Source organism: Mauremys reevesii, unplaced genomic scaffold (genome assembly GCF_016161935.1).
Source record: "Mauremys reevesii isolate NIE-2019 unplaced genomic scaffold, ASM1616193v1 Contig106, whole genome shotgun sequence".
NCBI classification, from domain to species: domain Eukaryota; kingdom Metazoa; phylum Chordata; order Testudines; family Geoemydidae; genus Mauremys; species Mauremys reevesii.
The window spans coordinates 128184-198245 of record NW_024100723.1 but is presented as its reverse complement, the minus strand read 5'-3'; the positions used below and the strand labels follow the sequence as shown (position 1 = coordinate 198245).

The 70062-nt window shown below is 52.9% G+C and overlaps 1 protein-coding gene across 8 annotated transcripts; it reads left to right on the top strand.

Moving 5' to 3' along the window:
- The first annotated feature begins 13580 nt into the window (after window positions 1-13580).
- On the top strand, window positions 13581-65110 carry LOC120392635 (maestro heat-like repeat-containing protein family member 7). Of its 8 annotated transcripts, XR_005591745.1 has the most exons (26): window positions 13581-13634; window positions 16774-16910; window positions 17907-18007; window positions 21822-21917; window positions 23163-23242; window positions 24635-24758; window positions 25388-25474; window positions 27673-27777; window positions 28938-29073; window positions 32956-33056; window positions 34112-34261; window positions 34880-35034; window positions 35414-35558; window positions 40845-41023; window positions 41131-41268; window positions 42000-42114; window positions 43401-43541; window positions 45324-45500; window positions 48010-48165; window positions 49002-49103; window positions 49371-49473; window positions 49922-49981; window positions 50988-51284; window positions 60882-61110; window positions 64145-64420; window positions 64544-65110. XR_005591745.1 is itself a non-coding variant. In XM_039517393.1 (23 exons), the coding sequence occupies exons 2-23, from the start codon at window positions 16775-16777 to the stop codon at window positions 51170-51172; spliced, it is 2772 nt and encodes a 923-aa protein (XP_039373327.1). In that variant the 5' UTR covers window positions 13581-13634; window position 16774; the 3' UTR covers window positions 51173-53402. The 8 variants fall into 8 exon arrangements, 1 of the variants encoding a protein (XP_039373327.1); XR_005591744.1 differs by having other exon boundaries at window positions 64145-65110; XR_005591747.1 differs by lacking the exon at window positions 27673-27777 and having other exon boundaries at window positions 64145-65110.
- The last annotated feature ends 4952 nt before the right edge of the window (window positions 65111-70062 follow it).

Genomic DNA, 70062 nt, shown 5'->3' with positions numbered 1-70062 from the left:
ATCACCGGCCTGCAGAGGGCGCTCTGGGCTGGAAATTGAGCTAATTCCCAAGGACAACCAACAGGAGGTGCCGACAGGGGTGAGTTCGCACGGTTACAGGCAGGGACTGTGTTTTACAGTGTTCGCTCAGCAACTGGCACGGTGGGGGCCTGAGTGCAGCAAACTAATTAACTAATAACGCCACTCCTCCGCTGAGCAGGAGCGGGTATCAGGCCCTACAGGTTGATTTCTCCTCCAGTAGGAAGCCAGTGATATGGAATCAGGGTACTGGCTTAGTGCCGCTTGTTTAGTTGCTGTGTATAAACCAGTCCTGGGACAGCGGGGGTCAGACCGCAATCAGAATCCTCAGGACAGACACCAATGCCTACTTCCCAGGAAGCAACTTCGCTCCCAAGAACTGACTCCAGTTAGAGACATTCAAGGCAGAGAAACAACTCTCCTGCTGCTTGCAGCAGCTCCCCCATGAAAGAACCCACATCCCAAAGCTAACCAGGACTTCCTAAGCGTGTCTTCCAAGACTGTGTGCCACTCACACCCCAAGAAAAGGGATTTCTAGGTCTGTGTATAACAGCACCACCTGCCAGAACAATAAGCCTGGGCTGGCTCTGCTGCAGCATGCCACACAAGGCCAAATTGCCCATCCAGCCTCTTATGGTTTGGGTTGATTTGGGCCAGCTGGGTCACGGCTGGTTAGAATTTGGACTCAGAAACTTTTCCTGGTTTCATCTCCAAGCCATTTCTCGGAGGGAGGGAGTGGGGGGGGGGGCAGCCAGGCATTCAGGGTATGGGTGCCAGCTGGGCACAAGGCTGTGAAGGGACAGGATGGGAGTCAGGTCCCTTGTAGGTTGAAGCTGCAGCACAAGGTGTGAGTGGCAGCTATTTCCCTAGACCACAGCAATTTGCTTAATAACTCCAGGGTGAACAGCCACAAGGAGATGAGGAAGGAAACCCACATGAAATGGCTGTGACAGCTCCCCCTTCCTTTTAAATCTTTTATAGAATGTCCAGGGAGACTGAAGTGCTCTCCTGCTGGCTTTTGTATGTTACTATTCCTGATATCCGATTTGTGTCCATTTATTCTTTTACATAGAGACTGTCCGGTTTTCCTGCTGCATGCTAGAGTTTGGGTTACCTGCCCTCCTTGGCAAGTGATGGGGTCTTGGCTTGTCCAACTTTCCAGCCACAGGCCGGGATTGCAGAGCTCTGGCTCACTCCCCAAACCAACCTGGCCACAAGAATTCCGGGCTTCCAGTCCCTATTCAAGCCCAAATTAATGGTGTTAAATTTGCAAATGAATTTTAGTTCTGCAGTTTCTCTTTGAAGTCTGTTTCTAAAGTTTTTTGTGTTGAAGGATGGCTACTTTTAAATCTGTTATAGAATGTCCAGGGAGACTGAAGTGCTCTCCTACTGGCTTTTGTATGTTACTATTCCTGATATCCGATTTGTGTCCATTTATTCTTTTACATAGAGACTGTCCGGTTTGGCCAATGTACATGGCAGAGGGGCATTGCTGGCCCCTGATGGCATATATCATCTTAGTAGATGTGCAGGTGAATGAGTCCCTGATGGTGTGGCTGATGTGGTTGGGTCCTATGATGGTGTTGCTAGAGTAGATATGGGGGCAGAGCAGGCAACAAGGTTTGTTATAGGGAATGGTTCCTGGGTTAGTGTTTCTGTGTTGCGGTGAGTATTTGCTTCAGGTTGGGGGGCTGTCTGTAAGTGAGGACTGGCCTGCCTGCCCTCCCGGGTCTGTGAGAGTGAGGGATCATTTTCCAGGATGAGTTGTAGATCATTGATGATGTGCTGGAGAGGTTTTAGCTGGGGGCTGTATGTGATGGCCAGTGGTGTTCTGATATTTTCCTTGTTGGGCCTGTCCTGTATCTATCTCTAGGGACACTTGTTTTCTGTTTCCCTGCTGCATGCTAGAGTTTGGGTTACCTGCCCTCCTTGGCAAGTGATGGGGTCTTGGCTTGTCCTACCAGGGGTTGATTTCATGGGGTGTCCCCCAGGCTTTGCACAGCTGGATGCTGGGGGCTCAGCCTGGATCCCAGGGTGTGGGTGGCTGGAGCGTAGCTTCCTTCCCTACACGCTCCCACTGGTGCTAATTCGCCCCACACCCCATTTGGCATTGTGACCAAAGAGACCCATGGATTGTGGAGACTGAACTGCCCTGGGACCTCAGTAGTGGGTCTCAGTGGCTCAGAGCTGAGGCACATCGATGCAGGCTGGTGTGGGGGCTTCATTCACAAGGGCTCCCTCGCCACCTCTTCTCGCCAACCAATGCCAGGGATGGGGCTGGCCCTTGGGTTATACTGAAGACAGGTTCCCACATGATTGGCTGATTATTTCCCACCCCCCTGCTCAAACATCTGCTCTCCCTGCACCTGCCTCCATGAATGGGGAAGCTCCACTGATTCAGCACTGGACAGGGGCAGCCAGGACTTGGCCAGGCCTATGGGAAGCCACTTACAACAAAAGAGCTGTTGGAGGCTACTTCCCTTCCAGGTAGGAGGCTGCAGAGAGAGATCCGCATGGGGCGAGTGACCCTGGAAGGCACAGGGTAGCTGAGTCCTGCAGAGGCTCACCCACTGGGCTCTGTGGCGCACCTAGGGCTGGGGTTGGGGTCCTCTACTCAACGATCAGCTTTATGGAGATGTTGTGAAGCCCAGTCATAGGCTCCCAGACTCAGGGTGAGCTGGGAATGGAGGGGAGATGAGTGGGCAGTGACCATTGGCCTGCTACACCCAGGGTTGTGAGTTCAATCCTTGAGGAGGCCACTTATGGATCTGGGGCAAAATCAGTACTTGGTCCTGCTAATGAAGGCAGGACTTAATGATCTTTTGGGGTCCCTTCCAGTTCTATCAGATAGGTATATCTCCATATATTATGATTTAGAGGATCCTCTCCATCCCCGTGGCATCAAGGAGCTCTGTCTGGAGCAGGACATCAGGAGGAGAAAGTGGACAGAATCATAGAATATCAGGGTTGGAAGGGACCTTAGGAGGTCATCTGGTCCAACCCCCTGCTCAAAGCAGGACCAATCCCCAGACAGATTTTTGCCCCCAATCCCTAAATGGCCCCCTCAAGGACTGAGCTCACAATGCTGGGTTTAGCAAGCTAATGCTCAAACCACTGAGCTATCCCTCCCCCCTAACTGTAGAAATTCAGAGGAGGGTTTGGGGTGGGAGCTGGGAAGCCCGGAATTCTTGTGGCCAGGTTGGTTTGGGGAGTGAGCCAGAGCTCTGCAATCCCGGCCTGTGGCTGGAAGGTTGGACAAGCCAAGACCCCATCACTTGCCAAGGAGGGCAGGTAACCCAAACTCTAGCATGCAGCAGGAAAACCGGACAGTCTCTATGTAAAAGAATAAATGGACACAAATCGGATATCAGGAATAGTAACATACAAAAGCCAGTAGGAGAGCACTTCAGTCTCCCTGGACATTCTATAACAGATTTAAAAGTAGCCATCCTTCAACACAAAAAACTTTAGAAACAGACTTCAAAGAGAAACTGCAGAACTAAAATTCATTTGCAAATTTAACACCATTAATTTGGGCTTGAATAGGGACTGGAAGTGGCTAGCTCATTACAAAAGCAACTTTCCCCTCTCCTGGAATTGATACCTCCCCATCAATTATTGGGAGTGGACCACATCCACCTTGATTGTATTGGCCTTGTTAACACTGGTTCTCCACTTATAAGGTAACTCCCTTCTCTTCATGTGTCAGTATATTTATGCCTGCATCTGTAATTTTCACTCCATGCATCTGAAGAAGTGGGTTTTTTATCCAAGAAAGTTTATGCGCAAATAAATCTGTTAGTCTTTAAGGTGCCACCGGACTCCTCGTGTCATCCCTGGAGCTTCTGGCCATGTGACTGGCAAGTGCAATGGGGACAGATGGAGTGGGTCACTCATCACAAGGAGGTTTGCTTTGGTAGAACATCCCATCCAGCCCATGTCCTTCCATGGGTGTTAAGAAGTAAAGATTAGACCCCCCAGCAGGTGTAATTTAAAGTAGCTCAGCTGCCTTCCATGGAGCTTCCCCAGTTGAGGGTCTGGCCATTGGATGCAGTCCTTCATCCCTCTCCTGGAGAAGGCCATCACTTCCAAATGCCTGAATGCCACAGAAGCACATGGCTTGAGGAACCACCAATAGTCTGTGGAGCCTTTTGCCCCAGGTTAGGAGGTACCAGAAGTTGCAACTTTGTGGTGACCCATACCTGAAATGAATTTGGTAGGACTCAGTGCAGTGGCCAGGCATCCCCACCATGGACCCACCTTCCAGAGAGGCCATGGAAAATGGGCCTTGGAAACGTGAACTCCCCTTTCAAGCCCAGCTGTGGGCTCTCCAGGCTAGGGCTGAGGTACCTGGGGAGAAGAGGTGAGGCCAGCCCAGTGTCCCTGCCAGGCCAAGCTGTGGAAGACCAGGGAGCTTTGGTCTCCAGGACTCTCACCCAGTTCCTTTTACCAGTCCTAGAGCCACTTCATTAAAAGCTGCCTCCCCCCCCCGCCCCCCAGCCCTCAGATCCCAAGTGCGGAAGAGTCTGTGGCCTGGAGACAGTGCGGGGTGTGGGAGGGAGGATCCAGAGGCTGCAGTACTGATACAGTCAGGGAGGGAGAGGAGGGCGCCGAGGCTCTGGCATGTGGTGACGGAAAAAAGAGTTTGCGAGACCGGGCCAGGAAATAGTCAGTCGCTCATTCTGGGTAAGACAAGGAGGAATCCAGGTACCAGCCTGCCAACAGAGGGGTCATCAGCGGTCCTTTGAGCTCATAGCCACAGCAGAGCCATGCTGTCCGGAGAGGAGTCAGCTCCGGCACCTCCTTCGCTCCAGAGGACAGTCTCATTGGTGGAGCCACTGCTCTGGGATGTGGAGGCAGGGGAGGGAGGATGCATGGGCCCAAATGGGGAACATCAATTCTGCCTTTACATCATGAAGCCCAGCTGCCTCCCAGGGTGGTTCAAGGAACTGCAGCTGCCCCTGCCTGGGACATCATGCAGGGTCAGATGCATGGTGTAGATCAGCCTTTCTGCCCCAGGATCCTTTCCCAACCACTAGCTGGGTTCAGCAGGACTTAGCAGGTGCTGTGGGAGGAGAGAGAGCTCAGTGGTTTGAGCATCGGCCTGCTATATCCAGGGTTGCGTGTTCAATTCTTGAGGGGACCACCTCGGGATCTGGGGCAAAAATCAGTACTTAGTCCTGCTAGTGAAGGCATGGGGCTGGACTCAACAACCTTTCAAGGTCTCTTCCAGCTCTAGGAGATAGGACATGTCTGTTAATCTAAATCTATGACGGCTGACAGGAGTAATGGAGTCACCTCTCTGACCCACCCATGGATTGCAAATGCCTGGCTATGTATAACACCATCTGGTGCATCCTTCTCTCTGACTCCCACTACTGCAGCCTCTGAGCACTTCCCAGGCAGCTAAAGATAGCACAGTGACAGCCTTCCTTTCTCCATTCCCAGCCCAGAGAGGGGGGAGCCAGAGTCCTTAACAGAGCTCTTCTGTATTGTCCTGCTGGAAGGCATAAATGGTCCCGTCAACCAGTTCTTTGATCTCTAGACAATTGCAGCAATATTGGAGGCTGGGGCTGTACCAAAGAGCTAGTAGAGGCTCCATGACCTCCATTTCCTCCCTTTCAGTTTATCGATTTCCCCCTAGGTCAATCAGGTTCTGGCTGTGGCTGCCTGGAACATTCCTCAGAATGTGGGAATTGATTGGACATGGTGATCCAAATGCCCTCTGTCTGCTGAACAACCAGAGACCATTTTGGGTGAGTCAGGGGCTCTATTTTACTTTATCGCAGTGCAATGCCTTGCCGTTAAATACCAGCGAGGCCAGGAGTGCAGTGAGATTCAGGAAAGGATCCTTCTGCTTGATTCAGGGCATGAACCACCTTCTATCAGACAGGAACAGTGGTGGTAGTTGAGGATTCTTAGAGTCACTAGTCGGGGTCTTTCCTTGAACCCATCGCTCACACCGTGCAGCGATTCAGAGACCCAGCACACAGAGGGTGGGGTGAAGGCGAATGCCAACCTGGCTTTCTGCTCACATAGACCCTTACTGTTGTGTATTTGGTTGTCATGGTTTTTGGTTCCTATGGTAACTGAGTTAGATTATTAGGGGATAGCTCAGCCAGCTTCAGCTGGCTGGGTGAGTTCTCTGAGTCTGTAAATAAAATGGTGGTTTTGTTAGCTGTCTGCTGTCTGGCCTCAAGTGATTTCTTCCTAAACCAGCTGCCCCCAAGGATATAACACTTACCTCCTTGCTCTATGCCTCCTAGTGGGTACCCTGAGTAGTGGTGCTAACCGTCACAACTAAACTCACAGACACTGCTCCTAGAGACAGGTTATCCCAGCAGAGCACCAAGCCACAGAGCCTCCGCATGCCAGGCCAGCCTAGAGCAGCCAGCATTGCAGCATTCCTAGACTCAGCCCTGCAGACAGGCCCAGCCCCCTGGCCTTTGCAATGCTGCCCTGGGTGCAGGACGCTGGCAGGGCAGCACGGTTAGCTTGGTCAGGCCACCAGAGCAGCCTCCGTGCACCAGGTACCTACGTGAGGGTGCAGACGCACTTGGCCGAGTCCCGGAGGTGCCACACCTTGATGTAGGAGGTTGAGACGGTGAAGACCAGCCCCGAGTGGTGGCAGTACTTGATGGACACCACATTGTTGGGGTGGCCCTTCAGCGAGGCGATTTCCTGGCCCGTCACCAGGTTCCACATTTTGCAGCTCCAGTCTGTGAGAGGAAGCAGGAGCACATGACACTGCAGGACCTTTCCGTCCTCAGCACAGGAACCCCACAGCTCCCCCCGTCACTGCCTCCCCCTGCTCCCAGGGGCAAGAGGGGAGCTCAGTCCCCATGGGCCACCCAGCCCCTGGCACCTGCACCGGACCTGCCAACGGAGGGAGGGTCTATCAGTGCCAGGTAAACACCTGCCCACTAGAGGCTGGGCAGAGGCCCCAACAACTGGCTTCAGGGATGTCACCACACAGCTGTTCAGCCTAATGACTCATGCAGCATGGCTGCCCTCTGCTGGGGGGAGCCAGAACTGCACCAGCCCGTTGTGGGGCTTGGGGCTCTCAGGCAGGCCGGCGCTGTTCGAGCAGGAGGCTCGTGTCCTGCCGCCGCAGTTCAGGGCGGCTCAGGCACTCCCTGGGGTAACAGGCTCACTCCCCAGCGATCACACCCAGAGCTCAGCAGCCAGCCCGCCCCCGAGGCGCGCACCTTTGGATCCGGAGAAGAGCAGCTCGTCGGTGGCATCCACACAGAGAATGGGCTTGGAGTGTCCCTCCGCCAGGGAACTGCACTGCAGGGGGGCTGTCCAGGCACTCCTGGCACCGCCCACGGGGTTAATGAGGCCCCTTCCGTGGGAGAGAGAAAGGGTGTCAGCAGGGGGTCGCTGGCTGGGTGACCCAGGACAAAGCCAGATCCCGCCCCGCGAGGCTGCCAGGACCTGCTAGTGGAGCTCCATAAGAACATAAGAACGGCCGTACCGGGTCAGACCAAAGGTCCATCTAGCCCAGTATCTGTCTACCGACAGTGGCCAATGCCAGGTGCCCCAGAGGGAGTGAACCTAACAGGCTATGATCAAGTGATCTCTCTCCTGCCATCCAGCTCCATCCTCTGACGAACAGAGGCTAGGGTCACCATTCTTTACCTATCCTAGCTAATAGCCATTTATGGACTTAGCCACCATGAATTTATCCAGTTCCCTTTTAAACATTGTTATAGTCCTCGCCTTCACAACCTCCTCAGATAAGGAGTTCCACAAGTTGACTGTGCGCTGCGTGAAGAAGAACTTCCTTTTATTTGTTTTAAACCTGCTGCCTAATAATTTCATTTGGTGACCCCTAGTTCTTGTATTATGGGAATAAGTAAATAACTTTTCCTTATCCACTTTCTCAACATCACTCATGATTTTATATACCTCTATCATATCCCCCCCTTAGTCTTCTCTTTTCCAAGCTGAAGAGTCCTAACCTCTTTAATCTTTCCTCATATGGGACCCTCTCTAAACCCCTAATCATTTTAGTTGCCCTTTTCTGAACCTTTTCTAGTGCTAGAATATCTTTTTGAGGTGAGAGACCACATCTGTACACAGTATTCGAGATGTGGGCGTACCATGGATTTATATAAGGGCAATAATATATTCTCAGTCTTGTTTTCTATCCCTTTTTTAATGAGTCCTAACATCCTGTTTGCTTTTTTGACCGCCTCTGCACGCTGCGTGGACATCTTCAGAGAACTATCCACGATGACTCCAAGATCTTTTTCCTGACTCGTTGTAGCTAAATTAGCCCCCATCATGTTGTATGTATAGTTGGGGTTATTTTTTCCAATGTGCATTACTTTACATTTATCCACATTACATTTTGTTGCCCAATCACTTAGTTTTGTGAGATCTTTTTGAAGTTCTTCACAATCTGCTTTGGACTTAACTATCTTGAGCAGTTTAGTATCATCTGCAAACTTTGCCACCTCATTGTTTACCCCTTTCTCCAGATCATTTATGAATAAATTGAATAGGATTGGTCCCAGGACTGACCCTGGGGGAACACCACTAGTTACCCCTCTCCATTCTGAGAATTTACCATTAATTTCTACCCTTTGTTCCCTGTCCTTTAACCAGTTCTCAATCCATGAAAGGACCTTCCCTTTTATCCCATGACAGCTTAATTTACGTAAGAGCCTTTGGTGAGGGACCTTGTCAAAGGCTTTCTGGAAATCTAAGTACACTATGTCCACCGGATCCCCCTTGTCCACATGTTTGTTGACCCCTTCAAAGAACTCTAATAGATTAGTAAGACACGATTTCCCTTTACAGAAACCATGTTGACTACTGCTCAACGGTTTATGTTTTCCTATGTGTCTGACAATTTTAGTCTTAACTATTGTTTCGACTAATTTGCCCGGTACCGATGTTAGACTTACTGGTCTGTAATTGCCGGGATCACCTCTAGAGCCCTTTTTAAATATTGGCGTTACATTAGCTAACTTCCAGTCATTGGGTACCGATGCCGATTTAAAGGACAGGTTACAAACCTTAGATAATAGTTCCGCAACTTCACATTTGAGTTCTTTCAGAACTCTTGGGTGAATGCCATCTGGTCCCGGTGACTTGTTAATGTTGAGTTTATCAATTAATTCCAAAACCTCCTCTAGTGACACTTCAATCTGTGACAGTTCCTCAGATTTGTCACCTACAAAAGCCAGCTCAGGTTTGGGAATCTCCCTAACATCCTCAGCCGTGAAGACTGAAGCAAAGAATCCATTTAGTTTCTCCGCAATGACTTTATCGTCTTTAAGCGCTCCTTTTGTATTTCGATCGTCAAGGGGCCCCACTGGTTGTTTAGCAGGCTTCCTGCTTCTGATGTACTTAAAAAACATTTTGTTATTACCTTTGGAGTTTTTGGCTAGCCGTTCTTCAAACTCTTCTTTGGCTTTTCTTATTACACTCTTGCACTTAAGTTGGCAGTGTTTGTGCTCCTATTTGCCTCACTAGGATTTGACTTCCACTTTTTAAGGGAAGTCTTTTTATCTCTCACTGCTTCTTTTACATGGTTGTTAAGCCATGGTGGCTCTTTTTTAGTTCTTATACTGTTTTTCTTAATTTGGGGTATACATTGAAGTTGGGCCTCTATTATGGTGTCTTTAAAAAGGGCCCATGCAACTTGCAGGGATTTCACTTTAGTCACTGTACCTTTTAACTTTTGTCTAACTAACCCCCTCATTTTTGCATAGTTCCCCCTTTTGAAATTAAATGCCACAGTGTTGGGCAGTTGAGGTGTTCTTCCCACCACAGGGATGTTGAATGCAATTGTATTATGGTCACTATTTCCAAGCGGTCCTGCTATAGTACCTCTTGGACCAGCTCCTGCACTCCAGAGCAAAGCAAACCACAGACAGAGGCTGAATCCTCCCATCTCCCCAGACTCACCATAGCCCAGGACTTGGGGGGCACCTGCTGGCAAAGTGGCCTCGATCCCCACCACGCAGGCAGGGGTCTTTCAGCCAGCGATAGCCCTTCTCTCGAGCCCTGAGTGCCTGTGTGTCATGGCTGCCTGCAGGGGTTCAGGGCCAGCAACTGCCTCGGGGGAGAGAACAGGGCCTGGCTAGGTAGGGGCTCAAACCGATGAGTGTCAGTTTGGATCCTCAGCGAGCCATAGGGTGCAACGCGGGACGGGGGGGCAGGGTGGTCAACCCCAACCAGTTCATCATAGACCTTGTCCCTGAGGCCTCAGTAGAATTGGGGATGTTCACCACAGTATGCAGGTGTGAAGGACTGGAGAGGGAGGTGGCGGACGTGCCCTTTTGATGCCCGTGCCTGAGCACGTGGGGAGAGCGGGGGCACAGGCATCACTCCATGGTACTGCTGGCAAATGTCTGTGACTCAAGTGCCCTGGGTGCACACGCCCCTACGGTGGAAGATCTACAGGCACGGGATGGTGCCTAAGGGGGAGCTACAGAGCCAGTGGTGAGAGGGGTTTGGCCTTTGACAGTCTGCTCTGGGTGCCTGGGCTGTCAGATCCCAGCCAGCCACTGGCATTGCCAGACCTCCCTGATCTATGGTGCTGCTGCTCTCCCTGCTTCTAGGAGTCACTGCCTCCCCCTGGGCCAAGATGTGACAGTGCTGCCCGTGGGAGCCAGCTGAGGTCACTCAATTAGGGTGAACTGCAAACAGAACGGGGCACACAAACCCCAGAAGCTGGTGGTTATTCCAATACTTAGATTTACCAAGCCAGCACAGAACAGCTTCTACCATACCCCACTGGTTACTCAGAAGTTCAAACACTGCAGTTCCCTTAAAGTGACCAACCTCAAGCCTCCATCCAGACACACATGTCAGATATGATGATGATTACTGAAAATCTTATCTCATCATATAAAAGAAAAGGTTCTTCCAATCTCAAAGGATCAGCCACATACCCAGGTCCAATTATAACTAGATCTTACCTAAAATACACGCTATAGCCAATTCTTATTATCTAAGCCAAAGTTTATTACAAAAGAAAAGCGAGAGAGTGTTGGTTAAAAGACCAATATACATACAGACTTGAATTCAGTTCTTGAGGTTCAGATACATAGTAGAGGTGAGCTTGTAGTTGCCAAAAGTCCTTTTAGAAATAGTCCATAGGTTATGGTCCAATGTCCATATTCAGGGTGACTCCAGTCAGTGACTGGGGATCTCAATCCTTATGGCTTAAGGTTCCCCCCTCTTGAAACCCAAAGCAGATCTGAGATGAAGTAGGATCATGTCCTAGGGTTCTTATACATTTCCAGCAGCCTTTTGGCTTGAGAAAACAATAGTCCTAATGCTCCTTCTCCCAAACATCCTGGCAATTAATACAGGGTAATTTAGCCATTAAATAGTTCAGATACGGGTTACCACAACCTTCAAAGAGACACATAGAAAATAATACTATTTCACTCAAGCATCTTCCTAAATGTTAATATTCCTTTTTGATCTTTAAATTAAAGCCATAGCAATAAACAAGTCTTGTTTGCTTACATCACAAGACCTGAGCAAACACCTACCCTTCTACCTCTAACAATGAAGACCTGCATTTCAAAGCTCTATTCATTTACACATCTTCCTAACCAGTTTCTAAAGTTCAGCCCTGGGTCAGGTTAGTCTGTGAGTTAATTAACTCTTTCTGGCCCTGTTTTTCTTCAGTGAGATATTAGATCAGACTCATAATGTCACACAAGACCCCCGCAGCAATCATCTCCTGGGACTGCCGAGGCACTGAGCAGCTAGCAAGGCCTGAGACTCAGCTGGTGGGGAGGGGCAGGAGGCTGCTCTTAAAGCAGCTTGTGCTGTTGCCCTGGTGGAAGGGGAAGCAGAGATGGGGCCGTTTTACATCCCATGGCCAAGGCACCCAGCAGCTTGGGCAGGTGCAAAGAGCCGCCCACGTGAGCTGGGAATGGGAGCTGGGGGTAAGGAGAGTTCAAGAACCCCCATTCTGCGCTGTCACAAGGAGGAGGAGCCAGGATGGAACTGATGCTCCCACTCGGGGATCTGGGGAACCCCCTGGCTCCAGCTGCATAGATACGAGGAGGGGCTCTGGCCTGGGGTCTGCACGAGCTGGGACTAGATGAGCCCAGTGGTCCCTTCTGGCCTAACATCTGTGACTGTGGGGAGCGGAAGGTCCTGTGACGGTACCTCCCATAAGTCTTTATGAAAATAGGACATAGCTGGAATATGTTTTGTGCTGCCTGTGCCATGTAACATATCTCTGTAAAGGTTATGGTCTACTATATCTAGTCATCCTATTTGTACACATCTATCATTTTCTACTTGAGGTTAAGAATATTGGCTGTATACTTGCTTGATTTCTAAGTAAGCTTTGTGAGGCATTTGGTCAGCTTCTTTAGGAAGGAATTCGCAAGGCTAAGTACCCGATCAGGAAGCACTTGGGGAACAATGCCTCTTGGAATGCTCCAGTCCACATAAGAAGTCTTCCTGGAGACATACACGATATCACGTGGACAATGGCTTCTACCTGTAAAGACTGTGAGTCATGCATGGACATGTGACTTGCCCAGGTGACTCCAGGACTCCATCTTGGAGCTGGACTTTCCATAGGAGTGAGGAGGGGGATCTCCACCCACAAGAGAAAGTCTATTTAAACTCCTGGGAGACCCCTCCATTTTGTCTTCAGCTAGCTAAAGAGAGAGCCTCCCCACCCCCAGGATATTTGGAGGAAACTGCAACAAAGGGGTGTGAGTGATTGCTGGACCCAGGCTAAAAGGAGATTAGTCTGTAAAAGGGTGCCTTCCGGAACTGGTGAGGATCTTATCAGTATTCAGTGTTTGATTAGACATAGATTTGCGCATTTTATTTTATTTTGCTTGGTGACTTACTTTGTTCTGTCTGTTACTACTTGGAACCACTTAAACCTACTTTCTGTGTTTAATAAAATCACTTTTTACTTATTGATTAACTCAGAGTCTGTATTAATACCTGGGGGAGCAAAGAACTGCGCATCTCTCTCTATCAGTGTTATAGAGGGTGAACAATTTATGAGTTTACCCTGCATAAGCTTTATACAGGGTAAAACGGATTTATTTGGGTTTAGACACCATTGGGAGTTGGGCATCTGAGTGCTAAAGACAAACACACTTCTGTGAGCTGTTTTCAGGTAAACCTGCAGCTTTGGGGCACGTAATTCAGACCCTGGGTCTGTGTTGGAGCAGACGGGAGTGTCTGGCTCAGCAAGACAGGGTGCTGGAGTACTGAGCTGGCAGGGAAAACAGGAGCAGAGGTAGTCTTGGCACATCAGGTGGCAGCTCCCGGGGGGTTTCTGTGATCCAACCCGTCACAGGTCCATCCCATGACCCCGGTGGGGAAGGACAGGCTCTTAAACCCTGCGAGGCCAGAACTAGTCTGGGCTGGGGCATCCCATGGCTGGGGAGTCACACACTGGCTGGCTTGTGACTCACCTGCCCATTGTGACATGCCCCCTGCTGGCTGGCACAGCCTCATCCCCTCACTGTCAGGCTTGGCTCTGGCAGAGCGAGTGCTTTCACGTGCTGCTGAGGAACGCTGAGCCAGCCGTTTCAGCTCTGCCACCGGCAGCAGAAAGTGGGTGGACCATATACACACCGGCTTTTGCCCACTCCTGACTCCAGGTAGGAGAATCTTCTATTGCCCACCTCTGCTTTTCCATTGCATCGCCAGCCACACCGAGCCTTCTGCGAGCGCCTGGCTGCCAAGTGCCCTGGTGCTGGCTGTCTAGCCCGGTGCCAGTGAGGAAGTGGGCAGCGGCATGTGCACAGGAGGGAGTCTGGGGCGGCTAAACAGAAGGGGTCGCACCAGTCAAGCCCAGAGGGGATGGAGACAAGGAGGAGGGTTTAGCGGGTCTGGTGGCAAGGCACGGGAAGGCGGCACAGGCTGGTAGATGAGGCATTGGGCTGGGACTCTGCTGTAAGACTTCTGAGTGAGATCAGGTGAGTCCCTGACACTCTGGGCCTGAGCAAAGTAGGGAGAGCAAGTCCCTGCTCCATGGGGGGGGGGGTTTGAGATGCTAAATACAACAACACCCGCATGCTCAGCTGCTGCTGTGATGGGGCCAGGTAAGTGTCCAGATAGGGAGGTAGCTGGTGGCCAACATGGGCCATGTGGGGGTGATGAAAGGCAAATGGGAAGAAGCATAAGAGGTGTGTGTCATGGAGTCCCTGGGCAATACTCTGGAGCTGCTCCCTATGAAGCCAGTCAGGACTCTGGTGAAGTCTCCTCTCTGTGAGCAGGCTCTTCTGGGCCAGAAGCTCACAGGGCTTCCAGCTTCCTGGGTCTGACCTTGGAGCATTCAGCATCCTCTGCCCCTCCTTGCGCTTCCCACAGTGAGTCTGCCCAGGCAGGGTCCTAGAGAAGCCAGAGGGTCCTGCACCCCCACTTCGCAGTCAGACGTGACTCTTAGCCAGCCAGAAAAATAGAGGTTTATTAGATGACAGGAACACGGTCTAAAACAGAGCTTGTAGGTCCAGAGAACAGGACCCCTCAGCCGGGTCCATTTTGGGGGGCAGTGAGCCAGACACCCATGTCTGCACTTCACTCCTCATCCGCAGCCAGCTCCAAAGTGAAACTCTCCAGCCCCTGCTCTCTGGCCTTTGTCTCTTTCCCGAGCCAGGAAGTCACTTGATCCCTTTGTTCTCCAACACCTTTAGCTATCCCCTTGCAAGAGGGAAGGGCCCCGGCCATTAGCTGCCCGGAAACAGTGTCAGCCATTTATGCACACTGGCCTTTATCCCACCACCTAGAGACTTAAGAAATGCATAGGGGAAACTGAGGCACCCCTACAGTATTCAGAGGCAACATTAAGAACAGTCCCACTTTGTCACAGTGAGGGAGTTGGAGAGTCTGTGGGAAGCCCCCTCTCTTGTGAAATCAACCACTCTCAGATGGTGCGGGTCCTTCGCAGGCCTGAGGGTGCTGATCTGGGCTTTGCGCGCTACCCAGAGCTCTAATCCTGGCTCATTCCCAGGAAGCTGGGAATGTGAGTGATGGAGCTGCCAGCTCTGGGCATCTCCCTTCCCAGCACGAGATTGCCTTGTGGCGGGGGGTAAGCCCACCCCAGGAGCTGGCATTTGTTGGCCTCTTCCACAGAGCACTGGAGTCTCAGCCGCTCCAGATCGGGGGGAGGGGCCAGCTGTGATTTTGGAGCCAGATCCGGGTTTGGATCTGAATCCGCCGGTGCTGCGGAGCGTTCAGATGTGGGGAGCTAGTTCCCGCCCGCGCCACATCACAATGTGCCACTCCTGCCTCTCCAGTCTCCTCCCTGGCTCTGCACCTCGCCCCCTGCACCTGGCATGTCAATAGTGAGCTAGGCCTGACCACCTCCATCACCTTTGCTGACCCCATCACTTCCATAGGGAATGGCACTGAGGATGCCAGGGGAACAGGCATTCTCAGGTTGCCAGGAGCCATTGTTCTATTTACCAAGACAGTCCGATGCCAGGACAGTGCCCCTGAGCTCTGGAGAGGGCTAGGGCTGCATTAGGATACCTGCCGTGCAGCTGCTGGAGAGTCAGCAGGAGACATTGAGTGAGGAATGGAGCCCCCCAGAGCAGGGGCCATTCAGGAGACCCATCATGGGGGGAATCAGGCCTGGGATGCTCTCCAGCGGCTGCTGCCACACAGGCCTTGGAGAGATGAGCCGTGAAACCCCCAGAAAGCGCGGCCCCTGGCACACAGCTTTGTAGCACTGGGACCCCATACACATAAGCCGCCATCCACCAGGGCCTTGGGCCAGCCCCACCCTCTCCCACTGCCCCACTCTGGGAGGCCAGGGAACAGTTCACAACTTTGCAAAGACCAGCTGCAGGGATCCTGGCGGGCCCTGGTATTGTTTTAGCAGCATTTTCAATGTTCGGGAAAAGTGAGATCTGTGCAATAGGCAACGTTGTTCCTTCTGGGCACCAGCCAGCTTCTGTGTCCCAGAGAGCTCTCACAGCTCACACTGAACCAGGGACAAAGGGGGCAGGAGGTTGGAAGAGAAGGTGCCAGCCTGGGACCCAGGAGACCCATGGCCATTTCCCAGCTCTGCCAGAGATAGTCTGCGTAGCCTTGGGCAAGTCCCTTATTCCCTCTGTGCCACAATTCTCTGTCTGTTCAGTGAGGGTAGCAGCCAGGCCCTGCCCTGCAGGGGGCGGTCAGGATAAATGCAATTGAGGTTGGGCAGGTTGGAAGAGAAGGTACCAGCCTCCCTGCCGCTCTCCCACCTTCTGCTCCTGCCCTTTCACGGGGGTGTGTGAGCAACTCCTGCTGCTCACGAGCCCGCCCCAGCTGCCCCACCCCCCTGGCCTCGCCCACCTGGGAACTGCCATGGCCCCAATATTCCTGGGGGAAGGGATTAGGGTAATTTCCCTGGGCAGGAAGAATCCTGAGTGGCTGGATCCAGCCTGTCTGCTGTGCAGCTTGTGAACCAGCAAAAGGAGAGGTGGGAGTGACCCAGGGAGGCCGTTTGGTCTGCGGGATGGGGTGCTGGCCTGGGCATCCGGAGACCTGGGTTCTAATCCTGCTTGTTCTGCTGACTGGCTGGGTGACTTTGAGCACATCCCTTCACTTGTTTCTCTGCTGGCTGCCTTGGCTAGTTAGAGTCTGAGCCCTACAGCCCAGCGATTGTCTGCAGCACCTGGTGCAACAGGGCCCTGATCTCAGCTGGCGTCTGTAGGCACTGGTGGAACAGAAATAATTGGGCTGGCCCTGATGCTGAACGGGGCAGTCGCCTCTCATCACTCACAAGCAATGCCTTGTCCTAGCTTCTTGCAGGATGGCTGAAGAAGCCCCCAAGGACCCCTCAAAGCCCATCGGTGCCTGGGAGGAGATGAAACCTCCCCAACGGAAGAGTTGGCAAAAGAGCCCACAGCCGAAGCAGGAGCTGTGTGTGCCTCAGCCCTTCCGTGCCGGTGAGTGGGTACCTCCTGGGTGGGCGGAGGGGGCTGCAGAAATGGCCGGGGCCATGGCCCTGCATTGTGGTGGGGCCTAGCCCCTCTGGGGGTTGGGTGGCAGGACCAGTGTGTCACTGGGGAGAAGACTCCATAGACCTTGTATTGCTCTGAGCTGCCATGAGATGGAGAGACAGGAAAACCCCAGCAGGGGGGAATGGCCCCTCCTGCTGGCAGCAGCTGCAGCCTCTAGAGCTGATTGGGGCATTAGAAACGGCGGCCGAAGCATGAGGTGGAGACTGACTGAATCGCCCACCCTGATCTGTCACGCTGCAGGGTTGGAGGATATTTTCCACCCGTTGAAGGGGATGCTCAGTGCAGGGTGAGTTGTTAAAGCCTAGGATGGCAGGGCGCCGGCCAGAGCATAAGATGCCCTCTGGTGTTGCAGCCCCATCTGCTGGCTCCTTTGTTGCATGTCCCAGCACAGGGCCTTTGGGGGGGAGTGTTGATGATGGGAGCTCAGTGCCTGCCCAGGTTACACCTGATGGCTCTGGCTGGCTGTTGGTGGCAGGAGAGGCAGTCAGAACAAGCAGAACGGGCAGGCTCTGGGTACCCATATCTCACACAGACTGGGCAACTGTTCCCTCTCCTACATGAGGACCAGAGCAATTCACTGCCAGTCCCTCTGCCCCCTCCAGCAATGGCCTGGAGAGTTGGGACACCACTCATGGCCTGACATCATCCCTCCTTCCAGATGTGACGCTCCCCAAATCCCCAGACTGAGCCTGCAGGGGAAGTGGGGTGGCTGTTGGGAACCAGGGCTCTGACTGGATCTTTGCTGGGCTGGGCAGCAAAGAGGTGGGGAAGCCAGGAATCACTGTGCCAGACCCTGCTGTGCATCGGGGCTGCTCCCCTGCTGGGGCGGGAGTGAGGGGGTAAGGGTTTTCTCTAAGATCTCTGTCACCCAGCCTGCAGCATGGAAGACCCAGGTATTACCACTGCTCTGTCTTTGATCAGATTCACCATCCCCTTGTAACGCCTCCTGCTTTATGAGGCCAGACTCGGATGAGAAAGAGGCCCTGGACTACATCAACGCCTTTCTCACGAGCAATGAACAGGTACTAAGAGCCCTCCTCTGACCTGTCAGCTAGTGCCCTGTCCACATGCACCATCCGCCCTTCTCCGGAAGATGCATGGATTCTAAGGCCAGATGGGACCACTGTGACCTCCTGTCTAACACCGGCCAGTGACCAGCCCCTAAATTATTCCTGTTTAAACTAAAGCAGCTTAAAAATGTCCTGCCTTGAGTTCCAAAAGGTCACCCACCATGCCACTTCCCAGTTGTTCCAATGGTCTATTACTTTCTCTGTTAAAAACAGGGCCGGCTCCAGACCCCAGTGCCAAGCGCTAGTGGCGCCCGCAGGGGAGGGCGGCAGCCGGCTCCGGTGGACCTCCCGCAGGCATGCCTGCGGATGCTCCACCGGAGCCGCAGGAGCAGCAGACCCTCCGCAGGCACGTCTGCAGGAGGTCCACCGGAGCCATGGGACCGGCGACTGCCAGAGCGCCCCCCCCGCGGCGTGCCACCCTGCTTGGGGCAGCGGAAATCCTAGAGCCGCCCTGGTTAAAAACATCCTTTTCCAGTCTGAATTTGTCTACTTTCAATTTCCAGCCCCTTTGAGGTGCCACCTGATATACCGGGATACCACTGAGCCCGCCTGTTCTGCCAGCCTGGGCCCCCTTTACCTTGTCTCGCTGGGCTTGCGCAGGGCCACCCAGAGGGGGGGACAAGTGAGGCAATTTGCACCAGGCCCCGGGCCACGCAGAGGCCCCCACAAGAATGTCGGAGGCTCCCTCCGCCTGCCCCCATCCCCCGGCACCTCAGCGCACCGCCTCCAGGAGTGGCCCTGGACAGAGCTAAAGCAGCGTGGCTCGGGCGGGGCCTGAGCTCCTCCCACTTGGAGCCACGTGGTAAGGGGGCGGGGCCTGAGCACCTCCTGCTCGAGCCGCATGGTAAGGGGGCGGGACTGAGCTCCTCCCACTCAGAGCTGCGTGGTAAGGAGGCATGGCCTGAGCACCTCCTGCTCAGAACCACATGGTAAGAGGGTGGGGCCTGAGCACCTCCTGCTCAGAGCCACATGGTAAGGGGGCGGGGCCTGAGCACCTCCTGCTCAGAGCCACATGGTAAGGGGGCGGGACCTGAGCACCTCCTGCTCAGAACCTCAGGAAAGCTCCTGGACGCGGCGCGCTCTGAGGCTCTGGGAGAGTGGGGAGGTGGGAGTAAGCAGCATGGTAAGCCCCTCTGAGCTGGACACCCTCCTGACACGCCCCCAGCCCTGAGCCCAGCTCCCCACCCAGCCCTGGGCAACAGCAGCGCCACCCCCAGGCAGCGCCGGCCCATTGGCACCAACCATCACCATCACCCAGCGACAGCCCATTATGTAATTGCAAATGTATATATACTGTCAAGGTTCCTTCCCCACTCTGAACTTTAGGGTACAGATGTGGGGACCTGCATGAACACCTCTAAGCTTAACTACCAGCTTAGATCTGGTTTGCTGCCACCACTCCTAAATACTAACTCCCTTCCTAGATAGTCTTGAGAGACTTCTTCACCAAGTCCCTGGTGAACACCGATCCAACCCCTTGGATCTTAACACAAGGAGAATTTAACCATCCCCCCTCCTTTCCCCCACCAATTCCTGGTGAGTCCAGATCCAATCCCCTTGGATCTTAAAACAAGGAAAAATCAATCAGGTTCTTAAAAAGAAGGCTTTTAATTAAAGAAAGAAAGGTAAAACTCATCTCTGTAAAATCAGGATGGAAAATAACTTTACAGGGTAATCAGATTCATAGAGCCCAGAGGAACCCCCTCTAGCCTTAGGTTCAAAGTTACAGCAAACAGAGGTAAATCCTCTTAGCAAAAAGGAACATTTACAAGTTGAGAAAACAAAGTTAAACCTAACACGCCTTGCCTGGCTGTTACTTACAAGTTTGAAATATGAGAGACTTGTTCAGAAAGATTTGGAGAACATGGATTGATGTCCGGTCCCTCTTAGTCCAAAGAGCGAACACCACCAAAACAAAGGGCACAAACAAAAGCCTCCTCCCCGCCGCCAAGATTTGAAAGTATCTTGTCTCCTTATTGGTCCTTTGGGTCAGGTGTCAGCCAGGTTACCTGAGCTTCTTAACCCTTTACAGGTAAAAGGATTTTAGTGTCTCTGCCGAGGAGGGATTTTATAGTATTGTACACAGGAGGGCAGTTCCCTTCCCTTTATAGTTATGACACACACATTAAAGCATTGAATGTTTTAAAATCATGTATTTCGTGTATACCTCTACCCCGATATAACACTACCCAATATAACACGAATTCGGCTGTAACGCGGTAAAGCAGTGCTCTGGGGGTGGGGGGGACTGCGCACTCCAGTGGATCAAAGCAAGTTCGATATAATACGGTTTCACCTATAATGCGGTAAGACTTTTTGGCTCCACAGGACAGCGTTATATCGAGGTAGAGGTGTATTTTCAAATTATTAAAAATTAATTTTTGAATGTATTTCACTGGTTATTTTTTACATTTCCAAATACATGATACTATAGTATTGCAACTTTTTTTTTTTTTTTAAATAGAAGGGGCCCCCGAAATTGCTTTGCCCCAGCCCCCCCAATCCTCTGGGCGGCCCTAGGCTCAGTTCACAAGCCACTTTCAGCCATACACTCAGGCAGGGCCATGCCCAGCTGCAGAAAGACACAGACCCTGAGATCAGCTCTGGGAAGACTCAGCTGAAGGGGCTTGTCCCAGTACTCTGGTGCCCACCTCCTTTGGAGTACAGACCCAAAAGTTTTATGAAATTTGCCTCCTCCCTTGATGTGGAGAGAGGCATGCACAACTCTTTGCCCCTCCCCCCAGTTACTAATTGTACAAACTGGGTTATGGTACAAACAAGAAATAAGATTCTTAACTACAAGAGGTAGATTTTAAGTGGTTCTAAGAGATAGCAAACAGAACAAGGCAGATTACCTTAGTAAATAAACACAACATACAAACTAAGCTTTCCACACTAGATAGATAGGATCTACACTAGCAAATTCTCAGGCTGGCAGATTCTTAAGATTCTTTGCTGTGCAGCTTGGATTTCCCAGGTTTTCTTACACAGGTTAGGAATCTCTCTCCAGCCTGGGACCATCACTTCTCATAGTTCAATCTTTGTCCCTCAGGTGTTTCCAGGTGTCTTACTGCAGGGAGCATGAGGTCCCCCCGATGTCATTGTTCCCCTTATCTCCTCTTCCCACCTGCTGGAAAACTCTTTTGCTGCGACCTGGGTCCAACAGTTCCCACTGTGTAGCGTTATCTCAAAGAGGTTTCTATGCTGTTTGTGTGCATTTCCTCAAGAAGCCATTGTTTGGCATTTTTACTGTTGTACCTAAAAGGTTGTTTTGAACCTCACAACGTGTTTCAGGAATACATACATAGCTGAACTTCATAACTGCACATACAGCGATAGCACATACAATCCAATGAGACATTAATGTCTAGCAGATAAAGACTTTTACAATACCTTACAATATGTACTTTGTACAAAACATATCCTAATGACATGACAGTGGTGAATATTGGGGTGTAAGGGTGTCCCACCCAGATGTTCCTCCCACTCTGTCAAGCCCCTGCTAACACTGTTTGGCTGCTTAGCTGCCATGTTGCAGTTCCTCTCTGGACACCTACCCCGTGAGATCTGCTCCCTCTCTGGTCCGGTTTCATACAGAGCTGCCCTGCCCTCCCAGATAGTCACTCCTGTTGCCGGATGAATGGCCTTCTGCCATTTGGCATATCAAAGCCTGAGCAGCACTGGGGAAGCTTTCTAACATCTCTCCCACTGGCAGCTCCTTTCCACGCTAACCTTCCTGTTTGTGTCTAATCTCTGCGGGGTGTAGGACGAGGCCAAGAAACTCAAGTTCTTGGATTCCATCAACACCCTCAGCAGCCTGCCTGCTTTTATGGACAAAGCCCTGCTAGTGGAGAAGATAAAGGTGAGTAAAACACACACTGGGGCTGTGTTACTTGGCGGGTTTAGTGATTGTCCTGGAGATCTTTGCAGATTTGTCGAACTTCAGCTGCCAATCATTGGATCGAGTCAGACTGAAGAGCCCATTATCCAGTATTTGCTTCCCCTGTAGATACTTACAGACTGTCATAAAGTCACCCTGTAACTCTCTCTTCGTTAAGCTGAACTGATTGAGCTCCTTGAGTCTCTCACTATCAGGCATGTTTCCCAGTCCTTCAGTCACTCTTGGGGCTGTTCTCTGACCCCCCTCCAATTTATCAACATTCTCCTTGAATTGTGGGCACCGGACCTGGACACAGGATCCCAGCAGCGGTCGCACCAGTGCCAAATACAGAGGGAAAATAACCTCTCTAACAACTGGAGATTGCCCTGTTTGTACATCCTGGGATAGCATTAACCCTTTTGGCCCCAACTTCGCACTGGGCGCTCATGGGCAGCTGATTACCATGACTGCCAAGTCTTTTCCAGAGTCACCGCTTCCCAGGTTAGGACCCCCCATGCTGTGGGTGTGACCTGCCGTCTTTGTTCCTAAACATATAACTGTATTGAAACGTAGATTGTTCCCTTACACCCAGCTTCCCAAGTCACCGGGTCGCTCTGTGTACGCCAGTCTCCCTGCCCAGAGCCCCAACACTCCGCAGTCAGTGCCCACTAGGGAACTAGCAACAAATCTGCTCCGTAGATTTGGAAAGTCTTTGCTCTCCAGCGCTGCAGAAAGCTTTCCAGAGCTTACCTCCCTTCCCTGAACGTGGGACAGCGTGGGCTGGTGGGTGGTCCAGTGGGCTGGGGCTCAACACACCGGGGTTCTACTCCCAGTTCTGCAGTAAGACCTTGGGCAAGTCACTTCCCCCTCTGTGCCTCAATTTCCCTCCCATGCCTTGTCTCGTCTAGTTAGCTCGTGAGCTCTCTGGGGCAGGGACTGGCTCTCACTGTGTGTGTGCAGCACCGGGCACAAGGGGGCCTGATCTCAGGTGGAGTCCTTGGGTGATAATGCTGATGGAGCCTTTGCAGAGCACTGGCGCGTGACACTGGGACACTGAGCACAGGCCCTGCACTGCGCTCCCCGGCTGGAGCCCTGCACACCATCAAGCCTGCAGTAGGACGACCTGGCTGCCGAGCCCACGTGTTGCAGGCCCTGCGCTTTGATCCCCTGTCGGAGCCTTGCAGGAGCTTGGAGCCCAGCTGGCATTTCCCCACATTGTCTCCTCAGGAGCTGATTGATCACGAGTCCGTCGACTCCCTGACCGGCGTGATGCGTCAGCAAGCTATGCTCGCCATCATGAAGCTGAGGTACCCAGCCTGCCCAGCCCAGCCCCAGCCAGTGCTACGTGCAGCCAGACACGCCAGCCTCTTGGCATGGCCAGTTTTCCAGGGCATTTCCCCCTCTGCTCCTCCCCCATCTTCTGATTCCCCCAGGAAATGTGGCACCAGATGATGGTGCTGGTGCATGTGGACTGGCACCAGTGGGTAGGTGGTGGAGGATCCTTCGGTGCCTGGTGACCTCTCCACGTGGCCTTATGAAGATATGGTGGAGGGAGCGTGGAAGGCAGGACCGGTCCCCTCTGGGGGGAGAGGGGCAGTTAGGTGCTGCTGGAGCGGAGCGACTGGAGTCGATGCCAGCTGTGCCAGCTGCGTCACACTGGCAGCGCAGCGACTCCCAGTGGCTGAGAGGCTGGGCAGGCTGAGCCCTGGCACTTGGCACTGCCTGTGCCATGGGGGGCTCTCTCTCAGTGCCACTAGCGCCCTGCTCTGAGCTTCCCCTGTCCATCAGGCGTCTGGAAGGTGATGGATGCTGCAGGCTGGAGCTGGGCTCTCGCTGTTGGCTCGATAGGTTCCCCAGGAATGGGAAGAGGAGGCGGGGCAGGAGCTGGAGCAGTTCTCCCCACTACGCACTGGCTTCCTGACAACGGGGCAGGCGACGGCATTGGCCATGATCGCGTCTCTGCGGGGGTGAGAGGGGGAGGGATTTGCATCAGCAGTGGGCGTAGCTGTTCCTCACTGGCTGCCGCCTGCCACGAGGGGCACGGCTGCAGGGACAGCTCAAGTAGTCACCTGGCACCTCATTGCATGTGCTGGGGCCATGCTCTGGCAGTGGGGGTGAAAAGGTTAATGCTGTCTGGGCTGTCCCCACCTTCCTGCCCCCCTGCACACAGCTGTGTGCCCTGTCCAGCAGGCTGAGAGCAATGGGCAGGGGCAGGGCTTAGATCCCTGCTTCGGTTCTGCCCGGCTGCGGGCTGATGCAGCATCTCTGTGCTGGCCTGGACTGTGCAGCCGCAGTGCAGACGGCTGTGGTGGGAGGGTCTCTTGCCCCCAGCGGGACAGGACTGGCAGGCTCCTCTGCACTGTGGCTGCTGGGTTCAGAGGCGCTTTGGTGCCAGCAGGCTCTAGTCTCCCGTCCATGCCATTTGCAGGATGTTGTTTCTTGATGAAGCGCAGCGATCTCTGCCCCAGCCGGTGAGTGCTGGTGGGGTCACAGCAGACAGCTGCAGGCTACACTAAGTCCCTGCCTGCTGGTATGGGAGAAGGCAGCACCAACTCCTTCCACCACCCCCTGGCCTGTTCTCATCTGCCACCCGCCAGCTGGAGCCCCCGCAGGTGTTTCCATGTCCTGGGAGCCTGAGGGCAATATTAGCACATCAGTCCCGCCTCAGACCCCAAATCCGCATGTGTCTCTTCTCTTAGCAAAATGAAGCTACCGCTGCTGGTCCTGACACAACCCAGCCTGCTCGCCACCTGCTTCTCCAGCATCTTCTCCCTGCCTCCAGCACACACCATGGAGGAGGTGGAGGCTGCTCTCTACACCAAAGTAAGCCCCAAACCGGCCATGTTGAGCCGTCCCAAACTGAGTGGGAATCCTGCCACTCGCTCGTGTACTGTCCCCTGGGTTACCTGGCACTGGCATAAGAGTGTAATGATCACAGCTCCCCGACAGGACTTCAGCTCAGGACCTGCAGCACAAAGCACAGGCCCCAAAGCACAGGCCCAGATAAAGGAGTAACTCCCTCCTAGGGTAGCAGTAGTAGGCATTTATCCTTCACAGGCACTGACAATTAGTGGGGAACAGACACTCCCTTCACAAGCACATTCATCCCCCATGCGTGGCTGGGGGCACAGGCCTGAGATCGGCTGCTTCAGGTGCACATAGGCCAGGGGAGCCAAAGCTTGGCTGGAAATCTGCCCTCCAAATGTGGAGTCCTGTCTGACTCTCCCAGTGGGATAGACTGTGTGCAGTGGGCTTTTTGGGGAGAGCAAAGAAAGGTGGGGCCCTGTTGCCAAGAGGAGTTTGTAGTAGGTCCCCTGCGGGTACAAGTGAGTGGGTGAGCTGTAATACCAGGGGCTGCTATGACCTGGGGGGGTGTCACATGCCAGGGCATTGGTTCATCACCTGGCTGGGTAACTCCACTTGCTCTGGTTTCTCCTCTGCTCTGCACGCAGACTTTGAAAACCATGGATGAGATGCTGAAGGCCTTGGTGTGCGAGGATCAGGAGCCCAACCTTCTGGTGCTGCAAATCATCTTGAAGGTCTGGAGGCGTGGGGGCAGGAAGGGGACTAGTCCTGTAGCTGGGGTGGGGCTCAGGGACCAAGGCTCTGTTTAATCCCAAGCATGGGACACCCCCGTGCCTTCGGCTCCTCAGAGTACGTTCTCTACAAAGGTTCTTGGGCTGGAGGGCCAAGTGCCCCACTATATCTGAAAAAGTCTGTATGGGGTGGGGTGGAGGGCGTGGGCGGGATCTGCTGTGTTCTCCACTGAGCCCTCATGTGAACCTGGCATTCCTTTGTGTTCACCATGGGCCCCACCAACCTGGGCAAAGCCCGAGCTAGATTCCCCAACATTCTAGTTCTGGGGCCACAGGAAGTAGATTCTGTGGGTGGTTTGTGCTCCCAAAGAGGAAATGTCCTTAACAGAGATTCGGTCTCCTCGATCCCAGAACCTGGGAAGAGGGAATCACAGAAGTGCAGGGCTGGAAGGGATCTCAAGAGGTCATCTACTCCACCCCCTGCACTGAGGTAGGGCCAAGCATTCCTAGACTGTCCCTGTTGAGTGTTTGTCCAGCCTGTTTTTTAAAACCTCCATGATGGGGAGTCCACCACTTCCCTAGGTCACCTGTCCCAGTGCTTAGCCACCCTTAGACTTTTTCCTAATATTTAACTTAAATCTCCCTTGCTGCAGATTAAGCTCATTACTTCTTGTCCTACCTCCAGGGGACATGGAGAACAATTTGTCACCATCCTCTGTATAACAGCCCTTAACGTATTTGAAGACTGTTACAGGTGCCCCCTCCGTCTTCTCAAGATGAAACATGCCCAATTCGTTCAACCTTTCTTCACAGGTCAGGTTTTCTAAACTGCTGATCATTTTTGTCGCTGTCCTCTGGACTGGCCCCAGTTTGTTCACATCTTTCTTAAAGCGTGGTGCCTGCAACTGGACACAGAGCTCCAAGCTAACACAATTCAGAATGGCATTTCCCTTTTTCACAACAGCATCACACTGTTGATTCATATTCAGTGTGAGACCCATGATAACCCCCAGATCCTTTTCTGCAGTACTGCCACCTAGCCGGTTATCCCCCACTTTGTTTTTATGCATTTTTCCTTCCTAAGTGTGTTACGTCACATTTGTTTTGACTGAATTTTATCTTGTTGACTTCAGACCAACTCTCCAATTTAGCAAGCTGATTTTGAATTCTAATCTGTCCTCCAAAGTGCTTGCAACCGCTCCCAGCTTGGTGTCATCCGCAAACTTTACAAGCATCCTCTCTTTTCCGTTAACCAAGTTATTAATGAAAATATTGATTAGTACTGGACCAGGCACACCCCTGGGGGACCTCACTTGAGACACCCTCCCACTTTGCCAGCGAGTCAGTGATAACTCCTCTTTGAGTACGATCTTTCCATCGGTTGGGCGCCCACCTTATAGTAATCTCATCTGGATCAGACTGGCTTAGTTTGCTTAGGAGAATGTCTTGTGGGACTGTGTCAAAAGCCTTACTAAACTTCATATACATCATCATATACTGCCTGCCTCCATCCACTAGGCAAGTAACCCTGTCAAAGAAGGAAATTAGATTGGTTTGGCATGGTGCTATTTGTTATTACCCTATTATCTCCTCTAGATTCTTACAAACTGTTTAATAACTTGTTCAGTATCTTTCTGGGTACCAAAGTTAGGCTGGCAGATCTATAATTCCTTGGGGCCTCCTTGTTCCCGTTTCTGAAGACAGGTTCTGTGTCTGCCCTTCTCCAGTCCTTTGGGACCTCAACCCTCCTAAAGGTTCAGCGATTTCTTTGCCTAGCTCCATCTAGGGTGAATATCATGAGGCTCTGCCAACTTGAATACATCTAACTGACCTCAATTGTCTTTTACCTGTTCTCTCCCTAGTCTAGCCTGTATTCCTGCCCCCTTGTTGTTAATATTGTGTTAAGCATCTAGTCGTCATTAACCTTTTTAGTGAAAACTAAAGCAAAAAAGGCATTAAACACCTGGGCTTTGTCTGTGTCATCCATTCTTTGCTCTCCTTCCCTGCTGAGTAGTGGCCCCACACTTCCCTTTGTCTTTCTCTTGCTCCTAATACATTTATGGAGCTGCTTCTGATTGTCTTTTATGTCCCTTGACAGTTAGAACTCATTTTTGCCTTTGCCTTGCTGATTTTCTCCCTATGTGCTTGGACTATTTTTTGGTACTTCTCCTTAGCAATTTGTCCCAATTTGTTTCTCTCAGGTCCTGCTCCCCTGGACCACATCCAAGGAGGTACATGAGCGGCTGAGGGCAGTGGGAAGGATCAGGTGGCTGATGGAATTCATGGGGTCTCAGTGCAAATTCCAGGTGAGCAGCCTGTGACCCTGGCCACCTCCTAACTACACTGAACAGCCTCACGGTGCAGCATGCCCTGGCATGGAAAATGCAGGCCTAGAATAGTGACTCAGCAAGATCCTCAGTAGGAGTCCAATCTAATGAGCCCTGATGTCGATGGGTCTTTCCTCTGACTCCAGTGGGCTTTGGGTCGAGTTCCATCATTCTGTCTCCAAGGACTCTCCCCGCTGTTCCCCTAGCACCAAAGTCTGCTCTGCAGGGTCAATGCATTTACACAGGATTGCCCTGACAGCAGCCTCCGAACCCAGGTGTCTGTTCACCCCCTTTGTCAGACACCTGTGGGATGCCTTGGCATCAGCTTCTGCCAGGCTGCCAGATGAACGCCCCTTGCTCTGCATGCTCAGGGCCATTGAGCTGCTCCAGATGCTCCATCCCCCCTGTGGAAGGGCTTCCCCTCTGGCAGCTGGAGGGGGGCGCTCGAATGATGTGCCCCCAGAGGCTGGGGCAGCAGAACAGAATGAGGGAGGTGGGAGGGGACACAGTGAAAGGGATGGGCGGGGCCAAAGGCGCCAGAGAACTGGGGAGTGGGAGTGGGGAGGCTGTGCAGACCCCGGGAGAGGAGGGCAAGGGGCTTGGTGCCAGGTGGGGAAGAGCAGGGAGCCAGTGCAGGGGCTGCAGGAGGGGGAGACGAGAGGACAAGGCTGCAGGAGACAGCCGGCAGGAGAGAGCAGGCAGGCTGGGGGCGGCGCGGAAAGGGAGGGCTCTGGGGAGCTCCAGGATGGAGTGAGAGAGGCAGGAGGCAGAGCAGAGGAGTCCAAGGTGACTCCAAGCTCCTGGGCCTGAGGTCAAAGAAGGGAGGGGGATGGGAGAAGGGGCTGGGATTAGGAACTTGCCCTTGAGATGGAGACTGGACGTTAGTTCATTCGTTACCTGGGTCCCCACTCGGGGGTAACGTTTGTTGACTTTGCTGCCCAGATTTCTCCGTCCCTGCTGAGCTTTCCTCAGCCCCTGGTGATGGGCCCCACAGCTCCTCCTGCTCTCATTGTCTCCAGTCTCTCTGCGGTGGCCTCTGCCTCCCCCTGTTCTAACCCACTGCTAGGGCAATGCCAGGGGGACTCGCTGCGCTAGGTCTGCAGGGGCGAGTGACTCCATTTGCTCCTTCTCTCCGTCAGGAAGTGGAGGAGTTCAGAGTCCTGGGCCAGCTGGTGGGGTGTCTCACTCTGTGCTGTGTGGAGCAGGAGCAGGAGATCTGGCAATCGGCTGTGGAGGGACTTCACCACCTCTTCTCCTTCATGCAGCTGCTAAAATGTAAGAGCACTGGAGACCCTTGTCCTTCCTAAATACACTGACATGGGGTTTCCAACACGAAAAACATATTTATTGAACACTTCCACCTTTTCTGCAACCTTTTAAACAGTCTCCATCTAGTAATGAGCCTACATCACTGCTAGGATTTCTTTTGTTCCTAATACACTTTTTTTAAAGAAACCCTCCTTAGTCCTGCAAGCCATGGAGTTTCCCCCGATGTCTTTAGCTTCCTCTATCCGTATTCTACTCTTCATAACTCACATAAGAATGGACATACTGAGTCAGACCAATGGTTCATCTAGCCCAATATTGTGTCTTCAGATAGTATCAGAGGGGTAGCCGTGTTAGTCTGGTTCTGTACCTGTGGCACCTTATAGACTAACAGACGTTCTGCAGCATGAGCTTTCGTGAATACCCACTTCTTTGGATGCCTTGCTCATGCTGCAAAACGTCTGTTAGTCTATATGTCTTCAGATAGTGGCCAGTGCTTCATGTTTCAGAGGGAATGAACTGAACAGGGAAATTCTGAGTGATCCATCCCCTGACATGCAGTCCCAGCTTCTGGTAGTCAGAGGTTTAGGGACATGCAGAGTATGGGATTACATGCCCTGATTATTTTGAATCCAATTATACTTTTAGCCTTCACAACTTCCCATGGCAACAATTTCCACAGGTTGCCTATGCATTGTGTGCACAGATACCTTCTTTTGTTTGTTTTTAACTTGCTGCCTATTCATTTCATAAAGTGACCCCTAGTTCTCCTGTTATGTGCAGGAGTAAATAGCACTTCCCTAGTCACTTTCTTCATACCAGTCATGATTTTATAGATTTCTATCATATCCCCCCTTAGTCATCTCTTGTCTAAACGAAATAGTCCCAGGTCTCTACTACAGACCTATATTGTTATAACTATATTGCTCAGGGGTGTGAAAAATCCACACCCCTGTCGGCAGGAGCACCTCTCCCACTCACCTAGCCAGCGCCTCTCGGGGAAGTGGATTAAGAGCTTGTTTGCATAGGAGCATCTTCACTTAAATGCTACAGCGCCAGTGCTGCTACGGCGATACAGTGTTTGAAGTGTACCCTTGTCCCCCATCTTTTTTATCTCTCCTCATATGGAAGCTGTTCCATTCCCCTAATCATTTTTGTTGCCCTTCTCTGCACCTTTTACAATTCTGGTATATCTGTTTTGAGATGGGGACCAGAACTGCAGGCAGTATTCAAGGTTTCGCATCATAGATTTATATAGAACCAGTGATGAGCTGCCAAAATCTTAACAACCGGTTCCCTATAAAAGTTCTGATTTAAGGGAGGAAGCAGAGGAGAGTCTGGGGGCCTGCAGGGCCTGGGGCAAATGCCCCACTTGCCCTCCCCCGCAGCCCTGGGCTCGTAGTCTCCCCGTACCTTACCTTGCCGGCATCTCAAAGCAGCAGGACGACTCAGGAGCTCAGCTGAGCTGCCCAGCTGTTGGCCACGCTGAAGCTCTGCAGGGGAGGGGCGGGGAGGAGACATCCTCGTGGGGCCAGGGGCCGTGGCAAATTGCCCCACTTGCCGCCCCGGGCTCAGCCCCCGCCCCTTACCTTGCTGGCAGCCCAGAGCTCAGCTGAGCTGCACAGCTGCTGGCCATGCTGCGGCTCTGCGAGGTGGGGCGGGAGGAGAGCCTGGGAGACATCCTCGTGGGGCCGAGGGCCGGGGCAAATTTCCTACTTGCCCCACCCTGCAGCCCCTGCAGCCCGTCCCCTTACCTTGCCGGCAGCCCAGAGCTCAGATGAGCTGCCCAGCTGCTGGCCATGCTGCGGCTCTGCGGGGTGGGGGAAGCGGGGGAGAGCCCGGGGGAGACATCCTCGTGGGGCCGGGGGCCCCTGCAGGGCCTGGGCCAATTGCCCCACTTGCCCCTTCCCCTTCCCTCCCCTCTGGCTAGCCCTGGAGCTTGCAGCAGCCCCCTCTCCCACCCCACTTGCGGGGCTACTCAAAAAGCGGCAGCAGGACGACTCCAGAGCTCAGCTGAGCTGCCCAGCTGGTGCCGGCAGCTGGCCACGCTGCAGCTGGGGGGAAGCGGGGGAGGGGCCAGGGGAACCTCAGCCTCCCCAGCTGGGAATCCTGGGAGCAACAGGATGGTCCCGCCCACAGACTGGAGTTCTTTGCCCACCCCCTGGCCCTTTAACAACCGGTTCTCCACGGAGGTCTAATTTTAGCAACCAGTTCTTGGGAACTTGTGGGAAACGGCTCCAGCTCACCACTGTATAGAACCATTATGATATTTTTCTGTTTTATTATCTATCCTTTTCCTAATGGTTCCCAACATTCTGTTTGCTTTTTTAACTGCCGCTGCACATTGACTGGATGTTTTCAGAGAACTATTTACGATAACTCCAAAATCTCTTTCTTGAGTGGTCATTTAAACCTCATAATTTTGTATGTATAGTTGGGATTATGATTTCCAATGTGCATTACTTTGCATTTATCAATATTGAATTTCATCTGCCATTTTCTTGCCCAGTCCCTCATTTTTTTTAGATCCCGTTGTAGCTCTTCGCAGGCTGCTTTGGATTTAACTATCTTGAGTCATTTTGTATCATCTGCAAATTTTGCCACCTCACTGGTTACCCCTTTTTCTGGATCATTTATGACTATATTGAACTACACTGGTCTCAACACAGATCCTTGGGGGACCACGTTATTTACCTCTCTCCACTGTGAAAACTGGCCGTTTATTCCTGTCCTTTGCTTCCTATCTTTTAACCACTGACTCATGAGAGAACCTCCCATCTTATCCCATGACAGCTTCCTTAGGTTAAGAGCCTTTGGTGAGGGACCCTGTCAAAGGCTTTCTGAAAGTCTAAGTACACTATATCCATTGGATCACCCTTCTCCACATCCTTGTTGACCCCTTCAAAGAATTCTAGTAGACTGGTGAGGCATGATTTCCCTTTATAAAAGGCATGTTGGCTCTGCCTCAACAAATTGTGTTCACCGACGTGTCTGATAATTCTGTTCTTTCCTATAGTTTCAACAATTTGCCTGGTACTGAAGTCAGGCTTACCAGGGATCACATCTGGAGACTTTTTTAAAATTCACTCTCACATTAGCTATCTCATACAGAGGCCGATTTAAACGCTAGGTTACATACCACAGCACTGCACATAAGTCTGTCTGGATGTCTCGTGATAGCTGCAACCTTTGCACCAGGCAGGCAATTTACCATGCGGTTCTCCCAGTCATCACAAACCCAACTGTTTATATGTCTATTGATTGAATCCCCCATTACTATTTCCTGGCTTCTCTTTGTAAGTGGGATTCCCGCCTCAGGAGGGGTAGCCTCAGTGTGAGAGGACATCATGACTTCATCTGGAAGGTGGGTCCCAACTATGGGATCGTCTCCCTCTGCCCCAGCTCGATGTTCTCCTTCCCCGAAACTTTCACCCTCCTCAGCAGCACAGAGGCTGTCAGACTGGGGGTGGGACTACTCTACTGCATCCCTAAAAGTCTCCTCTATGTACCTCACTGTCTCCCTTGGCTCCACCAGTTCAGCCCCTCTGGTCTCCTGGTCTCCGAGGGCCAGTAGCTCCTTGGGCCAAATGCCCACATATGCTACCTGCCCACAGGGCTGGTAATCGTACATGCTGCATTCAGTGCAATCAACTGGAGAGCCCCACGCTGCTGCGCCCCTACGGCCTGGTTTATTTCGACTCTCCCCGGGGGTTTGGTTTGTTTCGTTGGGGGGCGGGATGGGGGAACAGGTTATTGGCCTGAGTTTACAGTATGTTTGTTAGATGTACTTGTCTCTCACACACCCTCTCTAAACTTCCTTGCAAAACTCCCGTTTGCTAACCGAAGGTCTGATTTATATTGCCTGTTGTCTGTTTCCCCTCCCTGGGTCAGCCAAAATGCTAGTGAAGCACGGTGCAGAGTATCGGCAGATCCTCAAGGACAGTCAAACTGAGAGAGCCTTCTGGGTCACCAACATCAGCAATATCACATCGGTAACTACAGTCAGTGCTTCCTGGGATTGTTGTGCCCAGAGTTATCAGGAGTCAGAAATTAACACCCTAGGTGTCAGGGGGAAGGGACAGACCCAGGATGTGACTAACCCCATCCAGCTGGGACAGAGACCTGCCTATGGCCCACTCCACCTCATAGAATAATAGACCTCAGGAAATTATCTAGTCCAACCCCTTACTCAAAGCAGGACCAACCCAACTAAATCATCCCAGCCAGGGCTTTGTCAAGCCTGACCTTAAAACCTCTAAGGATGGAGATTCCACCACCTTCCTAGGTAACCCATTCCAGTGCTTCACCATCCTCCTAGTGAAATAGTGTTTCCTAATATCCAACCTAAACCTCCCCCACTGCAACTTGAGACCATTGCTCCTTGTTCTCTCATCAGCCACCACTGAGAACAGCCGAGCTCCATCCTCTTTGGAACCCCCCTGCAGGTAGTGAAGGCTGCTATCAAGTCATGTGCCCCAGCCCCCGCATCATTTTCCTTGCCCTCTGCTGGACTCTCTCTGATTTGTCCACATCCTTTCTCTTGTGCGGGGCCCAAAACTGGACGCAATACTCCAGATGTGACCTCACCAGTGCCGAATAGAGGGGAATAATCACTTCCCTCCATCTGCAGGCAGTGCTTCTACTAATGCAGCCCAATATACCTGCCTACATGACACACCGCAAGATGCACTGGGGCTCATCCAAACCTGATCCCAGCTCCTTGTCAGGTTTCTGGGAGCTTCCTCAGAGATTAATGCAATAAAAGGCATCATTGCATCTGCGCACGAGCACCAGCCCCTGCTGAGCACTAGAGAGTGTATCCGTGCTGCGCAGTATTGTGCCCCCGTGCACTGCCACGCTGGCCTCTGCCATGCATGACAGCTTCCGATTGCTGGCTGGGTACTGTGCTGCCCAGGTGCAGTAAGCCAGGCCTGTCCCAGTAGAGTGGGGTTTGCCTGCTCTCCTGGCCGGGCCAGTCCTGGCTGCTAGGCCACTGATCAGATCTGCGCTGGGCAGCAAAAGGGGTTTCACTAGCAGTTTGTTTCAGCTGTTTGGGAAGTACTTCAACCCATCCGAGAGCATGGACTTCCTCCTCGTTGCTATCGACGGCGTGAGAGACTCCAGCGTCCATGACGCAGTGACGGCCAGGAACATGCTGCATATGATCCTGGAGGTTCCCGGCCTAGGCTTGGTGAGGGTAAGAGCTGCAGTGAGAACACCGTGCTGGGGGAGCCCATCCGTGGGAGACTCTGTCTCTGGGTGCTAGGCATTATTGGGGGGCAGTTCTCTGAACTGTGAAATGCAGGGGGTCAGTCTAGGTCAGGGGTCAACAACCTTTCAGAAGTGGTGTGCCGAGTCTTCCTTTATTCACTCTAATTTAAGGTTTCACGTGTCATGTTTGTAGAAAATCTCTTTCTATAAGTCTATAATAAATAACTAAATATTGTTGTATATAAAGTAAATAAGTATTTTTAAATTTTTAAGAAGCTTCATTTAAAATGAAATTAAAATGCAGATCTCCCTGGACCGGTGGCCAGGCCCCGGCAGTGTGAGTGCCACTGAAAATCAGCTCACGTGCCACCTTCAGCACACATGCCATAGGTTGCCTACCCCTGGTCTAGGTGATCACCATGGCCGCTTGTGGCCTTGCAGTCTATGAATCGATAGGCTGGGAACTGGTGCTGTGTTCTAGGCCTGGGGCTGGTGAAGAGGTTCTGGGAGGGCAGATGGCTCTCAGGTGCAGCAGGTCCTTGGCTCCCCAGATCAATAGCCGTGCGAGGAAGCCAAGGCCCCCACCTCCCCATTTTCCTTCCAGGTGTCAGAGGCTGTGAGGAGCATTCATAAGCACCTGGACTCCATCAGCGAGCCACTTGCCCGGCAGGAGCTGCTCAGGGCCCTTCTCCTGCTGGGTTCCCAGTTCAGCGAGGAGGTGGTCGGAACCCTGCTGGGCTGCTCACTGTCATGTGACAGGTACGGGGCTGCGGCTACCACCACTTGCACTCTGGGTCCCCCGGACTGGTCCCGCTGCCAGAGACAGGGGAGTGCAGAACCCTCCAGAGATCTCCTGCTCCCTGCAGAGCTGCTGCTTCTCCTGGAGGGTTTTGCAGGCTGGCTTGCCCTGGACACAGGCCAATCTGCAAAACCCTGTACGGCATCCCTCAGCCTCTCCTGTGGCTGACGCTCAGACCTGGCTCCATGTAGCCTGCACCAGCCAACGGGGTCCTTGCAGGAGCAGGAGGGCAACAAAGGGCCGGCCGGTGAGGGGAGACCCAGCAGGCGTGCCAGTGCTGAGGGGTGCAGGAGGCTGGCAGGGCTCTGATCGGGTGCCACTGGCTCTCTCCCTTTGCAGTGTTGCTGCGGAGATGTGGAAGATGCTGACATCCCAGCCCAAGAGCACAGAAAAGATCCTTAGGGAGCTGGTCAGCAGGCTGCAGGGGCAGGCTCCACGACGGCATCAGCTCTCTCAGAGACCGGCCGGCGTCGCCTCCTTGGCCGTAAGTACCAGCCCCTGCAGCAAGGGAAGGAGTGCCGTGTGTCCCCATCATGGCCTGAGGGGGTCTCTCAGTCTCCCACGGGGTATAGTCATTGGGCCAAAGAGAGAGAGAGTGTGACTTTAGCCAGTGCTATATTCGAGCCGGAACACGCCGAAACGCTCTCCTGGTGCTATTCAGCAGCACTCATAGAATCACAGGGTGAGAAGGGATCGCAAAGTCAGCTCGTCCAGCCCCCTGCAACAATGCAGGACTTCTTGTTTCTAACCCACCCTGGACAGATGGCTCCAGCCTCCTTCTGAAAACCTCCAGCGAAAGAGTTTCCACAAGCTCCCTAGGCATCTTTCCCATCGTCCTACTCTTCTTACAGTTAGGAAGTTTTTCCTGAGGCTTAATCTACATCTGCTGTGCTGTAGTTTGACCCCATCACCTCTTGTCCTGCCCTCCGTAGCAAGAGAGAACAACTTTTCTCTATCTTTTTTTATGGCAGCCTTCCAAGTATCTGAAGACCATTATCTAGTCCCCCCTTAATCTCCTCCTTTCCAAACAAAACATAGCCAGTTCCTTCAGCCTTTTTTTCTTATGGCTTGTGTTCCATCCCTCTGATCACCTTTGTCACTCGCCTCTGGATCCTTTCCAGTTTCTCCACATCCTTTCTAGACATTGGTGACCAAAACTGGACACCGTACTCCAGCTGAGGCCTAAGCAGCACTGAGTAGAGTGGTACTATCGCCTCCCATGACGTGCATGCTCTACCCAGGGCGGCTCTAGTAATTTCGCTGCCCCAAGCAGGCGGCACGCCGCAGGGCGCTCTGGCGGTCGCTGGTCCGCGGCTCCAGTGGACCTGCTGCAGGCGTGCCTGCGGAGGGTCCGCTGGTCCCGCGGCTCCAGTGGAGCATCCGCAGCCATGCCTGCGGGAGGTCCCCGGGCCGCGGGACCAGCGGACCCTCCGCAGGCACTCCTGTGGGAGGTCCACCGAGCTGCCTGCTGCCCTCCCGGCGACAGGCAGAGCGCCCCCCGCGGCTCTCATTGCCGCCCTAAGCGCGCAGCACGCTGGCGTCTGGAGCCGGCCCTGGCTATACCTCTGTTAATGCAACCTAAAATTGCATTTGCTTTTTTTGCAACAGCATCGCATTGCTGACTCATGCTGAGGTTGTGATCCACCACAGCTCCCAGATCCTTCTCAGCTGGTTATCCTCCATTCTGTATCTGTGCATTTGCTTTTTCTTCTCTAAATGTAGCACCTCACATTTGTCTTTGGTGAATTTCATTTTGTTATCTATAGCCCTGTGACGCTGTAGGGAGAGGGATGGATTGATCTGGAAATGGTGTTTAGTTTTACTGGGACTGTCTGCATGGGGCATGGGAGAGCAGGGGATGACTTTAGGTGAGGGTCAGTACCTGAGGCTGTAACCTGAGCCAGAAAGGGGGGTGGGATGAGTCGATACTGCGTACTAAGGTTATTCCCTGTTTACACTGGTGCCCCAGCGCAGCAGCAGCAGCAGCAGCACAATCCTCTTTATTCCTCTCGAGGAGGTGGAGTACAAGCAGCGCTGTAGCCAGGGAGATACAGCGCTGTATGTGCCTTGCCAGTGTGGACGGGGAGTGAGTTACAGCGCTGTTGGTGGCTTTATTGTGCTGTAACTCTCAAGTGTAGCCAAGGCCTAAATCCACGTTCACACTCAGCCATGCTGCATGAAATCACACACGTGGAGCTGAGCAGTGGTTTCAGATCAGCTGGCACTTCTGACCAGTATAATCAAGAAAGTCATGCTAGGCATTGACAATTTCTGTCAGTGACAGACCAGATTGGTTACACAGCTGCCCTACCTCCTTTTCACTTTATCTAAGGCCTTGGCTACACTTGAGAGTTACAGCACAATAAAGCCACCAACAGTGCTGTAACTCACTCCCCGTCCACACTGGCAAGGCACATACAGTGCTGTACCTCCCTGGCTACAGCGCTGCTTGTACTCCACCTGCCCGAGAGGAATAAAGAGTATTGTGCTGCTGCTGCTGCTGCTCTGGGGCACCAGTGTAAATAGGGAATAACCTTAGTACGCAGTGACTGATCTCCGGAAGCTTCCCATAATCCTTTTAAGTGAAGGTTCCGCTCTTCGTTTTGTTGCAAACTCTGGGCTCCGGGAGCTGCTTATTAAAAAAAACAAACACAGCTCCTGTTTGCTGTAAATGAGCAGAGGCAGAGGGCTCCCTTTGGAAGGCCCACAGCTAGTGTTTGCTTGAATAGAGGGGGAGGGAGGAGGGTCCGTTTCGGCGGCTGCTTCTCTGGTCTGTGAGGAAAAAACAAAGAGGTGCTGTTCACTTTCAGTGAGTCAGAGAGGGCTAGGGGAGGGGGTTGGAACTTGCAAGGCAGCTGCTGACACAGTGTTGGCTCCAAAAATCCACTCTCTCTCTCCCCCACGCTCCCTGTCACACTCCACCCCCCCTTTTGAAAAGCACGTTGCAGCCACTTGGAACGCTGGGATAGCTGACCATAATGCACTGCTCCCAATGCCGCTGCAGATGCTGCAAATGTGGCCACAACAGCGCGCTGGCAACTGTCAGTGTGGACAGACTGCAGTGCTTTCCCTACTCAGCTGTACGAAGACAGCTTTAACTCCCAGTGATGTACAGCTGCAAGTGTAGCCATACCCTCAGCCACATAACTATGATTGTGAATGGAAATGTAGCAAGGGGCTTATTCCGCATACGTCATCACTCACGTTTAGCAAGCTACATGGCCCTTCATTTTCCATGTGGCATCCTCTCAGCTGTGCCAGAACTTGGCTCAGACATCCTTGTTCTCCCTCTGATTCACAGACACAGAAAATACAATATGGAGAAAGACGCTTTGTGGAAATACTTGTAAAAATTAGATCAATGCATTACAGCAGGCCTTTGCTACTCCAGCCCGTTATGCCTTGATGTATTTTGTGTTACTTGTGTAGCCTACTAGCTACATTTAAAATAAACTTTTATTATTTCAGCCTGATACAGTAATGTCTGTAGTGCAGCAGCATGATTTATTTTCTATTTTCATTAGCCTATAGGCTAAAGTAAAAAGAAAACGTGCTACGCATTCATTGGGTTTTTACCACTGTACTGTACACTACTGTCTAGAGTTATATCTTTTACATATTCTATTGTAGACACAGTAATGGCATTTCTATTGTATTCTATTGCATACACAGTAATGGCATTTCAGCACAATGATTTCAACATTTAAAATAAATTGAATAGCTACTATGGGGGGGGGGGTGTACAATTAAAAAAAAATCCAATACCTTGTTATTTTGGACAGCTGGCTTGTCTCCAGCCATGCCTGGTTTAGCCAAGGATTACTGTACCAGAAATTCAGTAGACAAATAAAATGTGAATTTCTATAATCCATATTGAAGAAAATCAGTATTTTAGTGGCATTCCAGGACCTTCATATTTTCGACTACACCACTGTCTCTAGCCCAGTGGTTAGGGTACCCAACTGGGAGACCTGGGGTCAAAACTCTGCTCCAATGACTATTTAAGTGTTCCCAAGTAGAGATAGATACCAAATTCCCTTTAGGGGTGGGGCTTAGGCCACATCCCTCTCCTCCGCATTTCCTATTGGTTGGTTTAGGCAGCTCCTCACTCTTAGCTTCATAGAGTTCAAGGCAAGAAGGGACCTCTGCGATCATCTAGTCAGATCCCCTGCCTGACACAAGCCAGAGAACTGCCCCCAGATCATTCCTAGAGCAGGTCTTTGAAGAAAAACATCCCATCGTGGTTCAAAAACAGTCAGTGATGGAGAATCTATCACCACCCTGGGTAAATTCTTCCAATGATTAATTACTCTCACTGTGACGTTTATGCCTTATTTCCAGTCTGAATGTCTACCTTCAACTTCCAGCCACTGGATCATGTTAGACCTTTCTCTGCAAGACTGAAAAGCCAATTACTAAATATTTGTTTCCCAGGGAGATACCTATAGACAGTAATCAAGTCACCCCTCAACCCTCTCTTTGTTAAGATGAATAGATCGAGCTTCTTGAGTCTCTCACTATATCTCTCACCAGAGGTCCTGATTTTTATAGGGACAGTCCTGATTTTAGGGTCTTTTCCTTATATAGGCTCCTATTACCCCCAACCCCTGTCCTGTCTGGTCACCCTATCACTATAAGACATGGTTTCTAGTCCTTTAATCATTCTCATGGCTCTTCTCTGAACCCTCTGCAATTCATCAACATTCTTTTTGCATTGGGGCACCGGAACTGGACCCAGGATCCCAGCAGTTGTCACACCAGTGCCAAATACTCCCACTCTAGATTCTTCTGTTTATTTATCCCAGGATCACATGAGCTGATTATCCACCAGGACTCCCAAGTCCTTTACAGAGTCTCTGCTTCCCAGGATAGAGTCCCTCGTCCTGTTCCTAGATGTATTCATTTACAATGAGCCATATTAAAACACATACTGTTTGATTGCTCCCCAGTTTACCAAGTGATTCAGATCGCTCTGTATCAGTGACTTATCCTCTTCATTATTTACCACTCACCCAATTCTTGTGTCATCTGCAAACTTTATCAGTGATGATTTGATGTTTTCTTCCAGGTCATTGATGAAAATGTTAAATCGCGTAGGGCCAAGACCCGATCCCTGCAAGGACCATCCTGGAAACACACCTGTGCAATGCTGATTCCCAGTTTACAATTACATTTTGAGACCTATCAGCCACTTTATAATCCAATTCATGTGTGCCACGTTACTTTTGTAACGTCTAGGTTTCCGATCAAACTGGAGTGCAGCGCCAACTCAAGCGCCTTATAGAAGTCTACATACATTATGTCAATACCATTTCCTTTATCTACCAAACTTGTAATCTCATCAAAAAATTGTTGATTTGCATTAAATAAATTATCCTCTTTAATTCTTTATTAATTGAATCTTATACCAGCTGCTCCATTATCTTGCCTGGGATCGATGTCAGGCTGACAGGCCTGAAATTACCCAGGCCATCCCTTTCACCCGCTTTAACAATTGGCCCAACTGACTCTCTCTCTGGAGCGTATACGGAGCCTGGGCACTTAACCCAGGGCTGTGAGTCCACTGGGCAGCAGGGCACATGAAGCTGGGCATGGCCACGCTGGGCCGAAGTCCCTTGTGTGGTTCTAGCCAAAGTCTCACAGGCTAGGAATTGAACCCAGCATCCCAGGCCTTAGCCCCCAGCCCACCCCCACCCCTCTAGGTGCCCTGGGGGAGCGTGGGAAGGACGAAATCCCTGCAGTGATGTCTGTCTCCTGTTCTTATCTGCAGGCCACAAGAGCCCTGTATGTGATCCTGCAGGAGCAGGCCTGCAGGCAGGAGGTGAAGGAGCTCTTCCCTCAGCTCTACGTCGCACTCCTCTTCCACATCACCCACACAGTGCAGCACACTGCTTCGCAGGAGAGGGAGCATAACCAGGAGGACACGACCGCACCCCTCAGCCCCGTCAGGTACCGCCAGCCCGACACCCAGCCTGGGTTCTGCAGCGTCGCCCGCAGGCACGCGGCAGGGCCTGGCCTGGGCTCACTCAGTAACAAGAGGCTCGCTCTGCACACAGGTTCGCGGTGAAGGCCATGGAAGCTTTGCTTCTATGCGCTGGCTACAAGGAGCAGGTCACCTTCATGATGAAGCAGGGCGGCTGGGACCTGCTCATGAGCTCCGACACGCACCACAAAGGTGTCTGCCTGCTTGCCCGGTGAGTGCTGCCCAGAACCGATCACAGCAGCAGCTCCTCCTGGCCCAGGACACGGCCACATTGCCTTCCCTGCTGGGTGAGACGCGGCTCCCAATCGCCTGCATGGAACAGGCCGCAGCCTCTGTGCTGTTGGCCAAGGGGTCAGTCGGCTACTTCTCCACCCTGCGCTGCCTGGCGTAAACCACTTCCTGCGTGGCTCTGGCAGGCATGGCTGGGCAAAGACAGCCTCCGCCATGTCTTTCCGCAGCGTTGGTGTAGCCCTGTCAGGCCCAGCACATGAGAGAGACAAGGTGGGGGAGGGAATGTCTTTGGTTGGCCCAGTGACTGTGGGTGAGAGGGAAGCTAACACAGAAAGCTCCAGCGCTTGTCTTGGGTGAATCTAAGATATTCCCTCACCCACCCTTCTGTCTCTCATCACCCAATATCTGGGCACATGAGGAAGACCACCGACCCCACCGACACCCTTCTTTGTCTGCAGTTCTCTTGCAGCCACAGCACTACGTGCTCAGAGCTGGCCTCATGGAAGGGCTCCCTGTCGAGTGATTAAGGGTTTGGGTCTCTAGCACATAAGCCGCTGGGCATTTTAAGCCAGCAGGAACTAGTCCGTGCCAGCTGCGCGTGACTAGTCGCCCGGGATCCCCTGTCCTGTGGCACTGGTCTGGTTAGATTCATACATGGAGGACCAGTCCTTGCCCACCTTGATGATGTGGTGTTTGTGTTTCCTATGCCAGGGCCATGGTTTCGCTCAATTTCCAGGAGCGAAACTGGATTTTCCACCATCTGATGGCCATCCTCAACGATCGGGACGATAGGCGGTACGTCCCGGCCGTGGCGCTCTTCATTCAGGTGAGCCTCACCAGCGGGTGAGGGTCGTGAGAAGAGCCCCGGCCCAGCGGTGACTGGGGCATGGGGCTGACCTATGGCCAGGGACAGCAGATTTGTAGAAATTTTGGTGGTGCTCAGCAGAACCTGCCCCTCCAAACTGTGCCCCCCTAAACTCTGCCCCCAACCTGCCTAAGTCTCTGGGAGGGAGTTTGGGTGGGGGAGGGGGCCTGGGGTGCAGGCTCTGGGATGGGTCAGAGGGTGGGAGTGCAGGAGAGGGTGGGGATGCAGGCTCTGGGAGGGAGTTTGGGGACAGGAGGGGTGTGTGGAGGGAGGGGGTGCAGGCTCTGGGAAGGAGTTTGGGGGCCAGAGTGGGGTGCGGGAAAGGGGTGGGGGGGCAGGCTCTGGAAGGAGTTGGGAGGGTGCGGCGCTTATCTGGGGCTCCTAGGCAGGGCAGGCCGGGGGCCCTCCATGTGCTGCTACCCCGAGGCACTGCCCCCACAGCTTCTTACTGGCTGCAGGGGCACGCCCACCCCACCCAGGGGCCACAGGGAGGGGCTGGCAGCCATGGGAGCAAGCAGGCAGGAGGCCGCTCTGCTGCACTGCCAGTGGTGGTGGGGGCCCCAGGCTGTTTTAAATGGCCTGGGAGACGTGGGGGGAAAGGTGGGGCTGAGGCCCATGGTGCCCAGGCACCATGGGCCAATGGAACTTGCCGCTCATGCCTATGGCCAGGAGAGGGGTGGCCCTGAAGGCCCCGGGGGTGGGTGGGTGAGCAGGGGCAGGGAAAGCTCCTACAACCCTAGGGGTGGAGTCACTCAGTCTGGGCATTGTTACCTGTCCCAGCTGGTGTCACGGGGCTGGAGCAAGGCCCAGGGTCAGGTGTCTCTTGTTCCCCAAGGCTCAGTTCCATAGAATGGTCCCTTGTGTGACCTCGGCCCTCGAGCCCCCTCTGACATCCGTGTGCCATGCGCAGGCCGGGCAGCCGCCTGCCCATTCATGGCCAGTTCACCTGCCCCCCACAGACCGGGCGACCCTTTGGAGCACAAGGCTGCAGACCCCCCCGCCTCACACCACTGCTCCGTGTGCAGCTGAGCCTTAGTGGGGGAGCAGGGCAGGCCTTGATCTCAGCTGGAGCCTCGAGGGGCCGTCGCGCTAGCAGCGTTTCAGTGGGGCCCACACAGTGACCAATCGCGATGCCCTGCATGCAGCCCATGCCGGGCCTTGGCCAGTGGAGCTAAGGGCCCCGTGGCAGAGATGAGTCGCGAGAGGCCAGCCCCGTTCTCTAGCTTGATTTGCTGTTGGTGTGTTAGCTCCTCCAGTGCCCTGACCTTGGCTACGCGCTGGAAGACGCCATCGTGGAGGAGATGAGCAGGCAGCTGAGAGACCACCAGACCGTGGTGCGCTGGTTGGGGCTCAAAGGCCTCCTCAATCTGGCCCTTCTCCCAGAGAAGGTGAGAGGGGAGGAGGGCTGGGGGATAAACCCAGAACCGCAGGGAGCTGCTGCAGGGCTGGGGTCATTGAAACCTTCCCGGGGGTATGGCCCTGGCCTGGAGTCAGGAGCCCTGGCTTCTATTCCTGGCTCTGCCACTGACCTGCGGGGTGCCCTTGGGCAAGCCCCTGCCTGGCCTTTGTCTGCTGTTCTGCAGGGCAGGGCCTGGCTCCTGCAGGGTGCGTCTCTAGGTGTGTGGAGCATCTGGCACAGCTGGGCCTGATTGTGTCTGGGGTCTCTGTGATCCAAAGAACCCTAGCACTAGAGTAGCAGCAGAGCTGCAGACTCTAGACCCCCAGGGAATGCTGGCGACCCCAGTGATCAGGGACGCTTGGATAGAGCCATTTCACTACAATTAGGAACCATTTTTTCCTACAAATCCCCTTTTAAAGCCTCATAGGTTTTAACTGTTGACGTCACGGCTCTGTCCTGCAGCACTCGCTCCTCTGAAGAGCTCTGGAAGGGCCTTTTGCTGCTAAGATCTCATAACAAGTTTGATACCCACAATATAGTGAAGGCAGAGAAAGTCCTTGGGGCTTAAATACACAGACCTGACAGCCTGGTAAAGAGGAGACAATCTGAAGGCAACTCTCGTTAATGATAATTTACTTCGCCTGAGAATAGGGGGTCAGTCCGGTTTATTAAACCCGGACTATGACTAGATCAGACATGGAGAGGGCGTGACTGTAATTCTTTGTTATACACCATTCCCATCGTTCCATGCACTTCAGCCTGGTTTTCACTTGCTTGTGGTTCATTTTCCTTTCTGGAAACGGTTAGCCTGTATATGACCTATTTTTTCCCTGATGCCGGTTGAGATTTTGTGGGGCTGTCTTTGAAAGGTTGAAAAACCAAACACAGAAATGACTGAATCTGGCTTTTAGTAACAGACTAACCCTAGAACTAGTGTGCAATATTGGCTCCCTCCCCTAGGCTGGGCTGTAAGGACCAGGATTCAGGAGAACCCAGGTTCGGTTCCTGGCTCTGCCAGACTCCCTAAGTGACTGTGGGCGAGTCACGTAACCTCTCTGTGCCCGAGTTCCATGTCTGTACAATGGGGATAGAAATCCTGCCTTCGTGTGTCTAGCCTGTAAGCTCTAGGGCAGGGACCGTCTCTTCCTGTGCCTGGAAAGCCCCCAGCACAAGCCCTTATTGCAGACAGGCCCTCGAGGTGCTATTTGAACAATAATACACTAGATTTATTTGGGGTCAACGTGTTGTGTAGAGAACTTCCCACGGATGATATCTGCTAATAAAAACTATCCCCTGAGATCTGGGGTACAAGGAAGCAGCTGCTTATGTTGCAGGTTGCCGGACCCACTGCCCGTGATCTTAGCTGGCTGTGCAAAGGCTTTGAGGCTGTAATATGTCTCTGGAGGCAGGGGCGCTGGAAGACTTTTTATAGTGGAGGTGCTGCACCCCCCCTTACCCCTGTCCACACACCCCTCCACCACTAGAGCTTTGGTCAGGAGCAGGGCCATGGCTCCAGGAGGCGGGGGTGGGGGGTGGATGGGGCAAGGGGACCAAGGCTGGGGCCATAGCTGGGGGTTGGCGCAGGGCCGGCAGCTGGGACCCTGTGTGTGGGGCCAGGAGCAGAACCCTGCGTAAAACCTGGGAGTGCTGCAGCACCCCCAGCATCCCTAGCTCCCATGCCTCTGTCTGCAGGGGAGGCAGACATTGTTTTGGAAATGGCTTGTTGGGTCACTGGGGGGTGTTTCGTAAAGCAGCTCCTTGTTTCACACAGGTGGGGAAACTCCAGCGTCTGCTGCCAGATGTCCTGGAGCGACTCCAGGAGGTAGACAGAGACCTCATCCGCAAGGCCATCGCCGTGCTGAAACACCTCCTCGCCGGCATGGACAGGCAGAGCGCCAGCCGCGCGGCTGTGCAAGTGGCTGAGCAACTCCTGCCATTGTTTGATGATGTAAGGCCTGGCAGCTCACAGGAGATCCCATCAAACTGCGGACATGTGAATGGGGGCTAGGGGGTGGGCTAGCAGGGCCTGTGCTATGGTCCTAGCCAGAAAACGGATTGTCATAAATCATGAGCCCATTCCCACCTTCCTCTCACTCTCCATGAGAGCACATGGCAGAAAGGATGGGAACCCTGGTGTCCCGCAGGCCTACTGACAAGGATGAGGGCAGCCTGGGGACAAGGCTCCCCTTGGGGAAGGATGTGCATTCCTGAGCCTGCATGCAGCGAGGGGGCCTCTGCAGCACAGGGTGCTGCAATGCTCTTGCTGGCTTCCAGGGTGACAAGTGATGGTACTTTGGTGAAAATCTGCCCCTCCTTTCCCTGGCCAGGAATCCTACAGCTGGCCTGTCAGCGCCATAAGGAAATGGCTCTGTCTGTAGGTTCTGCAGCTACCGCCCTTTCCTCTCCCCTTCGTTCTCATGGCAGGGCAGCGTCAAAGGAGGAAAGTTCTCCTCAGATCTTTTGTACCCACAAACTAGCCCCCGCCGGCGCATTCACCAGACTGATGTTCAGTCCCACACTGGGTGGCGAGATCCAGCAAGCGGGCAGGAGAAAGGGGCCCATCCGTTACTGCCTTCCAGGGGTAATGCCCCAGTGGGGGCTCCTGGAGGACTCCCAGCTCTCATAACGGTAAATCCTACTCTCAGCCCTCCCGAATTCTGCTGGGACCCTGCCGCTCTTTATTTAGTAGTGGCATAGGCCTGGCTAAAGCTGTTCCCAGGGTCTCCTGGATCCCCAGCTGGCCAAAGGGACAGGGCAGCCTGGACCAAGGATGCAGGATCTCGCCCTGGGGCGAGCCCTTTAAACCAAACCCCTCTCAGGCCCGGGGGGAACAGAACAGGTTCTTTATGGGGCAGGGGTTATATCCAAATAGTGTTAATGAACACAACGCCCATTGTTGTCAGAAGTGTGTTGTCAGAGTGCTACCGGTGTGGTGCTCTGCTTTCTCCTTGTTGATATCACTCGGCTGCGTGCGTGTGTTCCCTCTGTGTGCTGCCCCAGCTCTGCAGATAGCTGACACAGCAGACCCGACGACAACCCCCAATAACCACAGAGTCCAGTAAGATGCAAAGCCACGTCGGCTAGGTTTATTGCGACCTCGGACACAATTGCAGTTCCCTGTAGGTTTCTTAGCGTAATTCAGGGCATACTAAGAGAAAGTGCCTCTTGGCAATGGACCCGGCTCAGTGGCGGGACTTTCCACTGCCCCCTCGGCCGGACAAAGGCACCGCCCCAGGGATGCATTCTTATACACAGACACAAACAAGTTACACATCACACCTGACGTATGAGGTACAACCCCTCCACGTAGCACGGTACAACCTTTCTATGTATTTAGGTGCCCCCTTCTACCTTGTACATGTTGGTTCGATCAAAACAACTCTATCCATCATTTTACCCTTTTGCCCCTGTCATTGGGATGGGCCAGCCTGTTCTTTGTTATCTGTGTGGAATGTGCAAGTTTGTGAATGTTCAGTACCTTTTAGATACGTATCAGCCCTTTCCTTGCCAGCTTCTGTGAGCAGGGCCTGCCTCTGGCTCACAGCTTACCTTTGCTTTATGTTAGCAAAGTCTTGTTCATTACTTTAGTTCAGGCCTCAGGCCTCATACTGGGCCTTTATCATGGCCTGCACTTACTACACCCATCACCAGGGAAAGGCAAACAGGCCTCAACAACTGGAGGGAAGACCAGAGAGGTGCCAGTTCAACATCTGCCTGTGCCCACTGCAGTGCAGCCCTGATGCCCCCATACCCCTCCCATGTGTTTTGTACAGAGCCTGCCCAGCTGTTCTGAGCTGACCCCTCACCCCACCCCAAACCCCTGGAGGCTGGGTGGCTTCCAGTCATGGCTTCCAAGGCCCCCTATCTGGGAGCTCCTGCACATTTACCACCCCTTGGACCTGGTTAAATTCACCCCAGGTCCCTGAGCATGGCCCAAACAAACACCAATGTAGAAATTTGCCCCCTATGCCTGGCCCCCTTGGCCCGGCTAGAGGGCTGCTGTGGGTCAACACCAGTGTGAGCTGGGCCTGCAAAGTGGGTGGACAAACTACACCCCCCCTTCGCTCTTTGAATCTTTCCTCATCGCTCCCTCTCTGCCGCCCCTGTCCTGGCACTGCTCCATCCTGAATGTTTCCCCTTGGCTGACACAGGCGGGTGCTGATGTCAGTGCACCCAGAGCTGGCTGTGAGAGCCTAGGGGCAGTCTCACCCCAGCTTACTGCTCTCCCTGGCCAAGAAGTTACCAGGCCAGCCCCTCAGCTGGTGGAAATCTGCATCTCTATTGCCTTCAATGGCGCTATGCCCATGAGACTCTGGCCCCAGTTGTGGCTGTATGGCTGGGGGTGAGTTACCAATACCCCCTGCAGGGCAGACATCTCTGGCACAGTGTGCACTTGCCCTGCTGGATGAGAATGACTGTCACAGTGTCTCCTCTCCTCCCTATATCATCTCTTGCAGGTGACCAGCAAGCTCCGGGTGCTCTCCATCACCCTTTTTAAAGACCTGCTGGAGCTTGTAAGGGGGCCCAACCGGAGTGAGATGAAGGAGTATGTGCTCCAGAGCCTGGTCCCACTGCTCCTCCTTGTGCATGATGAGCGTCCCAACGTGTCCCAGGTGAGGCCACGAATTGGAGTCTGCAGCTGAGATAGTTACAGAGCGACCATTTGTTGGGGGGGGGCAACATGTGACACCCCCCTTTAAAGGGTCTGGCCGGTAGAGGGCAGGTGCTCAGTGCTGTGACAATCAGGCACTCAAAATCACTTGAATGTTGAGTCCAGTAGTGCCATGACCATGGCACCCCACCCAACTGCTGAGTCTTCTCTGCATCCTCTGAGCTCAACACCCCCCTGCAGTCAGGCTGAGAGATTGGGTGGGGCGAGTGGTCGCCTCACCACTCCTACAGCCACTGGCCTCCGCACACTCCCCTGGCTGTGCTGGTGGGAAGAGCACAACCCTGGCCATATCCCTACCAGGAGCAGGGCTACTCAGCCTCCAGATGGTACACAGGACCCAATGTGCCCTTAGCCAAGCGGCCCGGACAGCCCGTACTAGCCATGACATGCCCAAGCCCCTCCCCCCCATGCCTCTGCACATGCTAGTGCTCATGGCCCCCATCACTTGGGACACAAATGCCACCAGCACTAATGAATTCACCCCATGAGGTGGGGAACTGAGGCGCAGCCTCAAAAATATTGAACCCCCATGGGCATTAGGCACCTAAATCCCTTTGCAGCCCTGGGCCTAAGCAACTTGCCTGAGTTCCTGCAGGGAGAGCTGGGAATTGAGTCAGGTCTCCAGCCATTGCCTTAGCCACACCGCTGCCCTTCCGTGAGCAGCCAGGACAGGGAAGCGTTCAGCACGCACGGACTCCCTGGCCTCCGGTAAATAGGCTAGTGGCTTCCAGTTCCCGTAACTGTGTCCGGCTCGCCCCGGCCCCTCTTGTTTTGCAGGTGTGTTGGGACACCCTCATCAGTGCCGCCCAATTCCTGAGGTGGCACCAGCTCAGTGGCCTCATCCAGCACAAGGAAACCTGGCGAAGCTGTGACTGCCTGGTGAGGGAGCCCTCTGGCCATTCACTGCACAGAAGTGCAGTGAAGTGGAGGAATCAGTGGATAGGGCACCCCTGATTGCCTGGCTCTGTGCCCACACTGAGCCCCAGCCCCGGGACCACACCTGGCCCTGGGTGTGGTCCCTCTGCGTGATCCTCCCAGCACAGGAAGGAGGGGCAAAAACAGGACGTGCGCTCCACACACCTGGAAGCTGGCCTGTGGGACGGAAAGGCCTTTAATAATCTTGTGCTCCCTTGTTCTGGCTCCTAGGTGATCCACTACAAGGAGAGAGCTGATGACTTCCTGGGCCAGACCATGGCCTTCCTGCAGAACCCACAGACTCCAGTTAGGGAAGCAGCCATCAGGTTCCTAGGTAACCAGAGAGCAGAGGGGTCCCTTTAGCAGAGGGGTTGGATCTGGTCCCAGGCTCTCCTCAGTCCCTGCCAGCAGCGAGAAGTGATCCCTGGGCTCCTGATTCCCTAATGAAGGCGAAGGGGTGTCAGAAACCCACAGGAGCAAGCTCACCCCAAACTGCCCTGATCGGCTGATGGGACCCCTCTAAGCCCACTGCTCCTCATGCAGTCCCCATTCTCTGCCCCCACCCCACCATGGGCTCTTGGTAGTGAACCTTCAAGGCGCTGTGCTCTCCTTTGGCAACCAGCCCTGTAGCCATCTCTGGGGACTCGCCCTTTCCCCTGGGGATTCAGGAGCGTGTCCTGGCCAGTGAGGGGCGGGGGAAAGCCGCGGTGCTTGGAGGGTGACAGGCTCTTTAACACCCTCACTGGGGACGTGGGGATGTGATGAGCTGTTTGTGTGTGTAGGGCTCACTGCCCGGCAGCTGGACCAGGGGAGCCAGGACAAGCTGGATGCCATCTGCGACAGTGAGTGGTCCCGCTTTGAGTACTGAGCACTAGGGGGATGAATGGCCCAGGGCTGCAGGGTGGGTTCAATCTCCGACACCAGCAACGTGGTCACAGGCGAGAGCCACAAGGGGATGCAAAATGTCAATCCCCAACCCTCTGATCAGCTGCCCCCTCACCCTGTTGTGTCTGCTGGTTGGCATGTGCCCAGGCACTTAGCCCTGACCTCAGAGCTGCGGCCTGGTAGATCCCCAAACTGGGCCTGAGCTGGCTGGCCTTCGCAGATGATTGCCCCCCACAAACACAGCCAAAGTGGGGTGCTGCCTCCCCCCTTGCACTCACTAGCCCAGTGTTTGGAGCAGTCACCTCCACGTGGGACACCTGGGGTCAAGCCACTGCTCCAAATGAGGCTGAAGTGACGTCCGGTCACCTACCTCCCTGCTGCGTGTCCGGACTCCTGGGCAGCACAGGGCAGAGCAGCATCTCCACCACATTTGTTCGGGAAAAGGGAAGGGTGGGTGACATAGCTCAGACTCCTCACTCCCAGAGCAGATTCACAGCTGGGCCTCCCAACCGGAGCTAGAGAATGGCTGAGCTCCCTCCTCAGCATTTCCTGGAGGGCAGCAGAGCACCTGAAGTTAGGCGGCGCCTAACAATGCCCAAGCCCCTTTTGTGACTCTCCCCCTCTCTAGGCCTAAGTGCCCATCTGTGCATTGGGGGGGAAGGGGGAGGGTAAATACAGGCAGGGATGAGGCTCTCAGATACTGCAGGGAGGAGGCAGTCCTAGAAATAGTGAGTGAATGGGGTTCATTGGGACTTCTTGCCTGTGTCTGGAGGCTCCCCCAGCTGTGGAGGGCGGCGGAGATGTTTAGTGAGGGTTGCTGGTTGTTCCCGCTAGTCCCCTGCCTCCTGCCACCTGGCCTGCTGCCTCCTTGTCGTGGGCCGAGAGGTACAGAGCTGGCTTGGCCTGCCGGGGCTCTCCAGAGTGCCATGGCTCTGACCTCCATTTCCTTCCTTTCAATCTTAGACCTCAAAGGCTTGCAGCAGGACAGCAAGTCCTCAGTCCAATGCCTGGCTTCTCAGACCATCTTCATCCTGGAGGCCTTCAAGAACCAGCCTCCAGCCTGCTGCAGCCTATGGACATTGGTCCATAGGATAAGAACAATGTGCACTGCGGAGAGCCAGCTCATTGAAGCTGCCCAGCTGCCCTAGCTCTGGGAAAAGCCAGCCTCCCTTCTCTGGGGGCTTGGTGCATCAGAGCCCACCTGGAGCAAGGTGGAACACATGGCTTCTTCCCAACTGGCCGCCTGCCCTGCCCAGCCATGTGAGTAGTTAACTGCTCGATAGCTTTCATCATCATGTACTTTTGGACAGGTTTCCATGCACCGTGTTGCATTTATGTCCTGCCCTCTGTCCCCATTTCCAGTCGTGTAAGTTTTTGATGCCGTCGGCCATTTTGAAAATTTATTTTGTATTATTTTTCTGTGTTTGGCCGGGGGAAGGTTGTGTGCTTGTGTTTTGACATATTTAGAGAAAAAGTACGAATGAGTAGAAAGAGAGGCTGTAAAGGGTTTGCAGTCCGCCCCCAGGCCCCACCGTCCGTCCATCTGGGTGGGAGACCACACCCCTTGCTATGATACTTCCGGGTACGGTGGTTCAGGGGAAAATTAGCTCAGTGTTAATGGCTCTAGCTTGCAGTCAGGCCAAGTAACGGTAGAGAGTCTGTTTGCCCGGGGCCCTCAATCAGGGCAGGGCGTCAGTCGAGAAGGGGATCTGGCCTACAGTCAGGCAGGCAGAGCAGCAGGAGGTCCATTTGCCTGGCCCTTGATCAGGGTAGGGCAGCAGTCAAGTAGGGGGGCTCTGGCCTACAGTCCGGCAAAGCTGTCACAGTCTAGGGGAGGTTAGCTCTCTGGTGGGAATGTCAGGACAACCATCTGGCATCTGGATTCAGGTGGGTGCCAGACCAATTCAGGCCTCCTGACAACCAGGGGGGAGGCTGCCACTCCTGACGTTGAGGTGGTAGGGGCAGAGGAACTCAGGTCCTCCCATTCCACTGCATCCCAGCCCAGGACCCTAACAGCAGTGGAGTTGTCCGCCACTGGGTCAGCGGGGAAAGTCCAGCCGCAACACGCTGGCTGGCTTGTAGTCAATAACACAGCCAAACCTAATTCTGCTTCCCTTGGCTCCATCCGACACACCCATTCCGTGTGTACATGGGTTCCAGGGTTGTTGTTCGCTTCGCTGGGATAGACAGCTAGTGGCAGCCCCCCCAGCTCCTCGGAGATCCTGGCGTCTGGCAGCTTTGTCAGCACCTCTGGGTCTCTGTCAGGAGAGCGGTCTCCGTTAGGTCTGGGCTCACGCAACGGGGAAGAGACGTCCTGCTCCTCAGGCAGCCCTCCCCTGACTGAGCTGGAGGACCAGCCTTTTATAGTTCCGCTTCCTGTCCCACCCCTCTGCTTCCAGCGGGGAGGACATGCAAGTCCCCGTTCTACCCACCAGGGGGGCGTTCACGGATCCCTCCCTGTCTGTCAGGACAGGAGACTATGCCATCTCGCTACAGAGGCCTTAAAGAAAAGGAGTTTTAAAAAAAGAAAGATTGCTTAGGCTTAGAGGAAAAAAGGAAAGAAAGGTTATCTTAAATAGAAGAAAGAGGGGAAACTAGAGAAAGCAACAAGAGAGAGGAGTTTGTAAGAATGTGGTAAAAGGTTATTTTTGTTGGGACTAAAAAATTATAACATTAAAAAAAATTGAACTCAATTTAAAAAACCAAAGGCTAATTAAATAGAATAGGAAATATAAAGGAAGGTTGAGAAGGTCGGGTGAAAGAACTCACCTGGCAGAATAATTAGCGAGAGATTCTGTGTCAGTGACATAGGGCTGTGTAAAGTACAGAAAACAGCAAGAGAGAGAAAGATCCCTTTTTGTTAATAAGCAGAAAACAGAGCTGTGCAAAAGAGAGATAGATCCTTACCATTTCCCGCCGTTGTTCAGCCATCGTCAACCGAGCAGCACAGCTTCCGCTGCAAACTCTGCTCTCCCATTCTTGCATCAGTAGCAAATTTCTCTGTGTTGTCGGTGCTGGGCTCCACTGAAAGCTACAGAAGGAAACCATTTCCCGCCTTTTATCAGCCATCTTGAACCGAACAGCTCTCCTACGTTTCATGCCATTTTTCCAGGATTACCCATGCAGGCACCATAGCGCGGCAAGTATGTAGCCCACTCAGATCTCTGCTGCAGTCTTGACCATTGTAAATACCTCACGCATTATCCAGCAGTATGTGAAGTTTCTGCAAAAATGGGCGAGGAAGCGACGACAGAGCGATTACTGTACTGATGAGGACATGGACACCTCTGTTCCTAGAAGCACAGCATGCAGCGATTGGGAGATCATGGTGGTGTTGGGCCAGGTTCATGCCGTGGAACGCCAATTCTGGGCCCAGGAAACAAGCACAGACTGGTGGGACCACATAGTTTTGCAGATCTGGGATGATTCCCAGTGGCTGCGAAACTTTCGTATGCGTAGGGCCACTTTCAGGGAACTTTGTTACTTGCTGTTCCCTGCCCTGAAGCACAAAGACAGCAAAATGAGAGCAGCCCTCACAGTTGAGAAGTGCGTGGCCATAGCACTGTGGAAGCTTGCAATGCCCAACAGCTACCAGTCAGTCAGGAATCAGTTTGGAGTGGGCAAATCTACCGTAGGGGCTGCTGTGCTGCAAGTAGCCAATGCAATCATTGACCAGCTGCTATCAAGGGTAGTGACTTTGGAAAATGTGCAGACCATTGTGGATGGCTTTAATGCGCTGGGGTTCCCTAACTGCAGTGGGGCGATAGACAGAACGCATATCCCTATCTTGGCCCCGGCACACCGGGGCGGCCAATATGTAAACTGTAAGGGGTACGTTTCCATGGTGCTGCAAGCACTGGTGGATCACAAAGGACATTTCACTGACATCAAGGTGGGATGGCCGGGAAAGTGCATGACACTCGCATCTTCAGGAACTCTGGTCTGTTGGAACAGCTGCAGGAAGGGACTTACTTCCCAGACAAGAAAATTACTGTTGGGGATGTGGAAATGCCTATAGTTATCCTGGGGGACCCAGCCTATCCCTTAATGCCATGGCTCATGAAGTCGTACACAGGCACCCTGGACAGTAGTAAGGAGCAGTTCAACTATAGGCTAAGCAAATGCAGGATGGTGGTCGAATGTGCTTTTGGACGTTTGAAAGAGCGCTGGCGCAGTTTACTGACTTGGTTAGATCTCAGCACAACCAATACTCCAATTGTAATTGCTGCTCGTTGTGTGCTCCACAATATCTGTGAGAGTAAGGGGGAGACGTTTATGGCGGAATGGGAGGTTGAGGCAACTCGCCTGGTGGCCAATTTCGCACAGCCAGAGAACAAGGCGATTAGAAGAGTGCAGCAGGGTGTGCTGTGCATCAGAGAAGCTTTGAAAGACAGTTTCATGATTGGCCAGGGTACAGTGTGACACTTGTGTTTGTTTATCTTGAAGTTACCCGCCCCCTATATATATGAAAGGAAATAAAGTCACAATTGTTTAAAAACCATTCTTTAGTATTCATTGCACAACACATGGAGAGAAATCAGAAGGTAAATGGGGGGAGGAGGGGTTGGGTTAGGGGGGTGGAGAAGAAGGGAAGGAGAAGTCCAGAAACCAAATCAAAAGTTCACATATGCCAACTTTCTGCTGCTTGGGTGAGCCTCTGGGGTTGAGTGTGTGAGTCCCCTTAGCCTCCCTCGTCGTGTTCTTGGGCGTCTGGGTGAGGAGGCTATGGAACTTGGGGAGGAGGGAGGGCAGTTATACAGGGGCAGCAGCGGCAATCTGTGATCTTTCTGCCTTTCCTGCATTAGGTCCACCATACAGGGCAGCATGTCAGTTTGCTCCCCCATGAGCTCGACCATAGTGTCCTGCCTGCTCTCATCGCGCGCGTCCCTCCTCTCTTCGTGTTCCTGTAATGCATTACGTGACAGCGCAATTGTTTACCACCACGCATTCAGCGGGGCCCTATCAGCGCTGGAGGACTGCATGAGCTCGGCGAATATGTCGTCCCGAGTTCCTTTTTTCTGCCTTCTAATCTGGACCAGCCTCTTGGATGGAGTAGATTGGGGCTGCGTTGAAACATTTGCATCTGCAGGAGGAGAAAAAGGAAGAGTAGTATTTTAAAAGATACTTTTCAGAGAACAAAGGACACACTGTTTCTCAGTGAAACAGGCAATTCATAGTACACAGCACATCACACACAGCCGGGCAACAGAATTCAGCTTGCAGCCGGCCATGGTAAGCCCTAGGGGCACGCGGGGTTCTGTTTCTTCCGCATTCATTTCAATACTTTCAAACTGCTGGGCCCCCTTTCTCATAGCAAGCAATGCCTGGTAGGTTTGCAGTATAAAAGGAGGTCCTGCAGGCTCTCTGGGATGATTGCTTCACACAACACACACACACACACAGACTCGCACCCACTGCGTGGCTCCGATGAGGCTCTGAGCAGGGATGAGCCCTTTAAACTAAACGCAAACAGCCCAACGTGGCTGTGTTTTCCCCACCCCCCCACCCCGCCACCGCATGGCTCCGATCAGGCTCACTTGCCAGAAGTACCTTCTCCAGGATCATGGAAGTGGGGGTGGGGGCTATTGGCTCCTGCATTAAGAATAGTTCCTGGCTAGGGATGAAAATGGATTCCCCACTTGCCGCCTGTGCACTGTCCTCCTCCTCCTCCTCTTCGTCCTCCAATAACTCATCCTCCTCGCTCCGTTCAACTTCCTCCTTGGAGATATCCACGGACAGTGGTGGGGTAGTGGTGTCGTCACCCCCATAACTGCATGCAGCTCACGGTAGAAGCGGCATGTATGCGGCTGTGACCCACAGCGCCCATTTGCCTCCCTGGCATTTTGGTACGCTTGCCTGAGCTCCCTGATTTTTGTACAACACTGCTCTGTGTCCCTGGAGTAGCCTCTTTCCGTCATGGCCCTGGAGACTTTAGCGTACGTATTTGCGTTCTTTTCTTTTTAACGTAGTTCTGCCATAACAGATTTTTCTCCCCAACATTCGATGAAATCCAGTACCTCCCATTCGGACCATTCTGGAGCTCATCTGCGAATCCGGGACTGCGTGGTCTCTTGTGATGGTGCTCTCTGCATGATTGCCTATGATAGTGGACTGTGCTGCTGGTCACCTGTGCTGCTGGTCACCTGTGCTGCTGGTGACCAAACAGGAAATGAAATTCAAAAGTTCCTGGGGCTTTTCCTGCCCACCTGGCTAGTGCATCAGAGTTGAGAGTGTTGTCCACAGCAGTCACAAGGAAACATTCTGGGATACTTCCCGGAAGCCAATAACTTCAAATTGCATCCACACTACTTTTAATCCGGGATTGCGATCTCGATTTAAGCGCTACTCTACTTGCCGAGGTGGGGTACAGAAATTGGATTAAAGAGCTCTTTAAATCGAAGAAACCAGTTTGGTCATGTGGAAGGAATGATTTTTTTTTCTCCAAATTAACTCGGCTAATTCCGAAATAAATGACTAGTGTAGACCAGGCTTGAGAGAGGGAGAGTATAGAAAACAGCAAGAGATCATTTTTGGTTAGTGAGAGAAGGACAGTATAGAAAGCTGCAGGGAGGGGACACAGGGGAGAGAGAACCCTTGTGGCTGCCTCTGGGAAAAGAGGCTCACAGCCGCCAGCATGGTTATCTCCGCCTCTCGGGATAGCTAGATAGATAGATGTGGTGTATGGAGATAGATAGATAGATAGATAGATAGATAGATAACCCTATTGGCTTTACGCCCTTTTACATTTTATGTGATTTTTCTCTAATCTCAGCTCCTTGAACTTTTTCATGGTCCAAAGCGAACAACAACCCTGGAACTCATGCACACATGGAATTGGTGTGTAGGAAGGAGCCCAGGGAAGCTGAACTGGGTTCAGATGTGTTATTGACTACAAGCCAGCCAGCGTGTTATGGTTGGACTTTCCCTGCTGACCCAGTGGCAGACCACTCCACCGCTGTTAGGGCCCTGAACTGGGACGCAGTGGAACGAGAGGGCCTGGGTTCCTCTACCCCTACCACCCCAACGTCAGGAGTGGCAGCCTCCCCACCTGGTTGTCAGGAGGCCTGAATTGGTCTGGCACCCGCCTGAATCCGGATGCCAGACGGTTGTGCTGACTCTCCCACCAGAGAGCTAACCTCTCCTAGACTGTGACAGCTCTGCTGGACTGTAGGCCAGAGCCCCCCTACCTGACTGCTGCCCTACCCTGATCAAGGGCCAGGCAAATGAACCTCCTGCTGCTCTGCCTGCCTGACTGTAGGCCAGAGCCCTTTCTTGATTGACGCCCTGCCCTGATTGAGGGCCCCGGGCAAACAGACTCTCTACCGTTACTTGGCATGACTGCAGGCTAGGGCCATTAACACTGAGCTAATTGTCCCCTGAACCAAGGTACCCCCGGAAGTATCGTAGCAAGGGGCATGGTCAAAGGGGCTGACGGCGCCAGAAATGGGGATGGGGTGTGGAAACCTGCCAAAAACTATATGGTGATGAAAGCTATCAAATGGTTAACTACTCTGTAACGGGCCGGTGTGGCTCCCCTCCTCCCCTGGGAGGGTTGAGCCCCGGACACCGGAAGGAGCGGGGCTACAGAACAGTGAGCCCGCCCCTCAGAGGGTCAGGCGGCGACCCAGAAGTATAAACGCCGGCCATCCGAGCTCAGTCAGAGCCCAGCCACCGCCGGGAGCAGACCTGCCCGAGGGAGCTCGTGACTGGGAAGCCACTGGGGCCCAGAGCAGTTGCCCGGACTGGCCGGAGCTTCCCCTCGCTCGCTACCGGGAGGGACCGCCTGAGCTTCCCCGTGCCACCTACGACGAGGAGCCACCGGAGACTTCCCCTCTCCGCTGTTGTTACCCCGAGGAACCCCCGGAGCAGCACTGGCTGGACTTCCCCAAGGAACTGCCGGATCTACCCCCCACCCGGGCTGCGAGGAGCCCATGCTGTGGGACTTCCTGGGAGTGGACGCCGCGGACCAGGTAGGGCCAGAGGGGGAAATTGGAAGTGGCCCGGGGGCAGCCGACCCTAGTCAGGCTGCAGATCAACCCATACCCATGTCAGTGTGTTGCGGTGAGGATCCCCACTGACCGTCAGCCGTGGTAGCCGCTGCCTAGGGCCCCGGGCCGGGACGCAGTGGAGTGAATGGGCTCAGATCCCCTGCCACCCCACTCATGGGTGGCAGTTTTCCCCCTCACCCCAGTGCTCAGCCCCTGCCCCAAAGGGCCTGATCCTCCTAGACTGTTTGCTGCTCAGCCCCTGCCCCAAAGGGCCTGAGCCTCCTAGACTGTTTGCTGCTCAGCCCCTGCCCCAAAGGGCCTGAGCCTCCTAGACTGTTTGCTGCTCAGCCCCTGCCCCAAAGGGCCTGAGCCTCCTAGACTGTTTGCTGCCCAGTCCCTGCACCAAAGGGCCTGGGCCTGCTGAACTATTTGTACTGTTGCTCAGCCCCTGCAGCAAAGGGCCTGGGCCTTCTTGAACTCTTTGTGTCGCTGCCCCACCCCTGCACCAGAGGGCCTGGGCTTGCTTGAACTCTTTGTGTTGTGGCCCAGCCCCTGCAACAGAGGGCCTGGGCTTCCCCAAATGTTGCATATTGTTGCTCAGCCTTGCAACAGAAGGCCTGAGCCCTAATTGACTCGTGTATTGTTGCTCAGTGTAACGGGCCGGTGTGGCTCCCCTCCTCCCCTGGGAGGGTTGAGTCCCGGACACCCACGTTTACAGTTGGTACCAGAAGTGGGGAGTCGAACCCTTGCCTCTGTGCGAAGGGGCCGGTAGGTGGGTGGTGATTCACCCCCTTCCTAGCCAGGAACATGGATATGCAACGGCTGTTCCAGCTGCTGGTGGAGAGCCAGGAGCGGCAGCAGGCAGCCCAGCAGCAGCAGCAGCATGCCGCCCAGCTGGAGCAACAGCAGCAAGGAGATGCCGCCCAGCTCCAGCAACAGCAGCAGCAGCACGCAGCTCAGCTGGAGCAGCAGCAGCAGCTAGTACAGCAGCTGGGGAACCAGCTGCAGCACCTCATGGGCCCCGCACCCCACCCCGCCGACTGGCCAGCAGGGGAGGGCACTGGGGTGGGGGCCATGTTCGGCTGCCCCCCTGCGCCTGACCAAGATGGGCCCGGACGACGACCCCGAGGCCTTCTTGGTCATGTTTGAGCATGTGGCCCTTGTCGCGGGGTGGGCCTGAGACCAATGGGGCACTCTTTTGGCCCCGTATTTGACTGGGACGGCCCAAGCGGCCTACTGTGGACTGGCGACAGAAGAGGCCAGAGACTATGACTGAGTAAAAGCTGCGATCCTGGACACTTTGGATGTCAGCCCAGAGACCTTTAGACAGCGGTTCTGGTGCCAGACCTACCCTGCGGGCGCCCATCCCCGGATGGTGGTCCAGACCTTGAAGTAGGCCTGCTGCCGGTGGCTGCAACCAGAGGTCAGGACGGCGGAGGAGGTCACCGAGCAGGTTGTCTTGGAATAATTTGTCCATACCCTGCCGGCCCGGGGAAGGGCCTGGGTACTCCGACACCGGCCGGCAACCATGGCTGACGCCATCTCGCTGATGGAAGGCTTCCTGGCTGCGGAAGCCTCCATAGGACCCACCTTCCGGCCACCTACCTCCGGGCCCGAATGCCCCATAATGAGAAGAAGGCGACCAACCTGCCCAGCCAGCGAGGTCCAGGCCACGGATCAGAATCCCAGCTGGGGTCCCAGACCCAGCGCTCAGACGCGGCTTCCCGGCTGGCAACCCCAGCCTTCAATCAGGGGGCCCTGAGGGCCCGTCGGAGCCCCCCTGAAGTACCCGAGTGGCCCTCCCTCGGAGCGGGTGTCCCGAGCTCGGTCCCTGCTTTGGATGCGGGAAGGCGGGGCACCTACAACGGGACTGCCCCGAAATGGACTGTAGCTTTGGGCAGGTCTACGCAGGAGCCGGCCGGACCCGATTACCACAGGTCCCCAAACTCACGGTCCCGGTGATGGTTGGGGACCAAGCCACGTAGGCTTTGATTGACTCTGGGTGTGGCCAGACGTTGGTGCGCCAGGCTCTGGGACCCCCGGTCGACCCCCGTTTGAAGCCGATCCGTCTGCAGTGCATTCATGGAGACGTCCGGCCCTACCTGAGCACTCGAGCCCGACTAACAGTGGGTGGTATCACCCGACAATTAGTAGTCAGGCTGCAGATCAACCCATACCCATGTCAGTGTGTTGCGGTCAGGATCCCCACTGACCGTCAGCCGTGGTAGCCGCTGCCTAGGGCCCCGGGCCGGGACACAGTGGAGTGAATGGGCCTGTGTTCCCCCTGCCACCCCACTGATGGGTGGCAGTTTTCCCCCTCACCCCAGTGCTCAGCCCCTGCCCCAAAGGGCCTGAGCCTCCTAGACTGTTTGCTGCCCAGTCCCTGCACCAAAGGGCCTGGGCCTGCTGAACTATTTGTACTGTTGCTCAGCCCCTGCAGCAAAGGGTCTGGGCCTTCTTGAACTCTTTGTGTCGCTGCCCCGCCCCTGCACCAGAGGGCCTGGGCTTGCTTGAACTCTTTGTGTTGTGGCCCAGCCCCTGCAACAGAGGGCCTGGGCTTCCCCAAATGTTGCATATTGTTGCTCAGCCTTGCAACAGAAGGCCTGAGCCCTAATTGACTCGTGTATTGTTGCTCAGTGTAACGGGCCGGTGTGGCTCCCCTCCTCCCCTGGGAGGGTTGAGCCCCGGACACCCACGTTTACATACTCACATGCAGCCTCCTCCGCCCCCTTGTACATAACAATCCTCTGTTTCATTTTGATGTATGTTGATGTATTTTAATGCTTTTATTCATTTTATTTATTAAATAACTGTGTTTACAGTAATATAGCAAGATATAAAATATATACACATCTTGTCCTGTACACAGAACACAGACCGCTCCACTGGATCCCACAACCCATACAGGGAGAAAGCCGTAGAAAATGCTGACATCTCCAAAATCATATCAGGGCAAGAAAAGGCACTTGCTGTTTGCAACACTTGTACAGGACAGACACAGGGTGAGGGCTAGACTAAGTGGCCATGGTTAGTCCTGCTCCATCTCTACCGTCTCAGTTTCCATCTACAGCTGTTCACACTCAAAATGCAGGACAGGGGTAAGGTTAGCCCGTCACCAAAAGAACCTTAATGTAAAGCAGTGTTCCTTCCTGCGCCTGGTGGGGATCACGCAGACAGACAACACCCCAGGCTGGGCATTGTCCCAGGGCAAAGCAGGGCTGTAGCGTAAGGTGGAGTCGTCCCTGGACGAACAGGGTGAGGCATGGGACAATGCAGCTGAGAGTTGCAGGGCTGGGCACCAGAAGAATCGCCGGGTGGAACAAGCCCTGCTCTGGGTCAGTCCCAGTGCCATTGGCCCACTGCCTTTGAAGAGGCCACCGATGAAGGCCATTTGTCCTACTCCCCTGGGTCCCGCAACCCAGCTCTCCCTGGAGAGAAACTTTGCCTTGAAATCTTAAAGCAAGCGACTTTGTTGTTAGGGCTGAAGGGGGTGGTGGCATGGGAGACACTGACCATGTGATGACACCAGTCAGCTCAGAGAGAAATCTGCCCCTTGTGTTCTTTGGGGGATTGTACCTTAAAAAGGGGTCAGCGGGAGGTGGAAGGGCTGAGTGTAAAGGACCAGGAAGGAAGTAGGGTCGTGGGAGAGGGTCAGTGCCAGGACATCCCGTTGCTAATGAGAATCCGCCTTCCAAGTAGCACCGCCCCAGGTCCGTAATCCTTATGCTGGAGAGCACTGTGAAGCGGTCTCCCGCTGAGCCACATGGCCCTGCCCAACATAAGGGCTGCAGAGCAGGGCCCTCAGAAGGGTCCTGAGGAGCATGAGGGATGGGACCCCTCGGAACCACAGGCTTCCCCCAAGGCTTTGGGGGCTAAAGGAGTCGGCTTCTGAAGTGGACACTGTGCCCTGTCACCAGGGATTAGAGGGAACGGGCTAGCACTCTGGCTCTGCAGTGCTAACAGCTAATCCAGGGCCTGAAAGGGGTGAGCCGTGGAGTACTAGACCTTAGTCCAGTAGTGTAGCTAGTGGGGTGCAGGGGAAGCAGCTGCTTCCCCTCAGCACATTTTCAAAAAAGCCATGCCTGAGGCGAGGTTACCATGGCACCAGGGGCAGGGCCCATGCTCCACTCTGAAGCTTGGCCTGCCTGGCTTCCCCCAGCTTGCTGCATACCCCGCCTGCACCCATCAGCTGTGTCTCCCAGCAGGAGGGAGACAGCTGATCCCGGGGCGGGGAGGGGAGGGGAAGAGAAGAACTGAACTCCAGCAAGCTAGGCTCCTGCAGGCAGGCTTTGCTGGCTTCCCCTAGTGTGCTGCATAAACCCTGCTCCCTCCCTGCCTTGCCGATTAGCTGTCTCCCAGCAGGAGGGAGACAAACAGCTAATCAGCTAGGGAATGGGGGGAGAGGGAAAGAACTGAGCTCCAGCAAGCTGGGCTCCTGGGGAGGAGGAGAGGCTGGGGCCTTGGGAAAGAAGGGGGTCAGTCAGGGCATGCCCCCTCTAGGGGGCAGGGGCACCTGCCCACAAGCCATCAGCTGTTCAGCCAGGGCAGGGGCAGTAGGGTAGCTAGCTAGGGGAGTGCGAGTGCTTGCTGATTAGCTGGTTTTTGGCCACCAGCCAATCAGTGAGGGGAACTGCTCCTGGAGCAAGGGGCTGAGCAGCTGAGACACCCCAGCTCCTTCTCCTACCTGCTTCTTGTGGCACTGTGGCAGGTGTGCTTTCTCTGGCTCTGCAGCAGCAGCTCCTAACCTCTTACCCAACTAAAGGCAGCCAGTAGCAGCAGCTGGTAAGTGTATTTCAAAGGGGGTCTTTCTTGTGGTGAGGCTGGCTTGGGGGCGGGGGACTGGAAACCCTCCAGGTGGCTGTGAGAGCCAGCACCTGGCTGCTGGTGGGATGGCTGTCTGCCTTATACTGGGATTGGGAATTAGTGCCCTGACATGCAACTCCTCCTATTGTGCCAGTGTAGATCCTGCTGTTAGTACAGCTATTTGCAGGTGCCCTGTGTTTAGCTGAAACTTTGGACTTAGTTTAGTGGGGATGGACTCAGACTGAGAGCTAAACTGACACTACTATCCTGCTGTGTGGATCCCAGTGTGCTTGTACTGTGAATGTTTGGCATGCACATGTGGCTATATTTATCTCATTGTGCAGATGTGCTTGGTGTGATGATGACATTATGCTAAGATGAATCGTGAAAATAGTGTCCTGGTGTGATGGTGGTCACTCTGTGCTGTTCATGTGAATCTTGCATTTTTGTATGCTGGGTTGGTGTAGCCCTGTTGTTCCCAGGAAATTAGAGCCACAAGGTGGGTCAGGTAATATCTTTTATTGGAGCAACTTTTGTTGGTGAGAGAGAGAGAGAGGGAGAGAGCGAAGCTTTGGAGCTTTCATGGAGTTTTCTTCTTCCTGAAGAAGAGTTCTGTGAAAGCTCAAAAGCTTGTCTCTCTCACCAACAGAAGCTGGTCCAATAAAAGATATTACCTCACCCACCTTGATATATATTCCCCTCCGCCCCCCGCCATATTACCTCATCCAGCTTTCCGGGAGTGAGTTTTCATCATGACATGGGAAGTGCTCTGACTTGTCCTGACTTCTCTGTATCAGCCCCTCTAACTTGCACTGCAGCCCAGTACTTGGGGGCTGGGTGCCTGCAGTGCTGAGATCTGTGAGATCAGGGACTCACAGACCCAGCTGGGAGGGAAAGGGCACTCCTTGTCGGCCTCTCTCTCTCTTGCTGCCTCCTTTTTTCCGAGTGCCTCATGATGCATAGAGTCAGCGTGGCTAGGTGCTGCATTGGAGAGCCTCCCAGTGCAGCCCCCAACCCCCTCTGCCCCATGCGAACCCTCAACAGACCCTGCCCACCTCTGTCCGATTGTCTCTCTTATGTGGGGGACTGTGCCCCCACCCCCTGTTCCTGTGTGCTGCCTGCTTCCAGGGGCCACAGATTGCAGAACAGCCCCCTCAGGAAAGATGAGAGGAGCTGTCCCATCAGGTGCGTGCACAGCCCTCCGGAGCACTGCTTTGTCCCGTTATATCCGAATTCATGTTATATCGGGTCGTGTTATATCGAGGTAGAGGTGTAATTTAATATGTCGTGTGGCACCTTTTTTTATGTGTTGGCTCCCCCTGATTTTAGAACCTGGCTATGCCACTGCCTTAGTCAGCCCTGCCGCTGCAGCACACATGGTAGCAGATGAGACAGAATGAGTCCCAGCTCCAGGAGGGTACCACAGCCAGTGCTGCGAAGGGAGCTGCATGGCCTGTACGGCTGGGAGAGGACAAGGGTGGTCATGGGGGAGAAGAGAGCCTGGCAGAGACAAAATACCGCGAATTATGCAAAAACAGGGCTGAGCAAAATTGTCTCCAGTGTCCGTTAGGGTGGATTTCCCTGCACCCAGCCACCCAGAAGCAGGTAAGGGAACAGGGCCCCTGGGTGCCACGCTAGGGGTACATGCAGTGCCCACAGCCATTCCAGGGAGGCAGCTCAGATATGTAACTTACATCCCCACTGGTCAATTTCACCATCGTTCTGCAGGAGGCGCCATTGCTGCAGAAGCCCTGAAGGCTACCTGCATTGAACCGTCCCTCCCAATGAAGGCCAGGGCCTGGAGCCACTCCCTGAATTAAACCCCCTTCTTGTGCAGTGGGTAGGTGAAGGCAGCCAATGGCCTTTCAAGTCTTGGATGGTTTCAGGGCCAGAAAGGGGGATGGAGAGAGAGGAGGTCGGGGAGAGGTTACATCCACCCTGGACTCCTCTCTGCATTTCACCCCAAGTTACTAAGCTACAGCCTCCCCCCGCCTCTGGTGCCAATGCTGAGGAGACTCTTGGGGGGTGAATTGGTCTCCTGCACCCCTCACTCTCCTTCTCTGTTACCTGCTTCCCACAATAGACAGACACAGTTAAACTCTCCCAGTGTCACAGTTACTGTCACTCACTGCCCCTGCACAGAGGCATTTGTTCCCTGTCTTCCCAACTTACATGGTACCATGGGGATGACTGCACCCAAAAGAACCTCTCGATTTGTGCTGTCCTTTCGCCTGTGTTGCCCCCTGAAAGCACAATCACATGCAACCACTAGGAGGCAGATTTTGAAGACAAGAAACCAATATAAATCCATAGTCCTAAGAGGCGAACGCCCCCAGCTACAGACAATAGCAGGGGTACGCCAGGGGGTGTGCTATGAGTTACTGCCCCACAGAAGGGGTGCGGCATATATAGTTTATGGGAATGTGCTTCCCCTTTGATTGTACATTACAAGGCTGCTCCTTATTCCTGTGATTAAGCGGCATTGTGCTTTCAGCCAGGGCTGTTCCAGGATTTGCACCTTCGCATGAGGCACATTGGTGGGGGGTGCGGTCTGGACCGGGCACCTGGAATTCCAGTCTCCACGGCTGGCGAGCTGCCCAGCAGTACGGCTGCAGGCTATGAGTCCTGGGGGGCTCGTGGCATTTCTCACACTGGGTGGCATATGCAGATGTGCTCAGCACTGGCCTCCTTCTGCTCCCACTGAGGTCAACAGAACGGCGCCTTCCCTCCCGCTCGCCATGGGAGCAGAGTTAGGCTGACGCTGAGTGCTCTGGACTACCCCATCCAGAGCGTCCCCTCCTCGCCAGGCTTTTGGCAGGCAGCAAGCCCCTGGAGCTGGCATGTACAGGAGAGCGGAAGTACAAAAGGTGGCTGGAGAACTCAGCTGGGAGGCAGCCGCCAGAGGAGCCAGATGCCTCCTGTGAGCTCCCAAGCCGGAAGGCTGCTGCTGACCCCGAGGGAGCCGAGGACTGGCCAGGGCCATTTACAGACCCAAGCAGGGAGGAGCTGCAAGCTGTGAAAGTAGAATGAATTATATTGTAAAAATAAGAATGGATTAAAGAAATGTTGTATGTACCTTTAAGCAGAAATAAGAAATGTTGAAATACAGGTGCCAGGAAAAGAAACATTAGGCATAAACAATGGTGCTAATGGCGAAACATTAACAGAAGATCGGGAGTTGCAGCGCTGGATGTGCCTTGCAGGTGTGGACGGTTACTAATTGCAGCGCTGGAAAGCCTCTACCAGCGCTGCAACTTGCAAGTGTAGCCAAGCCCATAGTTAATAAGAAAATAAGATATGCATGCCTAGCCCAGGTAAACTTATCTGATTCTGCTTCCTTTGTTATCTTGTTAAGTTCTCACCCTTTTATCTGTATAAATAAGATAGTTTGTGTCTTGCATGGGGCTCACATTATCTGGGTGCTATTAGTAGAGCGCTGTGCTAATAAAACAGAGTGGTCTGACAAACTGTGAGTCCTGAGTCTAACTTTGACAATTTGGAGGTTCCACCGAGATGGCAACCGTCTTCACTGGGGCTGTGTGATTCCTGACTGTTTTTTGTAGGACGACCATGGTAGCTGGCACCTGGGCATTTGGCCCGAGCGGTCCTCCACCAGAACGGAAAGGCGCACAACCACAGTGAAGTCTACGCCATTGAACCTGTTGGTTCCCTCTCTGTTCTGGTAGGGATCCTGGGATCTGACATCAGGAATCTGGTCAGGTAATTATTTCTGTGTTTTGTGCGGACTGAGGACTGTCCTGTCTCTGTGTCTATCCATCCTCCTGTGGAGTGTTTGAGTCTGGGTGCCATCTCTGTCCAAGGATCGGCCAACCAAGGGGTTCCTGTCCCCGCGGTCTGAGTGAGTGGAATCTGCACAATCGCAGCTGCACCGCACTTTGGGTAAAACCCCTGGTGTGAAAGCAAGGGCGATTGAGACAGTAGCCTGTGGGCTCCTTTTGTATGTTGCACCGGGCATCGCTCTAAAGAACCCGAATTTCCTTCTTGTGCGATTGGTGTGTGAAGTCCTCCTGTATGGGTAACCAGCCGTCTAAGTCGGGACAGTTCCCTAAACGAACGCTGGCTCATTTTATATATTTAGGATGGGTCTGGACTCCTGAAAATTTCTGGAAAAATGGTCTAGGCTAACTCAGGGGGATTCCAAAACTCAGTGGCCACTGTTAAAATCTTGGAACAAAGACCGAGTGGACATCTTAAAGAACAAACTCGGCCAACCGAAGACTAAATTGGCTAAAGAAGAGGTTAATTGTTTCATTCAGTGGTGAGAAGAGGCAAATCGTAGCTGGACAAAATCAAAACTCACCTCTCTCAAATATTCAAATAATAAGTTAAAATCTTTATTAAAAGCCTCCTCTCCCACCACCAGACTGAGCGCTCCCCTTTACCCCATTCTCAAAACCTCCACCCCGGATCGATCCAACCCCATTAATACTCCCATCTCATTGTAAAAAGGACAAAAAGCTCCTTGTTCTGTTCCCCTTTGTTGTCTGCTTCAAAAACTGATTCTTTAGTGTTCCACTACCAATTCAGCAAAGAGGGTGAGCTCCTCAACTAGCCCCCACCCTTCCTGGTCCCTTTCCTTAAACATTTCTTTCAAAATTGTGAAGTGACCACAATATCACTCACAAATGGTTCATTGGGAAAAAAAAGCAGGATTGGGCCCAGAAAAGCAGGCAAGCAACAGATAAAGAAACTGAAAAACAGGTTGGAAGCCCTAAGGGCATAGTGTTGGCAGTAAGAAAAGCAGTAAGTGCAGGCATGAACCCCTGGAACAATACTTAAAATGGTGAAATCTGAGGTGATAAAGGTGTCATTTTGGGAGATCCAGTGATTTAAGGAAAGAGAGTGAAAAGTTAACTCTACAGAGGCTGGAGAGAATTAAGCAATTAAACCTTGTGAAAATGTTAAAAAGGACCATGTTAAAGAGAGAGAATTCTTGGTTTCTTTGCAGCCATTCTGAAGGGAAAATGGGCCCTTTTCCAGAAGAATGCCTGTAAATAATCCAAATATATATATACAGCTATGTAAAAACAAAGCAGTGTAAAGGAATGTTAAGGACAAGAAAATGTGTATGTATCTATTTGTCTGTGAAAATATGTAATGTTCTAAGAATCTAAACCAGCACATCTGGTTTGTAAAACTCCTGTTTTGTAGGTGTAAGATAAATTGGTTTTGTTTTTGTTTTTAATGACACTAAAAATTCATTTGACTCTTTTAATTTAAAGTTTCAAAACAGATAAACCTTTTTGCAAGACACAGGTAATTAGTGGTGTTTGGCTTTGGGATTTAGCATTTAACCCTTAAGGGGTAACTTGATTCTTTATAAAATGTAAAATGTTTTTAAATAAAGACCAAGTCATGGCTGCAATAGGGCAGTCAAAATCAGGAGAATAGGGAGAGATTCTGGAGTCTTTTTGTTTGTTTGGATGGGGGTTTTTTTTGTAACAATAATAGATAAGAGCTGTAGTGAAAGAATAAGAAATTAACAGTGACCCTCTGAAGCAACAGCAGAGGTGAGGTGCACAAAACAAAAAGAAGCAACGTTAAAAACACTGAGCCTTAAAATGGCTCTGTGTAATCAGACTGTCACTTTGATAAGGGTACATGAAAACTCTGTAAAAACAAAAGAAACAGTTACACCTTATGTAAAAATTGATATGGCTAATGTTTAAAAAAAAAGAGTTGTAGTATAGAAGGAATGCGCTTTTTTCCTAGGACATATGCAGTGTATATTGTAGAAAGGGGTAAAAGAAATGCAAATGAAACGTGCTGCTGAATTAAAATCCTGTTAGGGCTCCAAAAAGAGCCGCAATAGATTGTGTTTTCTTTTTCAGATCTCTGTGTGTTTTGCAAGCAGGAGCTGAAAGTGGAAAGAAATCAAAATTCTGGTGGAAGTTGATTGTGTCCCTTTTAAGACAGAGTCTCTAAGCCCTGCTGATGGCTTTGAATCCAAAAGCCAAGCCTGTGTTGATGCAAATGACCTAACTGATAAAGTAAGGTGAAAACTGCCAGCACAAAAGAAATTGCCTAAATAAAAGACATGGTATAACAAGATATCTTTAATAGATATGACGCTAATGTTATTGTTAATATTAAACATTGAAATAAATGTAATGTTAGTAAGCACCCCTGTAACAACGTATAGTGTGTATGATTTTTGGAAAAATCCTTTAAGGTAATATGGTAATGATGCTTCTCAGCTATTACCTGTGAATAAACTTAAAGCTTAACACAGCAGGAAAAAACATTACAAACTTGGTCTGCTATATAAGAAGAAAAACTTGAGGTACACCACCTCATGGATTTAATAACTAAACAATGGAATAATTTCCCCATAACCCTTAAAAAGTAGAAGCCATTAAAACCTGGCCTGCCTATAGAACAAAAACACACAGGAAAATATGGGGGTAATTCCTTTGTTTTGTCTGCAATCAGCAAGGGTATTTGTAAAAGAAAGGAATCTTTTAAGCGATAATCAATGCCAGCCTGAAAGGGGTAGAAAAATGTTATTTTTGTCTTTCAGAAAATCAGAAAAAGCTAATACCAGCTACAGAACAACCTATTACAAAAACAAATAAAAGTTAAAAAACATACTGCAATAGCTATGGAATGTACTGAAATGCAGATATTTAGAACATAAGATGTTTTGGGTAATATCAGAGAATATTAAGGTTTTGATACATCTGTTAAAGCAAAGAAAAAGATAGGTATTAAACAATTATCAATATAACTGGATGCAGTATGTCTCAGTATGGTAAAACAAAACTTGTTAAGTGAAGAAATTGTTGTTAAAATCGCACACCAACAGGCTCTGGAAGCAAAGATATGGAAAGTTAGCCCACTCCACCAATTGCACCTGGGATCCTTCTGGCTACCCCAGATCTCAAGCCAGTGGGCTGGGGAGGAAGGGAAACTATTGGATACTAGAGGTTGTACCAAGTGGACTCCTCAAAAGTGAGTATGCTTATCCATGCCTGTTGCTCCAAACAGGGGCGGGCCCCGCGCGTTTGGCGCGTCCGGAGGCTTCCGGGAGCGCGGCGCGCCCGAGCAGGAGCATGGGAGCGGCATGACTGGCAGAGGGCCGCTGGCGCTCGGGCTGCGCCTGACCCGGACGCGCGACCCGATCCGCGGGCGGCGGCGCCGGCGCTGCCTGCCCAGTCATGCCTGCTGGGAGAGCAGCGAGCCGAGAGCGCGGGCGCAGCGCCCGCCGCGGTCATGCGCGCCGCGTC

Coding starts and splice junctions, on each gene's coding strand:
- LOC120392635 (XM_039517393.1), top strand. CDS start 16,775: ATGGCTGAAGAAGCCCCCAAGGACCCCTCAAAGCCCATCGGTGCCTGG. Junction 16,911..17,906: donor GCCTCAGCCCTTCCGTGCCG/GTGAGTGGGTAC, acceptor GTCTTTGATCAG/ATTCACCATCCCCTTGTAAC. Junction 49,474..49,921: donor AGCAGCCATCAGGTTCCTAG/GTAACCAGAGAG, acceptor TTGTGTGTGTAG/GGCTCACTGCCCGGCAGCTG.